We start from the raw sequence: 72,089 nt of genomic DNA, 5'->3' as shown, positions 1-72,089 counted from the left end.
CTTTATGCATTGCAAACATTTAATATATTTTCTGCTTTTCTTAAAGTTTTTGTATATTCATTTAAACAAAACACAATTTACAAAGGATTTCTATCACTTATTTTGATAGACAAAATAACTAAAACATACAGGATAACTCATTTTACTCATGACCTCTGCCTCATTCCCCAGCTCTTCTCCTTTCCTGATTTTGATCTTGTGTCTCAGATGAGAGAATCATCAGAAGTAAAAAAGATGGGCTGTTCAATCAGAAAGTCTCTCTTTCCAACATTTCCTAATTTTGATCCTGAGCATGTTAGTTGATTTCTGAGTTTCTGTCTGTCATCTTCATAAGGATGACAACAGTGAACTCATTGCATTATTGGAAGTATTAAATTAAATGTACCAGCGTCCTTCATTTAACTGAGTATTCAGCACAGTCTTGAAAATGCAAATTCTTTTCTGGAATATTTTGTACTCATTCTATTCAGGTTTCCTGTATTCCACTTGACATTTAATTAAGTTCTTTGGGTTTTTTATCTTTGGCTTTTTATATGATTGTATTTATATCTTAATCCTTAGGTTATTTAGATCCTTCAGAAAAGATAGCCCTCCCCTCTAATATTCCTTAACTATATTCATCCATTCTTCTATGGAAAATTTTCCTTAGTAAAAATAGCCAAAATCAGTTACATGAATCATGAGTTTTATGTTGCAGCAACCTAAAGGAATTCTTCACATTCTCTAGTGTGTGAAAAAAGAGTATTTTGGGGGATAATTTTCATCATTTCATGGCATTACTAACCAACCCTTGATTTTTCTAGGAATGATTTTTTTTTTAGTTTGTCGATTATTCTTGTCCTTTATTTCTCCTCCCTATTTTGTCTGCCTCTCGGCTATTTTTACAGCTCATTAGTGCCTCCATCAGAGGATGGGAAATGGAAATAAAAGAAAATGAAACTCACACTCAAGCAGTACCTATGCAACATAAGATGGACCTTCAGGGATTAAAGCAAATCCATCTGATTGGCTGTGGGGATTTTAATGACTGAATTATTCTCACTATTTGATTTCAGACTGTTACCAGACAGTGCTGGTCAGCTACTTAAACTCAATTTTCTACTTGAAATGGTTGATTGGTACTCATTAATACAGTGATATCCATCAGTTACCCAGGCCATCAAGCATGCTGAGTGATTGTATTCATCTTTGACTGGTGGGTGAGATGTCTGCACAGAGCGCTCAGCCTTGTTCTGTTCTGTTTGCTGATTCACTTACCTCTTCTCATTCCTCATCTGCCTGTTAGGACTTGGCATCTCCAAGCAACTTTAAGCATGGTGGAAACCTATCAGGTACACTAATACCTTAGTGATTTCAAGGATAAAGGACCATCTGACTTCATTTACCTTTTGGTCTGCAATGAAGGCAGGATTGGTTTACGTTCTTGAATGATATGTTCTGACTAAGGCTTGACCACCAATAATTTTGGTTTTTTTCCCTAGGAGTTCTCTTTTTATCTAAACGTAATAGTTGTTGTAAAACATATTACCTTGGGAAAAAAATTGACTTGCTTTTCAGAATAGCCAAATTCAGTTTATTACAACCAGTTATACTATTTATAGTTGGCTTAGTGTTGTATTTTTTTTAACATCTTTTGTTCATAGATTTGATTGTATTTTTTTGACTTTTTAAAATAAATATGTATTTTCTTTTTAACATATTTGCTTAACTACATATTTTACCATTAACTATTATTTACTTTGATAAAAGAAAATAAAAATCTTTTACTTTAATGAAAGTAAATAAAATTGGTAATATAATGAAAAGAAGAAACTGAATGAATCTATGTGAATCAGCATTAATTCTTTGATCCATAAACTACCACATAGAACATCAACTCTTCTAATATACTTAGTGGTATCTTGAAGATCTTTAGATGCAAAATGATTTTGAGCATGTACTTATTTTCTTCCTTTTTGTCAACTGGTTCAAACTCATTTATTTGTAACGCTTAACTAGATACATAATATGACATTTACATTTTTTGTTTATTTCTAAAATATTGACTTTCTGCAATAATCTTCATTAATTGCTGAACGTAAAATTTTTACAAGGGTATTTACAAATATATTATTTGTTGTACATTTGTCATCTCGTGCAAATAGAACTTCAAATGATGAAAGCAATTATATTTTACTCACTAAATCTACAAAACAATTTCTGCATTTTTCTCCTACTGTATATTTTCAACCACAAATTTTGACAGTTTCACAAGCATTTGAAAAATTATTTTGTTTATTGGATTATTTGATTGTAGAACTGTGGATGTCTATAGAATTCAAGTATTCCTGATTTAAATTCTTGTTAGCATGAGAAATAAGAGTGGAATATAGGCAGTTGGATATGTATAAATAAGTAATTATTTGGGAGTTGGCACTTAACTCTTGGTCAGAGTGCTTTTCCAATTTTATAATAATATGAATCTTTATAAAACTTCTGTAATACATACATATTAATTATTTCTCTTAATTTAATGTCTCTGAGTGAGTCTTTTCCCATTAGAAATAGGATAGATAGAAATGTCTGAAATTCCTAGAAACTCAAGGATATTTCAGTTGCCTGTTGTTCATTTAATATTGTTCAGTCCAGTTTGTAAATCTTATTCAGGTTCCCCAAAAAAGTACACTCAAAAGCTGCAATATTAAATACTAGAATTTCCCCCTATTCTAAGTTGGTTAAAATTGTCATAATTGCCCCCTAAATTATGGAATATCCCTAGTAAGGAATAGTTAAATTTGGAACAACTGTGAAAGATTTCTTTTCTGGCCTGGATCATTTTTTATAGTATTTAGACTGAAAACATTTGACAGAACATGCTGATAAGGCAAAGAATAATGGAGCTTGGAAGAATAGAGAGGGACAGAAAATGAATGGGGAATTTATGTGAAAAACAGAGGAACAATAGAGCTGTAGTTTCCTAAATGTAGACTGTATGAAAATGCTCTGCATCCTGAATTATGAGAGGGAAGTCAGTTGCTGAGAAGTTTGATCTTCTTTGAATCCTTCTTTATTATTATTTTTAAGGGATTAGACTGAAAAAGAAATGTATGGGATAGGTTGGCATAGTGTGTAGTTCATTTCACGCCCATTACTGGGTGTTAAGAAACTGGCTCAAAGATTTCAAAGGGAAAGTCATTGCATATATGAGGAGTAATGACCTGGACTTCAGCATGCTGTGGTGGTGGACAATAATCCCATTGTGAAAGCTCAAGACAGTAGTGAAATTAATTAGCTTTCTCCTCCAACTGTGTGAAGATATGGTAAGAGTTTGAACTCAGAGGAGCACCCTGGCAGGGGGCATGGACTTTAGAGAGGAGCAGGGAAAAGGAATACTTTCTTATCATCAAATTGTCATGTTTATGTCACAAAGAAAATTCATGAATACAACAAAAATGTCACTCCCCCCCCCATCTTGAGCATTTAATTGAGAGCTTAGGTTGCTTTTAAAAATGAAATATGGGGTAATTAATTCTCTTATCAGACAACAGCCAGACTGCAATAATTATTTAGAAGAATTTGAAAGGGAGTCTGTTCTATAGTCAACATAACCTTTATCATTTATTAGGCTGTTTATCTGACTGCTTTAAAAAAAAACTTTTTTTCAGAAACTTTTCTTTTTAACTACATGGGTAAATATCTTTGTAGTCTTTACTAATTGATTTTTAAAGTCACATTCAGAGTTCCACGCCTTGTATTTGCAAAGGTCAGAAATGTTTTGCACATAAATGGCATGGGAGGGGTGTTCTATAAATACTATTTCTGATTTCAAAAGGTCACATGGAAAGGGAAAAAAATTCATCTTTTTACTGCATGCATTTTTGTATACATTATGTGCTTTTGTAAATGAGTCCTTTGATAACATACCATGTAATGTGCCCTTAACCCTGACATTTTTCCCTCTTTAATCTGGATTTCAGTATAACCAGGCTAAAAGGAAAGAGTATGTTTAGTATGGCTCAGCAATCAATGCACATCTGCTTAGAGAAATCGCTGGAATCATGAGATTTTTTTAAAGTTGAGAGAGATGTTAAAGATGAGCTCAAATGCTTTCTTTCACTAAAAGAGACCTGAAGATGATGCATGTCTCATGACTCAGTCTAGAGACTGAGAACTGAGAGCCAAGTACCCTGATTCTCGGTTTTGTGCTCTTGGTGATATAATTTCAATAAGATACCAGACTTGCTTCTTTTAGAAGAAAGGTCTTCACAAAGCCTAATTCTCAAAAACAAAACTTCTATTAGGATGGATCTTATACTTTTATTTAAATAAACATTTACTTTAAAAAGTGTATAAATGATATCAAATAATACATATAAAACTTGCTGGTTATGAAAAGAAAATACAATTATGGAATGAATACACAAAAAAATAGAACACTGCCTGCACCCCAGAAACCTTTCCCTGGGTCTTTTACCAGTCACTATCCTAATGTCCTCAAAGGCAGTTGCAACCCTGATTTCCATCACCATATATTAATTCTGCATGTTTTTGAACTTTATATATAAATATATTCTTTTATATATATATGGATCTTTTTCATCACAATTTTGTTTTTTAAAGTTTATCAATATTGTTTTGTATAATTTGTTCCTTTTTGTTAACGCATTGACTTCTTTTGTATCGATAGCCACCATTTATCTACTTGCTCCAATATTACAAACATTGACTTGCTTCTAACTTTGGACTCTTATAAATGATACTTCCATGAACATTCCTATTCATGTCTTTATGTGTGTGTGTGTACACGTATATATGAAGTATGGTATATATACTTAGTTGATTCCTGGAGGTACACTATGATAATGAAGTATGCATATATTTAATAGACACAGTCATTGTCTCAAAGTGGTTGTGATAGTTTATACTCTCAACAGAGTCCCTTGCTCTACTTTTAGACCAAAGCGTAATATCACTAGAATCTTAAGTATCTATTCTGGTAGATATGTAGTAGGGTCTCATCGTGGTTTTGATTTGCAATGTACCTGATGATTGATTAGTTTGAACACTGCTTTCAAATTGTTTGCTGACTTTTTGATAGTCTTTTGCACAATTACTTTTTGGCTTATCAACCATTTCCTTATTGATTGGTGTCTTTGTCTGTGTAGTCTGCTATAATAAAATATAAACTGGGTAGCTTATAAACAACATAAATTTATTTCTTATAGTCCTGGAGGCTGAGAAGTTCAAGACCAAGTTGCCAGTAGATTTGATGCCTGATAAAAACTTGCTTTCTGGCTCATAGATGGAACCTTCATTCTGTATCCTCAGGTGATAGAAAGGGTGAAGGAGTTCTTCAGGGTCTCTTTCATTAGGGCACTAATCCCATTCTTAAGGACTCTACCCTCACTCCCCAAAGTCTGCATCCTAATTACATCACCCCAAGGGTAAAGATTTCAGTATGAATCTTAGAGGAACAAAAACATTCAGAGTATAATGAATAAGTTCTTAATTCATTTGCTGGCTAAATACATTCCAAGTAGGTTCTAGTCTGTGGCTTGCCTTCTCACTCTCTTAATAGTATGTTTTGATGAAAAGAAGTCCCTAATTTTAGTGTAGTACAATTTATCAATCTTTTTCTTTAGAGTTAGTATTTTTGTGCCTTTTTAAAATGTATTCACTTACTCTCAAGGTTTTGAATATATTCTCCTATTTTTTCTTTCAGTGGATTTGTTGTTATGCTTTTGATCTAATTAGTTGGACTCATTAGATCTAATCCATTTTTGTCACAAATCAGGTGTTCCATATCTAGATATACTTCAGGACTTCCTATTCTGTTTCATTGGTTTGTCTACTCATGTGTCAATAATACCCTGATTTAACATCTTTCTATTTTTGTGTTTTGAATATGGTTACATGTTGGATCTTCCAATTCTATCCTCTTATTTTCTCTATTTCTTAACAGAGCATTCTGGGCAATTTTCTCAGGTTTGCTTTCCAGTTGTTAGTTCCTCAACATATTCAATTTGCCGCTCAATCACTTTCTGAATATTAAAATTTTTTTTGAAATTCCATTGTAGTCCTGATATTTCTCATATTGTGTTTATTTTTTATCTTTAAAAATGCTTACATGTTCTTTTAGATCTTGTTCTATTTAGAACACTGTCTTTTTTATTTTATTTCATTTTTTTGGTTTTTTTTAGTTACACAGAACATTAGGATTCTTTTTGACATAATTATAAAAATATGGATATTATTTGTTCTCATTCAGTCCCAGTACTTCCCCTTTCCTTCCCCTCCTCCCTCCTCCTGTTCCCTTCCCTCTACTGATGTTTCTGCTATTTACATATAGTTTTATTTTTAAACTAGTTTCTTATGGATATGAATCTCCCAAGATGGTGGGAGTCACTGTGGTGTATTCATATATGTATGTAGGAAAGTTAGGTCAGATTCATTCCACTGTCTTTTTTAAATCTATCTCTCATCCCTTCCTCTCATTTCCCTTTCTTTGTTCCATTGATCTTCTATTTTTTTTAAAACCTCTCTGTTTTAGTCAGCTTTTCTTTTTTTGCCTCTGTGACTTAAGGACCTGGCCAAAGCAACTGTAGAGGAGGATTTGGGGGCTTATGGTTTCAGAGGTCTCAATCTATAGACAGCTGGCTTCCTTCCTCCTTGGGGCTTGAGGTGAGGCTGAATATTATGGTGACAGAGTATGGCTGAGGGAAACAGCTCACATGATGATTAGAAAGCAGAGAGAGAGAGAGGGAGAGAGAGAGAGAGAGAGAGAGAGCTCCACTTGCCAGATATAAATATGTACCCCAAAGCCTATGCCTCACTTCCTCCAGCCACACCCTACCTGCCTTCAGTTACTACTCAATCCCATCAGGTGATTAATTGACTGATTGGTCAAAGCTCTCATAACCCAATCATTTCTCTGCCAAACCTTCTTGTATTGTCTCACACATGAGCTTTTGGGGGACACCTCACATCAAAACCATACCACCTAGGTTTTTTTCATAGCTTGGCTATTGTGAATTGTGCTTCTATAAACACTGATCTGGCAGCATCACTGTGGTAAGCTGATTTTAAAGCTTTTGAATATGTACCAAGGAGTGTGATAGCTGGATCAAATGATGGTTCCATTCCTAGTTTTTTTTTTTTTTTTTTTTTTTTTTTTTAGGAATCTCCATACTGCTTTCCAGAATGATTGCACTAATTTGCAGTCTTACCAATATATGAGTATACCTTTTCCCCCATAGCCTTGCCAACATTATTGTTACTTGTATTTTTGATAATTGCCATTCTGACTGGAGGGGGATGAAATCTTGATGCAGTTTTAATTTGCATTTCCCTAATTGCTAGAGAGGTTGAACATTTTTCATATATTTGTTGACTCTGTTTTTCTTCTTTTGAGAAGTTTCTGTTTAGTTCTTTTGCCCATTTGTTGATTGGGTTATTTGCTTTTTGTTAAGTTTTTTGAGTTCTTTGTGTATTCTGGATATTAATGCCCTACCTGAGGAGCAGATGGCAAAGATTTTCTCCCATTCTCTAGGCTCTCTCTTCATGCTCTTAGTTGTTTCCTTTATTGTGAAGAAGCTTTTGACTTTGATGCCATCCCTCTTATTGATACTTTATTTTGTTTCTTGCACTTTGGGAATCTTGTTAAGGAAATTGGTTCCGGTACTGATGTGTTTATGTGTTGGGGCGTTGGGCTTACATTTTCTTCTAGCAGTTGCAGGTTTCTGGTCTAATTCCTAATCTGTGATTCCCTTTGAGTTTTGTGCAGGGTGAGAGGGGTTAAATTTCATTCTACTATACATGGATTTCCAGTTTTTCTAGCACAATTTGTGGACAATGTCTTTTAATAACATTATTATTTGTTTCTTGGTCACTCTTACAATTCTGATTATTTTGTTCATTTTGATTATATGTTCATTCATAAGGATTTTTATTTTATGATAATCCCTTGTGATAAAACATTTCTCCTGAGAGGTTTAGGATTTACATTTGGAGGTGGTTGCTGCATATCATTGGTATGGAGTCCACATGTTACATTAAATGTCAGCTTTCTGGACCACCTGTCAATGCAGCTCCCAAATCTGTGTGTTTTAGGTCCAGAAGTCCTCAGTGGTTTTTCTTTTGCCCTGAATCCTCACATACATAGATATCCTCATTCCTCAAAGAGTGGAATGAGGGTTATGTGTGTTTCTGGTGATAATACATGTGAGATATTTCAAAAAAGGAAAAAGTGTATAAATATCAGTGTATAAATAAGTGTATAAATATCATTGTTTTGTATTTTATGGAAAGGTGTTATTTATGTATGAACAGTACAAAGAAATTTTGCAATACCTAATAGTGTTCATTATTTCAAAACTTGTGATAATGAATTGGAAGTCTAATTCAAAAACCACAGGAGGAATCTTTGCACTTCTTTGGTTGTCTGCCCAAAGAATATTGGCACTATAAGAATCCATGTTCTGCTTTTACCTATTTACAATTTGATTACAATTTCATCTTCCTTCTCTTGCCTAGTAAGAGACTCTACTACATCTGACAGATTGGTACATGGGGCAGTGCACAAACTGAAGTCAGTGCTTCAGTGACTGTGTATTGAGCAGACCAGATGAACCCAAGATATTTCATCCTGCTGCCCCTGTCATGAGCTCCTCCATGATCTAATTCTCATTATGTATACTTAAAAGCAAATATACTGCACTTTGTGAATCATGTACTCTCTTTCAGATCAATGGTCAGAAAGAGTCTAGGCTTAGCAAAGAAGCAGATAATGAGAGAAAAAAATCAAGGAGAACAGAGTTGGAGTTAATTCATCTTTGTTAAGAAATCTCATTGCAGAAATATTGGCAGTAGATGCCTTGAGATTTTAGCTAAGGATGAAAGGAAGAAACTCCTATTTTCATTCTCTTGGGGAAATAAGGACTAAAAATGAATTGAACCAAAAAAAAAAAAAAAGCAGAACCTTCCTATCTGATTGATCAGATTTCTCCATAAATCTGCCTATATAAGGTTTTGAACTTGCTCCTGAAAAGAATTAGAAGCATGAGAGATGTAAATTATAGGTGCAGGGAGTATGGGTATAAATGCAATAAAAAAAACTTTCACTTTCTTTCATTTTGGTAAAATATCTCCATATTTCTTAGTTTTTAGATTAGCTTTAATTTAAATTATAGTTCATATAATTCTTAGTTTGAACTGTAATGACCAAAACATGAACCTCCATCTGTTCTAATGTGTCAAATGCAAATCTTTTCTTTTTGAATTCTCTGCATGCAAATGCCCCCTCAGTTACAAATTGTCTTAAAGGGGAAATCAACCTGATGAGAACTGAGAGTATGTTTGCACTTAAAGATAATTTTATTGAATTTGTTCAAATCTCGAAATGTTAATAATGGATTTTTCATGTTTAAAATGATAGGATGGAATTTAGAGTTCATTTTGTATATATTTATTTATAAGTTTTGATTACCTTTATCCCAGATCTAGGTGGGTTTTATGTGGGCTGAGTGATGGCTGATATAAACTCATATATCAGATGAGGGGGACATGGAAAGCTGACTTTTATTACAGGCACTGGTTAAATGTGCTAGTGAAACTTCTTAGGACAATAGCAAAAAAACTATGATGACTTTGATTACCCCAAAATTCTAGTTCCAGATCAACTGGAAAATGCTCCTTGTCATTATGATCTTCTCTCCTGAACTGAAAACATTTCAATTTTGATGGATATAAATGTTATTTATTTAATGCTCCAAATAAGTCAAAGAATATGGAAACAGCTCAGACTACCCACCCCTTGCCCCTCCAAAACAAAACAAAATAAAACTTTTAGTCATTCTCAATTTGACCAAATGCTAGAAGTCATTCATCATAGAGCAGCAATAGCAAATTCAAATATTTAAGGTCAAGTATATTGTTGGATGGAAACTAGGTTTCTCTCTCTCTCTGTCTCTCTCACACACACACACACACACACACACACACAGTCCAATGTGTAAGGTATAAAGCCACCTTTCTCTCCCGTTACAGGAATTTCTGGCCTCCCCATTACCTGTCAGTCTGCGTTCTGCCTGCCTCTCCCTTTGCAGGAATCTCCGGCCTCCCCATCACCTGTCAGTCTACATTCTTCCCGCCTCTCACATTACAGGAATTTCCGGCTTATGCCCCCCCCCTAATCTTCCTGCCTCCCGCATTACATTCTAATATGTCATTGGTCCATCAGTCAGTCTGTAAGAATTCTCTACTGCAATTGGTTCCTCTCAGCCTGTGAAATTCCAATATCTGAGAGAAACCATGCGCCATGTTCTCTCTTTTCTTCTTTCCTTTTCCCCCTGAGCGGACGTGAGTTGTCTGCATAAAATAAAGTTCCTCGTGTGAGACCTCGTGTCTGCAGAGCATTTTTCTGGGAGCTACCGGCGAGCCACAACTGTCTCTAACATCTGGTGCCGTGACTCGGATATGGGTTTTTCCGCTGACTAAGCAAGCGGAATCCCATCCAATAGCCCAAGCGCCCGCGGGTACAGGCTCACCTCCCATTTACCTGGATGCCCAGTTTTCTGCATACAGCACCAGACCCCAGAATTGGTGAGTTCCCCTTAGGCAGGCCCCTGACCACTTAAACACATCTCGGCCGTGCCCCCCGTATCTGAGAAGCGGCCATCCCGGCGGTCCCTCCACTGCCGCTCGTGGCTCCTGCCTCCTGTCCCGCAGCTCCCACCACCTGACTGCCAAGGTGTGGGGGTACCTCCTTGGTCCCCATAGCTGGTCCTAGTTGCTGGGTGGATTCCTGATTTTTATGGTGCTGAGATTCCTTCTCAGGGTTTGAGGCTCTTTTATTTTCCATTGCGTCTTGCTTGAAATCCTGGCCAGGTCTTCAAACTCTCTCGGCTAATGCCTGGTTAAACTTGGTTTTTGGTGATGACCAAATGTCTGTTTTAACTTCTCGTTGCCTGGCACCGTGGTTCTTGGGACACCAATAATCACTAGCCAGGTGGGTCTCAGTTTACCATGGGATCCAGGACATCCAGCCCAGCAAACTCGCCCCTGAGATGTTTATTAAATCATCTCAAACCCCATCACCTATTCCCTGAATCAGGGAATTTATGACACCCTAAATTCTAGCTTTGTACTAGGTATAATTATATGCCTAATTATACTAGTTATAATTAAATACATATGTGGGCAACCTGGTGAATGGAAAGGGACTTTTCCCTTTCATGTTTTTCCTTTCTTTCAGGCTAAACCTAATCTCTGCTCTCCTCAAAAACCTGAACCTGTTCTCTTGGCTTCTCCCCCACCTTTTAACCCTTCTTTCTCTTCCGAGTTCGATCCAGCTGATGAGTCATCTCCTTACAGGCCTCCACTGCAGAAGCCCCTGTCCATTCCGCTTCTTTGCCTCATTCTGTGTCTCCTTCGCTCCTCCACTCAGCCCACCAAGTCCCCCCACCACGCAGTCCCGTGCACATGTCTTAGCCCCTTTGCGGAGGGAGTCATCAGAGTTCATGTCCCCTTTTCCCTGTCTGATCTGTCTCAAATAGAGAAATGGCTAGGTTCCGTCACCTCCAACCCTGCAACCTTCATTAAGGAATTTCAGTACCTTACCCAGTCTTATAACCTTACCTGGCATGACATTTACATGATCATGTCCAATACCCTAACCCCTGAGAAGCGCGGGAGAGTCTGGGAACAGGCGCGCAATTATGCAGATGAGATTCATCAATCGACCCCCAACCCATCCCATTGGGGCTGAAGCGGTACCAAATAGGGAGCCCCTATGGAACTATAATACTGAGGCTGGGTGTCTACAGCGAGATAGGTTTCAAACCTGCATCCTTGCAGGTCTACAAAAGGCTACTATTAAACCCATTAACTATAATAAACTTCAGGAAGTAATACAGGACAGAGATGAAAACCCATCAGCATTTCTAAGCCGCCTTACAGAGGCCATGCTCAGGTACACTAACCAGGATCCCGAAACCCCAGAGGGAGGCAGCTACTTATGACTTATTACTTTTCCCAAAGTTACCCTGACATAAAGGTCAAATTGAGGCAGTTGGATAGGGGACACTCATACACCCTCTGTAGCTAAATGCTCACCTGTACTCATTCATCTAAAGGACCCAACATCCTACCCAGCCCAGGCCCAATATCCCCTTCCCCAAAGGAGCCTTATAGGACTTCAACCAATCATCCAGGATTTAAGGCAGAAAGGCTTCCTGTGCCCTGCCAACTCACCTTATAACATTCCCATCCTGGCTGTTAGGAAACCTAATGGATCTTACCGTCTAGTGCAAGACCTCCACATCATTAACTCAGCAGTGGTCCCCATCTTTCCCATTGTATCCGATCCTTACACCCTGCTTTCTTCTATCCTTTTTTCCACCACATACTTTTCAGTGCTAGATTTGAAGGATGCGTTTTTTACTACCCCACTTCACCCTGATTCACAGGATTTCTTTGCTTTTACTTGGACTGACCCTTTCACTCGAGTTTCTTCTCAGCTGACCTGGACAGTTCTCCCACAGGGTTTCCGAGACAGTCCCTATCTCTTTGGCCAAACGTTATCTCAGGATCTTGCCTCTCTCACATTCATTTCCTCCTTTCTCTTACAGTATGTTGATGATCTTCTTCTATGAAGTCCCTCTCTTGAGGATGCCCAAAGGGACACAATTAAGCTTTTAAACTTTCTGGCTGACAGGGGTTATAGGGTTTCTCTAGCAAAAGTGCAACTTTCCTAGCCTCAAGTTGTTTACTTAGGTGTCAGCCTCTCACCTGGATTTAAAGCCATCACTGTAGAGAGAAAAGCATTAATACAGGACATGCCCACTCCATCCACCAAGGAAGAAATCCTTTCCTTTTTGGGATTAGCAAGATATTTACGATCCTGGGTCCCCAATTTTTCCATCCTGGCAGCTCCCCTATATGAGGCTTCAAAGGGTACTCCCACTGAACCTCTCCTCAACACAGTGAAAGCCCCTTTCCAGATCTTAAGAAAAGCCCTTCTTCCAGCCCTAGCCCTACACCTCCTGACTTAACCAAACTGTTCTACCTGTTTGTCTCCGAAAAAAGTGGGTTTGCCCTGGGGGTCTTAGGACACATGTTTGGTCCCACTTTTGAACCAATAGCATACTTGTCAAAGAGGTTAGACTCCACTGTAAGGGGCTGGGCACCATGTCTTAGAGTATTAGCAGCAGCATTTGTCTTAATTCAGGAATCAAAAAAACTCTCTTTTGGGGTTCCCACTGAAGTGCTGTTACCTCATCATCTGTCTAAGCTCTTACTTATAAAGGTCTGCAAATGCTACCACCCTGTTGGGTGTTAGCCTTACAAACCGCTCTTATCGAGGACTCTTCCATTTCCTTTAAAACATGCTCACCTTTAAATCCAGCCATCCTCTTATCCCTACCTTCCAATATACATGCTTCTGCAACCCACAGCTGCCTTGAGACCCTGGAGGAGTTACTTCCCTACCCCTCTAACGTCCAGGAAGGAGCTCTACGCAATCCTACTTTCATGTTTCACTGATGGAATCTCATTTCTCCATAAAGGGATCCGTCAAGCTGGATATGCCATTGTCTCTCTTAAAAAGGTAATAGAGTCAGGACCACTACCCAACAACACCACCAATCAACAGGCAGAACTAATTGCCCTTACCCGCACATTCACCCTTGCAAAGGGATAATCCCTCACAGTCTACACCAACTCCAAATATGCTTTTCACATTATCCTCTCTCATGCTGCTATCTGGAAAGAGAGGCCTTCTTACTACTAAAGGAAACTCCATCACCAACTCTAGTTACATTCTAAAACTCCTTGAGGCTGTTCACCTCCCAGCAACTATAGGCCTTGTACATTGCAGAGCCCATCAGACACATCAATCATTCATCTCTTCAGGTAATAACAAGGCAGATGAGGAGGCTAAAGGGGCTGCCCTCTCATCCAGGCCAGCCCCTATTATGGCTCTCCATGATCCTTTGCCTCCACCACCCCCCAACGGGGAGATACTTTCCTACCTCCATCGTCTGTTTCACCCCAGCCTTTCTTCACTCTTACAATTTGCTAAAACTCATCTGCAACTGTTCTCCTCTGATATCTCATTTCTGAAGGAACTCTCTTCCTCATGTGAAGTCTGCCTGTGAACAAATCCTACAGCTGTCAGGCCCCCCACTTTTCCAAATCACCAAGCCCGTGGCACCATTCCAGGGGTAGACTGGCAACTTGATTTCACTCACACGCCCAGAGTAAGAAAATCTAAATGCCTATTGGTTATGATAGACACCTTCTCGGGATGGATTGAAGCCATCCCCTCCTCCAACAAAAGGGCAATAACTGTCTCTACCTTCATCCTTCATGAAATCATTCCTCGCTTTGGAGTACCTACTTCCTTCCAGTCAGATAATGGACCTGAATTCATTTCCCAAGTCACCCAACAACTTGCCAAGGCTCTTAGGGTCCCCTTGGCATTTCCACATTCCTTTTCACCCAAAGTCATCAGGCAAAGTAGAAAGAGCAAACCAAACTCTTAAAAATATCTTAACCAAGCTCTCTTTAGAACTTCACCTCGACTGGGTTAAACTCCTGCCCCTTGCTCTTCTGCATCTTCGCTCACTCCCAAAGAAACCAACTAATATTTCCCCTTTTGAGTTAATGTATGGTCCTCCCATCCTGCCCCCTGGGATAGTGCCCCTTCCTTCCCTTCTTCCTTCTCAAATATCCAGTCCTCTCCTAAATCACATTCAAGCATTTCTATGGGGTTATGCTGACTCCACCCTACCCAAACCTTTATCTGGCCTCCTTACCCAACCTCTTCAAATAGGAGACCAAGTTCTTATCTCTCCTCCTCAGGAAGATACAATCCCTCTATCTCCCAAGTGGCAGGGACCCCATACAGTGATCCTGTATCACGCCAACAGCTGTCAAGGTACAAAATCTACCAGGATGGCTGCACATTTCTCGGGTTAAGCTCTATTCTCGGTCTACTAACCGCTCTCCAGCTCCTAATCCACGGGCTTCTTCTAACCGATACTCAGCCACTCCTGTGGGACCCCTTCGTCTCAGACTGAAGATCATGAAACCCTCCACCCTTCCTCCCATTCCAGAAATTGGGAGCCAGACGATTGAAATACCAGACAACCATGTCCAGCCATGAGGACCAGATTCCTGTTTGTAATTTTCCTAACCACTGAATTTTTTTCCAATAGAATGCCAGCCGAAAAGGGGAGCCCCCTGTCTTTTACTTCCATGTCAACTAATCAACTTGTATTGCAGAAATATCAGGATCTCACAAAAAATCGGAGCCTGGCTGCAGATGTGCCTCCAGAGAAACTATCAAGTCTCCAGCTCTTCCTGCCACAATGATACCAGCTCTACGTCCACACCCAGCAGGAAGTAATTACAGAAGACTGACCTTCATCCATGTACCCCCCAAAAAATAAAAAAATAAAAAAATAAATATTTTTTTAATAAAAAAGGAAATGGGGGAATGTAAGGTATAAAGCCACCTTTCTCTCCCGTTACAGGAATTTCCTGCCTCCCAACCACCTATCAATCTGCATTCCGCCCGCCTCTCCCTTTGCAGGAATTTCCGGCCTCCCCATCACCTGTCAGTCTACATTCTTCCCGCCTCTCACATTACAGGAATTTCCGGCTTACGCTGCCGTAATCTTCCTGCCTCCCACATTACATTCTAATATGTCATTGGTCCATCAGTCAGTCTGTAAGAATTCTCCACTGCAATTGGTTCCTCTCAGCCTGCGAAATTCCAATATCTGAGAGAAACCATGCGCCATGTTCTCTCTTTTCTTCTTTCCTTTTCCCCCTGAGCGGACGTGAGTTGTCTGCATAAAATAAAGTTCCTCGTGTGAGACCTCGTGTCTGCGGAGCATTTTTCTGGGAGCTACCGATGAGCCACAACTGCCTCTAACACAATGCACATGTATGGTATATATATATACATATCAACTTGTATTTATAAAGTAAAATTTGGCTGTCTGTTCAATCTAAATGATACTTGAAGTGTAACTGAAATTTGTCTGATTATGACTTTACTATTTTTCACTCCAATGAAAATAAATGTATCCTTAAATTAATGCTATGTATAACACCTAATGGTTAACAGTTTCTGAGCACCCACTTTATATTGAGTTTTATAGGTATTGTATTATTTTAACTTGTGCAAGTTTATGAGGTAGGTTCTATTTTTACCTGTTTATTTCACAAAAGGGGGAACTGAGGCTTAATAGTGGTAGTACTAATCAGGCTTTCCAAATCCTAGAAGAAATCATAACACGCCTATGTATGTCTGACAGTCATGACAGAGTGCTCTTTCTTTAGTAGGTGAGAGTAAGAAAGTAAAATTGTAATGAAAAATGTAAGTCGATAAAAGCAAACTATGGATTTTTATAATACCAATATTCTGTGGTCAGACAACTATAGAGCAAAAATTTCCTATTGTAGTTTTTGAATTAGATCATTATATATGTATATATGTATATATACGTACATATATATAATATATATAATATACATATATACACATACATGTATATACATATATACATATGTTTATATACATATGTACATATACATATATATGTATATATTTATATATACACATATATACATATATATGTATTATATTATTTATAAGTTTTGATTTATAAGTTTTGATATATTTGTATATATATGTGTATTTATGTACATATGTATATACTCACAATTTTTGTTCCCATTTCTTTGAAAGTCAATCATGTATATATGAATATATTATGTATGCATTGCTTTGAGAATCTATGATTGATTCTCAAAGAAATGTGTACAGAAATTATGAGTCTATTTTCCTGTAAACAGATGTTTGTGTTTTTGTACCTAAGAATGTAGAGGCTGTTTTTTCTTTCTTTTTCAGCAAAAGACCATGTTGTTGAATTTGTTTAGCTTTGTGAAGTTTCTTTATGAGTTTTTTTTAAACATTAAATTACATAGTATCAGTTAGAATTGTTTTAGTTCCAAGAGACAGAAAGCACTTAAATTGGCATAAGCAGAAACAACAGTAGTGAAATATTGGCTTATGTAACTAAAAAGCCTGGAGATAGCTTGGGGAACAGATTGATTCAGATTCTCTAGTGATGTCATCAGATCCTTATTTCTATGTGGTTGCTAAAATGGCTACCAACAAGATTTTTATACTCTGAGGACAAGCATAAATAAAAGAAGTCAAAAGCTTGCTTTCCTTTTGCAATATCTACCTACATCCCAGGATTAATTTTGTTGCATCCAATTTTCTCATATGGCTTAGGCTAGTCATGTGCCTCAAGAAATGCTATACTTGTCCAAATCTGGGCCATATGTCCACTCCTGTAACTGGGATTGAGGTGGGATGGGCAGTTCTAATGGGCAGCAATATGTCCTCAAATAAAATCCAACAGATTGTTATCATCAGAAGGAAGAGTGGATGCTCCAAGGCCAAACACAACAGTGATTCCAGCAGTTCTAACATCAAGACATATGGAATACCTTCATAAAAAATGTAGTGGTTTTAGGGAAGAATCAATGAAAAAAAAAATCCATGTCAAGTACTACATTTTATGGCAATGCATTTTAAAATGCTGTTTTTGAAAGAACTATATACAATGTTTTTTGTAAGTTAGTTTTTTAAACATGATGGTTGATAAAAGTAAGATCATTGATAGTTATAATTGCTGACTATAAAATAAATACTAGAATCTACACTCCATGAGGATAAGAAATTCAACATTGAATTAGGGATCTGTTCTATCTCCCCACTTAAGAATTTTCCCTCTGTCAGTTAATGTTGTGGGTCTTCTTTTGTGGTGACAGCAAATGGCTGACACCCAGAGCATCACTTTTCCTAAATGATCCCATAACAATGTAACTCCAGTGTTGGTCCTGAGTTTCCTGGGTCATTAGCTCCAGGATTATTGTCTTAGTTGGCCAGTATCCTTTCTTCTGGGTTATGGGTTATTCTGAAATATGGAACTTGTATGACTGACTCAACCCTTGTACTAACACTCTTAATGCAGGATAACTGGAAAAGTGGTCTTGTTAGTAGGGAAATGTTAAGATACACATGAACTGTCAGCAGACAAGCACATGGAAACTGAAATCTGTCATTTTGCCATGTGTCTGAAAAGTTAGAAGTTTTTGTTTTTATGGTGGCACTGATCTTAGAAATATCTGTATGTTATATCATGGCCTTAGTAATTCTTTGCATATTAGCCAACTTTTCCAAGTGTTTATAGATATTGCCCTTATTATGTCCTTGTCAGGTGATTAAAGTTTTACTTTTTTGTTTTGTTTTGTCATTTATGACTTTTATCAATGGAAGAGAGTTAAGCTAATTCCTAGAAAACTTTGGAAAGGAACTGATTAGCCATGGTAGGAGGAAAAAAAAAGGTTATCCAAGGATAGGTAATGAATGAAACCCTTGACTTGGGAGTGCACTCTACCTGTATGAGCACAGGCCTGTCAGTACTGACACTTCTGTCCTTTATATATATATATATATATATAAAATAAAAAAGAAAGAAAGAAAGAAAAAGGAGATTATGTTTAAATGTGGTGGGTGGGCTGTATAAATTTACCACTCATTCAACTTGAGTGAAAGACTTTTCCTTTATGGATATTAGTGCTCTCAGAGTCTTTTGTGTGTTGGTAATGGTTACATATCTATGCTCTGATAATGTTAGTCATGATACTATTATACATATATTTGACATTTATTGTATGGTCACTATTTTTCAGGAAATCTAAGCATGTTTTGAGTCTTTCTCTCAATCCACACTCCCAGATATCCAAACCTGTACATATAGGAATTCTCCTTGAGAGTGTTTTTAAGAATTTGTTCTGATTAGTTATACATGACAGTAGAATGCATTTTGACAAAACATACATAAATGGAGTATAACCTCTCATTCTTCTGGTTGCACATGATGTAGAGTTATACCTTGAGAGTGTTTTGAGGTCATCTTATCTTCAGCCTCAAACTTTCTATTCTTTTGTGTTTCCCATTTTAGTAAACATTCTAGCCACTCAGTTCCTGAAACTTGGATCTAGGCATGCTATTTGACCTGTGATGCCTTCTCCCCAGGCTGACTGATCAAACATCTAGTCTTGGTTTATTGAACTGTCAATTTTAGCCTACAGATAGCTTGCAGGGTGTTCCACCCTTCTTCATTCCCACAGCTGTCTCCTGCTCTGTACCTCAGAGGTATGAGAGACTCTTACCGGATAGTCAATTGATCTTGCTACCTCCTACAAAACACCCGGCCGTAGAATAAATACCTACATTTATACTTTCTCATCTGCTGTCTCTGCTGTCCCTTCAGACATTAGCCTTTCTGAACATCCAGTTCTTAGTTTAGAGGACTTCTTCAAGAGGAATTTCCTTGATTCCTTACACTAGTTTTGGTCTCTTAGCACAAAAACACAGTACATCTTGCTTTTCTTTTTTCACTCCTCATAATTATGTACATGCTGACTATCTTCCCCACCAGACATAGACTGCATGAAGGCTGTAAACACATTAGTCATGTTCAACACAATATTTACATTGTCTCACACAATGCAGGTACTCCATAAGTATTTTTTAAGTGCATGCAAGAATAAAACCCACATAGGTCCTCCTGTTCCAAGCCCCAACTCTTTACACTACACCATCTGCTTTTAGACACATTTTGATTTAATTTTCATTTCATAAAAATTCAGTTTTTGCCTCAGGGCTCTGATGGGAATATCCAATACATTCAATATAGACATTTACATTTTGTTCCTATTTGGGCAGTATCTCAGTTTTTCTTAGTAGTAAATTTCTCAGGATCTTTTTTGAAATAGTAAAAAGATCAGAGAGGAATGGACATTTTTGAATGAAAATGATTAAAGCACATTTTAAATAGTGTTGGATAATCCAAAAGCAAATTAAAATGTGCTTCAGGCAAAAGATTTTGAATATTGATATTTCCTGAAAAGCAGAAAAGTAACACTGATGGAAAAAAGTCAGAAATTCATTAAACTTCCTAAAATTCATCTTGATGTTTATTATTGATTGTACTTTTCATTATATAAGAGATGTAATGCTATTAGGATCACTAAAGGTCTTAATAGAACCTGCTTTGGAGTGTTAGTGATATATAATTTTCTACACATTCTAAATCACTGCACTTTCATTTTTATAATAACACCCCTGTATTATTATAGATCAGATACTATGATAGGTATTTTACATGCATTTATCTCTTCAGGTTATCTTGAAAGTTAGGTGTTATCCTCTCTGTCTTTAGATAAGGAAAGTGAGTTAGAATGTCTCGATCATGTGGCAAGGTGTGCCTGGCTCCCCAGCCCATGTTTCTGGCAAATCATACTAACTGTGTGACTGGGGCTATAACTTCTTCTCCATCATATTTGTCCTGGTAAGACAATCACAATGCTGACTATGCAGCAGGATTTCATATATTGCTCCAATATGCTTAAATTGGCTACTGTGCAAAACTGAAGCAAAACCCTAGCAGCTCAATAGAAAATCTATATGTTCCAACAGGATGCCCACAGGGAAGCAGCAGAGCTCTAATTTGGAACAATCAGCACGGTAGGGAGTGTGACAGGATTGCTTTGAAAAAATATACAAGAGTTTCAGTCATTGTAGTTGACAGAAGAACTGGAATTTATTGTAGAAACTAAGCATTTTCTTTAGAATTAGTCATTGTATGTATCTGGACTCAGCAGTTAAATTTCTTTTATTCAGGGCCTGGCTATGTCACTAACTGGCTAAATGGTATGTTTGAGACAGAGATCAGGGTTCAGTATTCAGTGAAGTATGGAGAATATTTGAGTAAATAAAATAATTTTCATGATAAAATCAATTTGAGCCAAAAACCATATTGACTGTCAAACAAATTTACTTGAGAATTTGAAAGTAGCTAAAATGAATTGGGAAAATGCCCCAAGCATAATGTGAGGAAGATATTTTGTGAAGAAGTCGTTTAACTTAACTCTGGAATTCTTTGGCTCTCCTCCCTGAGGTGGGCCCTTGAAGTGGCAGGGATCAGTGCCAGCCTCCTTTGGTGGCAGTAAGGTATACCAGATGCCAACAACCTTGGTGCTGGACTAGACCTGGTTACAGTTTCAAGGTACATATGTTGGTAGGATTTCTAAAGAATAGGGAAGATGATAAGAAAAGTTTATAAATCATATGGTAATTTAGTCAATATTCATTGAATCTTTAAAAACAAATGAACCACCTTTACCTCAAAAGTAGATTAATATTCTCTTCATTTATTAGAAAAATTTTCTTTATTTCTTCATTTGAATTCTCTTTTATAATGTGTTAATCTAAGGCAGCCCTCTCCTTTCTAATCATCGTTCCTGATTCCAACATTTGCTTGAGTTACTATTTGCCTGACTGCTTTTCAACTTGATGCCTTTGTGCCTCTTCATGTGCACTTCAGTGAATCACAGTGACTCTATTATACCAGCTCATTTTACAGCTAGTTCCACAGTTATATATGTGCTGACTTCCTCTGCATTGTGAAACATAATGATTAGAAAAGGGTGTTAATAAGGCCACACATGCTTATCCTCTTACAGGTCAATAAGCACCACTCAGAGAAATTGTCCATTCTAAGTGTACTGCTTGGTATCATATGGATCAAGTCTGCCATTGAACATAAGGTGAGGCAAAGATTGCTGTTCTGATATCCATTCTCAGAGATTTGTAATATCATTTCAAAGTAATAAAATGGAGACTTTCTCTGATCTGAAAAATTCCTCCTATAATAGCACACAGGTAATCTGGTTACATTCCTTACACTAATTTTGTTTGAACACACACATTGTTTTATTTCAGTGTAGAAGTTTTGTCCCATTATGGTACATGGTTACATGAGTGGCCTTTGGTCAAGTACACCCTTGTGGTGATAGGCCCCTCCTGCACTGATGCCAGGCTTAGCTTTGACCAATGGAATCTCAGAAAACATGGTAAGTGGTAGCTTGAGATATAGTGACACAAGAGAGCTTGGCCTTTTACAACACTGCTACCATCAATGTAGAAGACTTGGACTAACTTCTGTAAGGAAGAAAGATCACATAGACAGAAGGGACCTATTCCCTCAATATATTAGTCAAGCTTACCTCTGTCAATCCTCCAGCTGTGGACAGCTGTATAAGTGAGTTCAGATGAGATGAGCAAAAGAATCATGAAAATCAGGAGAAATACTGAATCATTGGTCTTTTTTTCACACCAGTGAATTTTGAGGTGTTTTGTTACTTAGCCACAGATAACATGTTCATACGTAACAGACTTTTTAAAAAAAATGTGTGTGATGTGTACATGTTTGTAGTAAGAGAATAAAAAGATAACTTAGATAAGTGTCAAAGTGTCTCCTTATACTTTTGCTATGGTTATAGCAAAAATTACTCATTTTTTATGTTTGTCATCTAGATATTAGAAAAAACTACCAATTATTAAATTTGTGCTCTGTGCAACCTCTGACTGAAGATTGACACTTTGGTGATTGGCATTAGGAATCTTCCCATATAACTTATTTTTATTTAAATTGCTGGAACTTTAGAGGAAGCTAAAATCTGAGATGATTAAGACAGACAGTGACAGAGGGGTGAGAGTGTCACCCTAACTATATTTTTAAGAGGCAAATAATTGAATATTTGATCTTACAACAATCCAGGCTATTTGCTTGTTTTCTCAGAGTTCCTTCTCTGTGTTTCCTCCGTCAGTAAAAGATGGTGGTCAGAGGCTACTAGATGTTTCCAGCACATGGGATCAATTTACAAACCAGGAAGAATTCCCATTGCATTCAATAATCTACTTTCTAGACCAAGGCTTTCTTAATGCTATATCTTAAAGTACCTTTTAGGACATCTAAAAACAAAATATAAATATCACTTATACTTAAGTGCTCTTTGTTCCATTACTTCAAAATACCCATCCCAACTATGAACTTTGATCTTCAGAACAAACGAATTCTCTTCAAATAAATGTCTTCCCTTCGGATTCAGACTAATAATGAATTTTATATAGTAAAGTGTATTTTTATTGTAATTTTGTTACTCAATTTTTCTTATAGATATTTCAAGGGTTTTTTTCATGTATAATATAATGGGTTAATATTGAGCCTAAAAACCAACAGTATCTGAATTTTAGACCCAGATGAAACATTGCCTAGTTTCTTGTAGGCAAGTAATTTAACTTTCCATAGTTTTTAAGAATCTTTATTTATTTTTATTTTTCCATTTTTTGAAAAGATTATTCTTTTTAGACATAAATAACAGTAGAGTGCCATAGTTTTATTTATTTATTTTTCTGGTGTTGAGGATCAAACCCAGGGCTTCATGCATGCTAGGTGAACATTTTACTACTGAGTTATATCTCCAGTCCCTTCCCATAGTTTTTAACTTTAAAACATGGGACTAATAATATTTTCATTGTTTTCCTTGTGAGTTTTTTGTGTGTGTGTGTGTGGTACTAGGGATTGAACCCAGGGCTTTGTGCTTGTGAGGCAAGCACTCTACCAACAGAGCTATATCCCCAGTCCTCCTCATGAGATTTTTGACGAAAAAATCATGTAATCAAGCAAAGTAATGTATACGAAGATATTAATTGGTATTAATAACACCTAACTATTTAAACTAAACAATACAATTTCTGGAGTTATAACTTAAATAGTCAACCTTAAAATTTTCTCACTAGTTCTTCAGTATTTGTACATTGTACATTTTTACATTGTATATTGACAGTATTACTATGGATATGAACTGAGAACCATTTCGATAGTTCTCAAATGCATCTCTCAATGCATTTGAAAGAATATCATTGAACTGGGCATGATGGCCACATGACTGTAATCCCAGTGACTTGGGAGGCTCAGGCAAGGAGATAGCAAGTCCCTGTCTCAAAAGAGATTCTGTTGTGGAATAAAAAAAAAAAAAAAAAAAAAATCATATTTTTAAAAAAAGGGCTGCTGATGTAGCTCAGTAGATGAGTTCAATGCTCAGTACCAAAAACAAAACAAAAAATCTACTTCTGGGGCCTGGGGTTGTGGCTCAGTGGTAGAACGCTTGCCTAGCATGTGTGAGGCACTGGGTTCGATTCTCAGCACCATATGTAAATAAATGAATAAAATAAAGGTCTATCAATATCTAAAAAAATATTTTAAAAAAATCTACTTCTGAAAAAGCAGCTTGAAATAATAACATTTTTATTCTTGGGGACTCTGTGCCTAGTTGGGAACTTCTCCAAGGTCACAATCAAATTATTTCGCTTTTCAAAGTGTTGGTCAAACATGAGGTGAAACTTTTTCAAAGTGATATATGACCTACATTGCCACATTCCACTTATATCTGATTTCCTTGATAATATATCTTGACATTTGCTAGATACAATGTTCATCATTTCTTCTGAATACTTTCTTTGTACAGCAAACGCTTTGAAAAAAAATGCTAGACTGTTCGGAAAAATATTGCAGACTGTTATTTGCATACCATCAATCTTATGCTTGACTTCAAAAACGTTATTTGAATCATTTGCATGAAAACAAGATCTTTGTCTTTTAAGAGCTTATCTCCTCCTGCTGCTATATATCTTATGCTGGATTATGACTTCATGTGAGGAATGAACAGCAGGAACAGATGAACTCTTAAAAATAAAGATCCTGTTTTTATGCAAATACCGCTAATAATTAAAACCAAGAAATAGAGAAGTCATACACAAATTCTCTGGCCGAATCCAATAGAGTTTTTAAAAATAAAAAAGGCTTTCATGTTTCAATTTAACATCTGAAGTCGATGGAGTTTGCATGTGTCACTTTGATCTTTAAAACCCTATGTGGTCTTGGCACCAGTGACTTTCAATGAGGCCCCTTGGGCTCCCTGCAGTTTTTTTCTCCAAAGGGCTTAGGGAGAACTAAGCATAATTGTTTTCTCTCAGAGTTTAGTTAGCAAACATTTCTTGAATTTGAAAATGATGATGATAATACATAGCTGTACACATACACATATGTATGTATGTATATGTATGTTTATGTAACTACATGTGTGTGTATGTGTTTAATAGTTACAGTACTTTATTTGTGGATATAGTGGTTGAACCCAGGGTCTAGTATATGCCTGGCAAGAACTGTGTCACTAAGCTACAACCTCAGCCCCTGATTGCCGTACTTTATATTGTACTTGGTTAGCTATATAAGTTAAAATACATCACTCTGGCCAGGTGTGTGCTCATGCCTGCAATCCCAGCAGGTCAGGAAGCTGAGGCAGGAGAATCACAAATTCAAAGTCAACCTCAGAAATTTAGCTAGGCCTTAATCAACTTAGTGAGACCCTGTCTCAAAATAAAAAATAAAAAGGGCTGGGGATGTGACTTTGTAGTTAAGAGCCCCTGGGTTCAATCGCTGGTCAAAAAAAAAAAAAAAAAAAAAAAATTACTCTAACTTCTGACGAATTAGTTTTTTCAGGCTCTTCAAGGATGAGAATAAACTTTGTTTTTAAATGATTTTAAGCCCCCTTTACACATGATAAATATTATATTTTTGTTATCTCCAACTTCTTGACAATCCTTATTGTATTCATCAATTTTGAACCTCTTTAAATGACTGTGCTTCCTCCTGTTCCTCATTTAAAAATAGAAAACTCAATATATTTTTGATTTGGTTATTTAATACTGCCTCTCTGCTTGGGGCAGCTTGACTAGGGCTGGTGCATCTACGGCCAGAATGGCAGCTTCACACGGCTGCCAATTTGGGAGTGGGCTGTTGACTGGAAGCTCCACTTTGCTTTCCATGTGGGTCTTGCTGTAGGCTTCCTGGGCTTCTTCAAATCTTGAATGCTGGGTTTCAAGAGCTAGTATCCCAAGGGACAGAAATAGAAGCTGCTGGTCACTTCTGCCTAGAAACCAACACAGCATCATTTCTCCCATACTCTATTGATCACCCAGTCACAGAGCCCTCCCAGATTCAAGGGCAGAAACATAGCCTACACCTCTTGATAGAAAGATGATGGAATTTTCAGCCTCATGTACCATACTATAGTTCATTTTAAAAGATGAGCCTGAATTCAGCTATTGGTAGCCAAGCTTTCCTTTGTTCTTCCAAGATCAGCATCCTCTGCCAGTCACTCTAGAGGGCGCTGTACATTTCTGAAGGGCCTGCTGTGCAAGGAGCTTTCTAGGATGGCAGAAGAGCTCAGAGATATGCCAGCCACCACAGATCTTAGTTTGGGGGGATTTTTATCACACAGCTTAAGAGTACAGGGAACTCAACTTGATAATGACCCTAGCTCTTGCTCCTCCTGGTAGACATCCTTGACATCTTTAGATGTTTATTGGCAATGGGGCCTCCTGTGGCAACAGTAGACAAAGAGCAAGGGGACAGATCTCTACAAAAAAGGAAATTATGGAGTCAGTGAAGGGTGGTTGCTTCTTGTCCTCTCCTGACATTGCTATCGCCCCTAACTATAAGCCTATCCTCTTTCCTGCCACATGGACCCTGCCCTTCCCTTCCCTTCTCTCCCCTCCCCTCCCCTTCTCTCCCCTTCCCTTTCCACGGTTAGTGAAATTCTTGTCATTCCTTTGTCACATCTTTTTAAACAGCAAGAGGGTTTAGCTGAGGAGGCTGAAAGTTACCCCAACTAAGTGACCCCAAACTAAGACTATTGGGTCTGGTATTCAAATGAACAGCACGCTGCTGTTGTCTAGAAGTGAGGATTTATGATTCACTTTTCAAAATGGTGATTTTGTGGTTTAGGTAAGTTATGGCTTATGTGGGTAGTGATCACCCTTTCAGTAGACTGCATCAGCTGGATACGTGGACACTGAGAGGAAGGCTGGCATTTGTGAATAGCCTTCACCTGCTTGCAGCCTCCCTCCTGAACACACAGGGCCTTTTTTCCTGACATCATGGACTTAACATGGTGGTGAACTTAATATAAAGCTCCCCCAGGTTTACAGCTGCTGGATTGCAGACTGGATGCGAAGCATTGTCTTCTTCTCTTTTACTTTTCTTTTACTTTAACCCAGACTTTTGGATTTGTAATATATATATCCCCAACCCCATGTGACTTAGGCTTATTCATGTGCATGTTCAGATGCACTGGATGGAGAAGATGAACTCAGAATCTATAAAAATGACAAGTACACCCTGAACTCCAAGTTCATACCTCTAGGATTATACCTTCCTGTGAAACAGAAACAACCAGCATGAACAACTCCAAGAATACTATGCTTCTCAATTACATAGGAGCAAAAACAAATTTATAATGGTCTATTCATATTTAGCTAGGAGTTTTAGTTGCTCCTGCATATTTTATTTTTTTATGATATGAAATATGCAGAAGCAAGTTGATTTTCTTTTGTCCCCTTGCTTATGTTCTCATGGGAGAACTACTCATTTTTAAATTTGTAAATTTTGATCTACATACAGGAATATGGAAGATATACTTATTTCTGTGATACTTTAGTGAGTCTGCATGATCACAGCACAATCAGATCTTATCCTAAATATTTCGATGTAGCCCTTCATGACTAGTGAAGATTTACTTATGACCAGCACACACTGCAGTTTCAGATTCACCTGTCCATCTGCCCTGGGAACATTTAATCTTTTGTTTTTTTAGTTTTTATTCCAAGCATTATGTCAATGTACCATCAATTAATTTAGTGTAAGAAATGCATCACCTTTACATTAAACTATTTTTTTTACTGTGAATAACTCAAACTGTTAAGAAAACAGTATACGAGTGATTGGGCTTCTTTTGCTGACATTTTGACAAAATACTCTTCTATCTAGTCTTCCTTCTCTCCTAATCATTTCGTCCTTTATTCATCACTGATAACACCTGTTTTCTTTTCCTCTCTTGCTCTTCTATTCTGGCCATATTTAGGGCATTCTATTTTTGCCTAAACTTTTAAAATTAATGGCACAACTTTAGATAATAATCAGAACTTCACTAACCTAACACCTTCTATGATCTGACTCCTAAAATAAGGGAATTTTAATTAGTGTGCCTTTTGGTGCCATAGCTATAGCAATAGAAAGTAGGAAAAAACACTTCTTTTTCTAAAAAAAAAAAAAAAAAACACCCTTACCAAATGAGCTACCTGATTGACCACTGCCACTGGATATTAACAAAGTCCTGGGATGTGAGACTCCTAATTTAAGAGCAGTGATAATAAAAAAGAGAAGAAAGGGAAGACAAATTGTGTCAACTACAAAAAGGAGATAAAATATTTCTTCTAAACTTTTACTATTTCATTAACAATCATTTTTTAATTTAAAACTCCTATCAGCTTTGGAAAGAGTAGTAAAGACTGAAGGAAATGTGTAATGAAGAAATAACTCTCAGTTGAATATCTGCAAAAAGCTGCATAAAGCAAGTACCTGTTACCTCTTCAAGAGATATTTTCATTCTGTGCCACGCCACAATCTGCCACTCAACCTCAGTTCATCTGTGCTCCTCAAGTTACTCATAGGAAGTAGATCCAAAATACACATGGCAGATGCTTGCTGATTTCTTTTCTTTCATTCTCATTAACTGTCTACTAATAGTAATTCTTTTTTTTTTTTTTTTTACAAATAGAACTTTTAGTTTATTACCAAATAAACCATCCTGAAAGTTTCTACAAATTTATACCCTTACCAGCAGAAAATGAAATTTCCATCTCTTGTACCCAACAATAATGACAACAAAACATGATTTGATAGATAAAATTTTAGGACTGGGGATATAGCTCAATTGGGGCTGGGGATATAGCTCAGTTGGTAGAGAGCTTGCCTTGCATGCACAAGGCCCTGGGTTCAATCCCCAGCATCACCAAAAAAGGAAAAAAAAATTCTACCTGTTTGAACTGGCATCATCTGATTCCTTCAATCTCTCAAGAGCAGAAGGACCTAGAGGTGATGGCAATGGCCTGCAGGTAACAATGGCAATTTAGAGACATGGGCTGATTCAGGTTTGAGTTAGCAGGGAGAAACAGGATTTGATGCTAAATCTTTTCAGGTTGTATTATGACAGAAGCTAAAGAGTTCTATATTCCTAGAGCTCCACTGTTTCTTAACTGGGATGGAAAATAATACATCCATCCCATCAGTTGCCACAGACCATGGACCTGGGCCCTTAACTGCTCTGGCTTACTGCCACCTCCAATGCAGTGGTTGTGATTGAGACTTCTGGTCAGTAGGCACTCTCCAGGATCCATCTGGACTCTGTAAAGGTGAGGCTGTCAAATTTAACAGCTATGACACGGACCGCTTTTGGTATCTTCTAGATTTCTAAGGGTGGCACTTATCTCCACCATTACCCTCAACTCTACCCCCAGGATACAATATTGTTTTTTTTTTTAGTGGTACTGGGGACTGAACCCAGGACCTTACACATGCTGGGCAAGTGTTCTACCAACAAGCCTCACCCCCTGCCGCCTGTGATACTGTTTTAATCTACTGTCTTCTACTAGTGCTCAGCTGTCTGCCCCATAGAAGGCGACTGATCTAGGACCCAGATCATGCAGAAGGACAATCTTGCACAGGGCAGGCACTTCAGCAGCTGGGACAGGAGGGCAAAGCAATGATGAGGTGGGAAAGGTTATTTAAAGCACAGAAAACCAGGGAAGTCCCAGAGCATGAACTCTGGTTTCTCCCTGAAGGGCACAGCAGCACAGAGAATTTCTATGTTCAGCCATCATCAAAATGTCATTTAAAAAGATGTTAACAAACTGACAATACTGAAAAACTGATTTATTTGACAGATAACTTCTGAATTAATATAAAGAAATGACAATAACTTGTACAAACACTAATTCAAAACATTTTCACTAAGCACCAAGTAGAACGGTTTCCTATCTTTTCACCAAAAACACCTTTATCATTGAAAGACTGCTTCAAACTTAGTTTATTTAGGATTTTAATCAAGAAACCTAAAGCTGCCAGTCAGAGCTTCTAATTAGCATAAGATGACCAGGTTATACCCTTATGGGTAAAAAATAACTTTTAAGTTTCGACCTATACATTCCAACCAAGGGGATAAGCTAGCCTCAGGCTGATCAACACAGGTCATAGGTCCACAAAACAAATATCATCCTCAAAGCACACACAAAAAAATGAGTAATACACACACACACACACACACACACACACACACATACAAAATGAGAACAAAGTATCATGTAAAATACATGTTGTGTATATGCCTATTTCCCATGAGCATACAAGGCAGCAAGGGGCACAGAAACAAGGACCATACCCTAACCCACAAGGCAGTGGAAGGAACGAAAGTCCTGTGCCTTGGAATGGAGTGGAGGCTTCTCGACCAGGTGGCACCCAGGCCAGACCAGGAACAAGAGTGGATATCAAAGCTTGTGGGGAAGGATCTTCCTCATCGGAGAGGACAAAAGAGCCACAGACCTACCGACTACTCAGAAGACAGTGGAGTGTCTGTACTGGCTGAAGGGATGTAATCTAAGAAAAGCATACAACAGAGAACAGAAAACCTCCAACAAGAGGGCAAATACCTTCCCCAGAGGAGCCGCGTGCTCTCTATGGAGGTGAAGGAGCCGAGGATCACTCTGCAGGTCACCTCTGCCCCAAGGCCCTAGTCCCTGGCAATCAAATTCATGAGCAAGAATCTTCCTTCATGTAAACTGCCTTTTCTTCAAAAAGTAAAACAAAAACACAAGCAAACAACACAAAATTCAAAAGGAGAAGAATCAGACCAAGCTTTGACCTTTGTACTTCACCTGTGTCCCAGCTGTCGTGCTAGAGACTGGGTCTGCTATGTTACTCACACTGGTTCATTACTGCAAGGCATCTAGCATATCATGCTCCTAGTACAGCTCCCCATCAAACAGGCAACACCACACAACACAAACTCACCCAAACAAAAGGCAGCATCAAATTAAAGACCTACTGTGATATTACTACACTAACGGCATATTTTAAGCCTTTTTCTGACCCACTTACAAAAAACGTTTACAAAATATCTGTGCTACTATGGAAGCATTACAAACATTGCATTAGATTCCTCTTTTTGAGGTAGTTCAAAGTCTTGAGACAGCAAATTTACATATTTTTCTCTACTATCATGAATGGGTAGTAATTGTTAAAGGCCTAAAACCAAACTCCTTCTCCCCTGATTCTGGAGTCTTGTAATTTTCCCCCTCAGATAATAACGAACTAACAACTGGAAAAAAACTATATAAAAGTCATATAAAAATTTTAAAAACAAGCCACACACACACAAAACAAAACAAAACAACAACAACAAAAAAAAGAATCTGTGTCATCAAACTAAGTGTAAATTTTGCTACAAACAAACCAAACCTCACTTGGTTCACCAAGCCATAAGCATTTTATAAACTAATCAAGTAATTAACAGTTCACAAAAATCAGGGAAATTTTTAGGCAGAAACAAAATTAACACCAACTCATTCCCTGGCAAAGAATTCTTCTAAAATGTCACGCCCACACAGAGAGGTTGGTGAAACGGTCTTGAAGAGTCTACCTTGTAGGACAGACCCCTCTCAGGTCTGCTTCAGAGGCGCAGGGATATTGGCAGAAGCCTGCTCCAGGTAGGCCAAGAAGCCTGAGGGACTTCGGCTGGCCTTTTGTGCTGCACATTGATGTCCTCCAGCACCTGCTGCCAGTGCCTTAGCTTTGTCAAATGCTTCTGCACCAGAGCATCTTTCTGCTGCAATTCATGCCTTAGTTCTGAGACGTCCTCTTTGATAACTTGCTCCGGTTTCTGGACAGACAACTGCAATCTTTTCTGTAGAAAGAAGCGTTCTGTCTGTCTTGCAATGTCTAGAAACTTCTGGATACACTGATGGGTGCCATTGACACAATCATGACTCACGAGAGAAGCAAAACAAGCCCCGAATGACGACTCCAACTCGTCCATCAAGGTGCTGCTGCAAGTTCTCAGTGCGCCAGGCGCTGCGTGGAGAAGGGAAGCCTGGCCTGGGAGTCCCGGTGGGAGTGGCAGCGGCCCCCGGAGGTTCATACCGCCCAGCGGAGCCGCCACATTTGGGATGGCGGGCGCCGCCCACTGCCAGTAATTCTAATATAGTAGGTTCATTAGTGAAGTGTTCTAAAATGGTGGATGAGGTTCATTTTCTGTGCGAAATTGTTTGACCATAAAGGTACCCAGATATTTGGTCAAATACAATTTTGAGTGTTTCTCTGAGACCATTTTTGGATGAAATTAACATTTAAATAGGTAGAAATTTAGTAAGACAGATTGCTTCTATTATGTGGGTGGGCCTCATTTAATCAGTTGAAATAGGGGACGGAAAAAAACCAAAAGATTTGCCTCACCCAAGCAAGACAGAATTAGAATTCTCCAGTAGACAGTCTTTGGACTTCATTTGCAACATCAGCTCCTCTTGATTCTATAGCAGATGGCCTTTGTACTCCCACGGGAACATTGGCTTTTCCTGGAACTCTGACTTGCTAGCCCACCCTCAGATTTTGATCTTCTCAAGCCTCCATAATCACATGAGCTAATTCCTTATAATAAATCTCTCTCTCTCTCTCTCACCTAATCTATGCCATCCCTAAAATACCTCTAAAATACCTGAAAACCAAACTGCAAATGTAAGTTATTCATTCAGCAAATGATTGTTGGGTTCATATAAGGTCCAACGCCCTCCTCTAAGATGCAGAAAAGCTCCCTGCCCTCATCAAGCAAACTTTCCAATGATTAGATAGAAATAACAAGCAAGAAAATAAACAAATAATCAAGAAGGAGACTTTGTGAAGTAAATAACTAAAGTGACAGAAGGCGGCCAGGTTGTAGGCAATTTAGGTAGGGTATGATATATTTAAATAAACTTGTAATTTATAAAGATGGCCTATTGTACTTTTTTTGGTACTATTTTTCTATTTCACATCTGGTAATACTTGTAGAAGAGAATGTTTATGTGATGTTATTCTAAAAGCATAGAGTTTGATTTCTTTTTAATGTAATGAAAATGTTCTAAAATTATATGGCAATGGCTGCATACCTCCGTACAGGTACTAAAAACCTTGAATCAAGTGCTTTAAATGGACCAATTGTGTGGTATGTGATTTATACCTCAATAAGGTTGTTAAAAAAGAATATTGTTCTATTCTGTCACCAGTATAGGACTTTCCCCCCACTGCAGCATACCCTAAGGAAGAATTTCTATTTACACTATCTAGATTGTACCTTCTCCTTTGCCCTTGTCGTCTGCATGCTAAATGGGCCCTGAGAGCCTTAACGTTGATAATACCTATTAGCTACTGGTCTGCAATGTGCCTGTATATTGGAGTATTTTATGTTGAGTATTTTGTGTATCTTATTTCACTAAGCTATATCGGCATTAGAATCTCCATTTTATACATGAGAAAACTGAAACAGAGAATGGTTAATGCTATGGTCAGAATGTTTGTGTCTCTCCAAAATTTCTGCATGGAAGCCTAATGCCTATGTGACGGTACTTGGAGATGGGGCCTTTGAGAGGTCAAAAGGGTAGAGCTCTAATGAATGGGATGAAGGTCCTTGTGCAGAGGTCCCAGAGATCTCTGCTGCTCACTTTCTGTCATATGAGGATACAACATGAAGTTGAGAAACCAGGAAGAGGACCCTCACTAGAAATTGATGATGCTGACACCCTGATCTTAGACTTCCAGCCTCCAAAACTGTGGGAAGTAAATTCCTTTGTCCAAGCCACAGAGTACCACAGAGTGGTATGGTATTTGGTTACAACGGCAACAGCAAAGAGAGTTCAGTAATTTAACTTCGTTAACACAGCTGATTAAGTAGTACAACCAGAGAGTGAATTAGTACCAGAGTACAGACAATGCTGTACAGTGAATTTCTGTTCTCTTATGTGATCCCCTCTTGTTGATATCCCCTCTTGTTGCGCTGAGATGGAAAATAGTTAAATGGCTGAAGGGTTCCCTTAGACATCCTTTTCCTCTGGCAGCTGCCTTCTCCTTCTCTCCACCGCATTCCTTTCCCGCTCCTCCTCTTCTTTCTCGTTCCCCCTCTTCTCCTTATCCTTCTTTGTTTTTGACTGGAAACTACAAGATAATGAAGAACTTTGGAAACAAGTAGTAAAGAGGATATGTAATTCAGGAGTAATGGCAGTTTAATTAAATTCTGGCTTCTTTTTGCAAGTTTCATAGAGGAAAAAGATATGGTCTTGGGCTTTATTGTACTATAAAATCTTGATTCTAATTCCTAAGGAAAGGCTTCCTTTCTCAGCTACCATATGTCTAGTGCTGTTTGAGAGTGGCCACAGTTCACTGGACCTGTACAGTGGGACATCCTGGAATGGGGATTGGAACAGGAAAGTAATTGTTACCTTATTGATAAGGTGGGAAGAACAGTCCATTTTCCTCCTAGAAATGTTACACTCCTTAATATCTATGAAGGCACCATAGCGTTTCCTGACACTTAAAGCTTATTGGATTAATAAAATAATACACCAAACATTCCCCACGTACCTTCTGTGTACTTATGACTGTTGCACAGTATTGGGGCCCTGGAGTGATTGGGGATTTTTGCCAATGCAAAATTCTATCAGCTTCTCCACCAATACAAATGCCCACCAAATAATTATATTCTAAGTAAAAATTATTGCTTTGAAAAATGAAGATTCAAAGTATATCTGCTTTCTCCCTCAATATAGGAATTGCTTATCCCCTCTACAGAGAAATTTTGGAACTATTCCTGCTGTGGTGGGTATTTTGAGAGATCATAAGCTAAACAAAGAGTTACTTTTCCTCAGTGAACTTTTAATCTAGTTGAAGGGTAAATATGTAAACTTGTGAAAAAGCAAATAGCAATAAAATATTTACTGGGATAAATCAAGAGGTATGACAAGGACATATGAATTCTGAAAGCATTCACAAGAGGAGCAGAAATAGCATGCATTCCAAGGTGTGCTGTGGTGTGGGACCAAAGCAGCAGGTGCACGGCTTCTCAGGAAGGTGGGTGAAAGAGGGATTTTGCTAATATTTAATATTGGACACTCAAAGGGGTTTAGGGACTCAGAAATTTGCAGGGGTTTAGGGACTCAGAAATAGGCAGAAGGAGGGGGATCACTGTCTTGCTATAGAGAAACCTTAGATAAAAAATGCTGCCTAATCTTAGCTGATCCAGAGACTGCACAGCACAATGGAACTTGAAAAGTGAACTCTGTAACTCAACTGGCCTTGAAGAGCTGAGGTGGGAGCCATCTTGGGGCAAGCATACTGCCATGGCAACTGTGGGACCAACCAGAAAACACACACACACACACACACACACACACACACACACACACACACACACAGACAGTATCCCTGCAGGTACCTATTGAGTGATCTAGGCCAGGCATGATGGAACATGAGTAAAACAGGTGCAGAGTAGACTGTACCCCAGGGAATTTGAATTGGAAGGGTGGAGGAGAGCCTGACTTGCTTCTTCTTTATGTCTGGCAGTTCATGAGACCAGCTGAAGTGGGCCAGAAGCCTGAGTGGGCAAGGGTGAATACACTCAGGACTAAGCCTGGGAAGGCTGTGCTCCTGGGTAGCAACGAGTGGTGCCCCTTCTTCTCCCGCCACCCCATGGTTAGATTTCTTGGAAGGCTTCTGAAAAGCAGACCTGCATCAGAGATTGGCTTACTCTCTACCCCTAGGGGGAAGTTGATCTAGTCTTTCTAAAGCAGGCCCCACCCTACGAAGCCCCTGAGGACAGGTTAGACCTCAGTGCCACCTGCTGTAACTCTCCTCACAGAATGCTGCAAAAGGGGTACCCTGGGAGTGCAATCAACTGGTTGGAATGGACAAAATGCAAACTGACAGTACATCCTAACCTACCCCACCTCTTACTGGTGGGAAGAGATGCTGAGCTTCCATCTTACAGTTTCAATCAAACAGCTTCAATCTTAGGCTGCTCCAACTGGTAGCTCAGAGAGCAACACAAAAACAAGTAGTTAACAATCTCCACCCCATCTCTCTATCAGTACATAATTCAAGAAGAATTGGAAAGAAAGACTATTGGACATAGACTTGACCATCCAATTTGTCAACTTTTTTGACCACCTCAATAGAGAAGTTTACTTCAGTCTTCACTAAGATTTTGGAGTTTTAAAAAATTTTTTAATTTAGTTTAATTTAATTTAATTTTATTCCTTCTGTGTGTGTGTGTGTGTGTGTGTGTGTGTGTGTGTGTGTGTATGTGAATTTTGACTGTACTGATTGATTCAGGGACATAAATCTATACACTTATTTGTCTCTTTTCTCTCATTTTTAGCATTTTTAATGTAATTATTTTTCCTAACATTGTTTTTGTGAGGGTTCAGGTATTTTGGATTGCATATCTTAGTTTGGTTTTGTATTATTTTCATTTGTTTATTTCTCTTGTTTCTCTTTCTCTCTTATCTTCTCCTACTACTGACCAAATTATATGGTTCTCTCTCCCTCCCCCCCAATACTTTGCTTCTTCTATTTCCCCCTCCTTCTGTATGAACAGCATCTGCTACATGTCTTCTGCATTCTCTCTGTTCACTTTCTGAAGTGGTAAAGTCTTTTCTAACTTCCTAACACATTTCTTTTTCCCCTAATTAACTGCATTTTTATTATCATTTGGAACTAATTGGTTTATATAACTCCTGCCCCCACCATTAATACTAATACATTAATTCCTGCTGTGGATAATATAATTGACATCTGTTATTTGCTTATAAGTCAGAGCTAGTTCATAGTTATTGTTTTCACTGTTGGCAGTTGCTGAACCTATCATTCCTTTTTATTGATGGCAATTAATGTTGAAGACTCATAGTAGGATCTGGGTATTTATTTTAACACTGTGTATTATTTGCTGTTTGCAGTTGTTGTTACTATTGTTTACTTCTCCCCCCTTCTGTGAGTTGTTGGTTGTTACTATTGCTTACTTCTCCCCCATTTATGTGAGGGGCTGGGAATCTACAGGTACATTAGAAGTTAACGAGTTAGAGACTCTGCTGCTGAACTTAAACATTCCCTGGCATTATACCAACTCAAATGAGAATACAAAAGCCCCAAAACCAACAATGAGGATCCAAGGAGGAACAATCAGAGAAGGCTCTCAGGCTCCAGCTCTTGGAATCTACACAAACATCAAAAACAGAGACGTCCCAGAACAAATAAGATAATTACACACAAAAAAATGAGGTAGAGGAATCTACCTTAACTGACACACAAGACCAAAACCTCTGAAAACATGAGAAAACAGGCAAATAAACCTCCCCTCAAAATCCACAATCCCCCAACAAAAGAGCCAACTGAAATTGAGGTGCATGAAAATCTAGAGAAAGATTATTAAACATGGATTATGAAAATGTTCAATGAATTGAAAGAAGATCTTAGGAAGGAATTAAAAGAGCAATTACAGAAGACAAAAAGACCACTTGAATGAAGAAATAGATAAATGGAAAGAAACCAAGAAGAACTCCTAGAAATGAATGGCACAATCAATCGAATTTAAAACTCCAACAGATTAGATTGTGTAGCAAAGAGAGCCTCAGCCCTTGAAGACAGAACCTCTGGCATTGAAAACAAGCTATATGATCTTGAGTACAAAGAAGGCAATAAAGGGGAAAAAAATCATAGAACACGAGCAAAATTACAGAACACTGGGAAAATTTTAAAATACCAAACCTAAGAATTATTGGGATAGAAAAGAACATTGAAATACAAACTGGGGCATAAAGAATATTTTTAATGAAATAGAGTAAATTTTCCCCATATCAGAAATCAGATATACATCCACATACAGTGGATGTACAGGATCCCAAATAGACACAGGCAAATGAGATGCTCACCAAGACATATCATAATCAAAATGCCTATCATAGAAAATAAGGAAAATAAAATCCACAAGAGACAAACACCAGGTCACCTTAGGGGCAAACCAATAAGGTACACTTTTGATTTATGAGCTCAGAATCTAAAATCAAGGAGGGCTTGGAATGAAGTAACTGTCAGTCAAAGGTTACTATACCCAGCAAAACTCAGTTTGAAAATGCAGAGGGAAATAAAAACTTTCCACAATAAGGATAAACTAAAAGAATTCATGAGTATGAAATCAGAACTACAAAAATTCTCAAAGATGGTTTCACACAGAGAAACCAAAAAGGAATTCCTAAAACTCATAAACAGAGAAAGTTCAATTGAAGAATAACCCATTAAATAAGAATCAAGGCAGGATAAAATATAGCAAAAAATCAAAATGGTAGGAAACCCCAAACATATATCCATACTAATGCTAAATATTAATGGTCTCAACTCCCACATTAAAAGACACAGATTAGCCGAATGGATCCAAAGACAAAATACAATTATATGCTGTTTACAAGAGATGCATCTTATAGGCAAAGACATCCACAGGCTGAAGGTAATAGAATGCTAAATTATTCAAGCATACAGTTGAAGAAAACAAGCAGGAACAGTTATTCTCATATCTGACAAAGAAATTTCAAGATAAAATTAATTAGAAAAGACAAAGAAGACCACTACATCCTAGAAAACAAAACAATCCAACAAGAAGATATAATAATAATATAAACATTTATGTCCCCAAATGTCAATTGCAAACCAATTACATAAAAATAAATAAATAAAATCTCATGACATTAAATCCCACATAGACTCCAACACAATTATACTGAGGGATTTAAATACACCCTTATCACCAATAGACAGGTCATCCAAACTTAAAAGCAATAAAGATATTTTCAACCTAAACAATGCTGTAGATCCTAAGGAACATCTATAGCACTCTGTACCCAAATCAGCTGAATTTACTTTCTCAGCTGTGCATAGAACTTATTTCAAAGTAGATCACCTCCTAGGTCACAAAACAAATCTTAGTAAATACAAAAAAATACCTGATATAATCCCAGTATCCTATCAGATAATGGACTGAAACTAGAAACCAACAGCAAGAAAAATAATAGAAACTACACAAACGTGGAGATTGAACGATACTCTTTTTTTTTTTTTTTTTTTTTTTTTTTTGGTGCTGGGGATTGAACCCAGGGCCTTGTGCTTACGAGGTAAGCACTCTACCAACTGAGCTATATCCCCAGCCCTGAATGATACTCTCTTAAATGAAGCATGGATCAAAGAAGAAATGAGAACAGAAATTGAGAAATTCTTAGAAATGAATGAGAACAAAGATGTGACATATCAAAATCTCTAGAATAGTATGAAAGGAGTTCTAAGAGGAAAAATTATAGCACTAAGTGCCTACATTAAAAAAAATAAAGATCCCAAATAAATAAGCTTATGCTCCATTTCAAGGCCTTGGGAAAAGAAGAACAAACTAACCCCCAAACTAGTAGAAGACAGGAAATAATTAAGATCAGAGCTGAAATCAATGAAATTGAGAACTCTTATTCAATATAGTCCTCAAAACATTAGCCAGAGTGTTAAGGCAAGAAAACGAAATCAAAGAGCACAAATAGGGAAAGAAGTCAAACTATCTCTGTTTGCCAATTATGTGATCTTATATCTGTAACACCCAAAAAAATCCACCAGAAGACTTCTAGAGCTTATAAATGAATTTAGCAAAGTAGCAAAATACAAGATCAACACCCATAAATCAATAGCTTTCCTGTACTCCAACAGTGATTCAGCTGAGGAAGAAATCAGGAAAGCTATCCCATTCACAAAAACCTCAAAAAAATTGTGAATGAATCTAACCAAGGAGGTAAAAGTACTCTATGATGAAAATTATAGAACAATGAAGAAAGAAATTGAAATTGAAGATGACCTTAGAAGATGGAAAGACCTCTCATGTTTTTGGATAGGTAGAATTAATATTGTCAAAATGATCATACTACCAAAAGCAATATACAGATTCAATGCAATCCACATTGAAATACCAATGACATTCTTCACAGAATTAGAAAGAAGCAATTCTTAAATTCATTTGGAAGAATAAGAGACACAGAATAGCCGAAGCAATACTAAACAAGAAAAGCAAAGCAGAAAGTGTCACAATACCTGATCTGAAATTATACTACAGGGCTCTAGTAACAAAAATAGCATGGTATTGGAATCAAAATCGACATAAAGACCAAAGGAATAGAAGACATGGAGAAAAATCCACATACCTTCAGTCATCCAACATTTGATGAAGGTGCCAAAAATATGTTTTGGAGAAAAAACAACTTTTTAAATAAATGGTGCTGGGAAAACTGGATAGATATATGTAGGAAAATGAAACTAGACTGCTATTTCTCACCCTGCACAAAACTCAACTTGAAGTGGATCAGATTTAGGAATTAGACCAGAAACTTTACAACTTCTAGAAGAAAACATAGGGTCAACACTACATCATGTAGGTGCTGGCACCTACTTCCTTAACAAGACCCCCGAGTGCAGGAAATAAAACTAAGAATCAACAAGTGGGATTACATTGAACTAAAAAGCTTCTGCACAGCAAAGGAAACAAGAACATGAGGAAAGAGCCTACAGAATGGGAGAAAATCCTGGCTTGCTATTCTTCCATTAGGGAACTAACATCCAGAATATATAAAGAATTCAAAAAAACTTAACACCACAAAAACCAAATAACTCAATAAATAAATGAGCAAAAGAACTAAATAGAAACTTCTCAAGTAATATAAATGGCCAGCAAATAGATGAAAAAATCTTCAACGTCTCTATTAATCAGGAAAAAACTGTACTAAGATTTCATCTCAATCCAGTCAGAATTGCAATGATCAAGAATACAAACAACAATAAATGCTGGTGAAGTTGTAGGGGAAAAGGTTCTTTTGTACACTGTTGGTGGATTTGCAGACTAGTGCCACCACTCTGGAAAGCACTAGGGATGAAACCATCATATAACCTACCTATCCCACTCCTTGGTATTTTTCCAAATGATCTAAATTGACGTCCTATAGTGACACATCAATGTTTATAGCAGCAAAATTCATAATAGCTAAATTATGGAATCAAACCAGATGCCTGTTGATGGATGAATAGATTAAGAAATAGTATATATGATATACAATGGAGCTTTACTTAGCCATAAAAGAATGGAATTATGGTATTTGCTGGTAAAGGATGGAATTGGAGAATATAATTTAAGTGAAATAAACCAAACTCAGAAACTCAAAAGTTGAATGTTTTGTCTCATATGTGGGAGATAGAGTAAAATAAAGGAAAGGGGGAAGTAAAGGATCACATAAAGAACCAATCAAATACAAATTAATGGATGAGTGAAAGGAAGTCTAATAGCATAAAGGAAGGAGAAGGGGAGAAGGTTGAGAGGACCGGAGGGAAAAGGGGGAATCATGAAATGATATTGATTTCCATGCATGTATGAATTTGTTGGGATGAACCCAACTACTATGTGTAATTATAAAGCTATAATAATAATAATGCATATAGCCCCCCCCCCCCAAAAAAAAAAAAAAAAAAAAAGAACAGAAGTCAAGAACCAGCCATTGAAACCGAAGGCCTACATTTTAGTCTTGGGTCCACCGCTTGCTATCTGTGTTCTCAGGCTTCAATTAGCTTCCCGTCTCATATAATATTTGAGGACTCAGTAAACTAATACACCCAAAATGTGTAGAACACTTCTTGACAGAAACAGCAGAGTGTTAGCAATTGCTTCCAGAAGAAAGGGCAACCTCATATCCCAGGGTTCGGGAGAGCTGTTATGAAAAGGGGAATTGTTTAAATGGGACTTGCAGGAAAGATTAGGATTTGGATGGAAGGAATGTGTTGAATCAAGAGACCAGAGGTTGTATGTGAAAGAGACATGGTGTTTGTCATTGTAATGCCATGCGTTCTGTCTCTTCTGTGTCTCATGTAACTGGAATCCAGGTAAAAGCTATTAACAACTACTGTCAGTTCATAATGATGAGAGAGAGAGAGAGTCCTTGAAGCAAAGCAGGTTTTCACTGTGCTTTCTAATAAGAATGATATTAAAGATAACAGCTGGCATGGAGTACCTGGGTCAGGCTTTGTTTAAATAGGTTATCCCACTTTATTTCAACTGTCCTGAAAGATGATTTTATTTTATTTTTTTCAATCAAGTTAATTGAGAGGCACAAGGAGGTTAAGGAACTTGCTTATGGCCACTTGGCTGATGGAGACAGGAGTTGAATACATGAAGTCAGCTCCAAAGCCTTCACCAAATTTAACCATTAGTAGGAAAAGGAAAGGCACTTAAACTACATATCATGAGAAGATGTTTTAAGGGACACAGGAGTTTAGTACTTTCAAAAATTGTTCCATTTAGGCTACTTTCTGCTCTGTCCCTAGGTAAGCAAAATTCTGATGTTGATAAGCTAAGAAACAGAATTGACTAACCAATCTGATTATTCCAAATCATTGAATCAAATAAACAGTCACAAAATTCGTAAGTTCTAGAAGCAATTTCTGTATATGACTAAACGTCTCTTTGGTGTGTTGTATTTGGTTTTAAAGTATGAGGATTTTTGGTCCAATAGCATTTTACAAACTCACATTGATATCTGCATGTACCCACTTTTCCTTGTAAAATCTCAAAAGTTGACTTTGAAAAGTGCATTTTCCTGTTCAGCTGGATAGGAGAGCTAACCTGTGGACAGGAGCATGAACTTGAGGAAGACCTTTCCAGAGTTGTGACTCTTAGATCATATACCAACCTGAGATAGAAGAAGTAACTTGGAATTACTTTCAGTAACATCACACTCCATTTGTCATCCTGTGTTCTTGACCCAGAAAGAGGAGTTGCTATTTGGAAGCAGTGACTGGAGCTTTCACTGAAGTAAACAAATAAAATTAATGGAGCGCAGTGCGTGGTTCTGCATGTGTGTCTTTCCATCACAATGTCACATGTCATGAATGATACAGGCAAATGAAGCAAAATGAAGCAAATAGCAAAGCAATTTGTAACATGTAGATTTTTCAGCAAGCAACACTTTTGACCAGATAGAAATGATGATAGAATCTTAGGAATTTATCATGATGATACTAGATTGCAAAGGTTGTCTGCTTGAATAAGCAAGAGGCTGTCAATATTTGCTAAGAATGACATTTACTCTTTACTATGAGGGCCTTAATTTACACTGTAAAAAATTAGGAAGTAGACATATGACCAAAATGAAGAGACTTCAGATGAGAAGATACAAAAAGTATGCACCATTTCTCCTGCTTATTCTGATTATTTTAATTCTGCTGAATTTATCGTCAGTAATTTAAAATATGCTTTTTTGCTTTTGCTGAAAGTCTGGTTTAGTATTGTCTTTGAATGGCTGATTGTAGAGTTACCTGGAAGGATCTTTGTAAAGCATTTTGGAAATTATTCCTTATGATTCTAATTCAGTAGTTTTGTTGTGGGGCCCGGAAATCTGACTTGATTTTTTTTTATGATAATTAAGTCAGACATAATGTCTAAATTATTGCTTCTGTAAAGGAACAAAAAAGGGTCCATGAACTTTGTGCCTTTATCTTCTCAAAGTCCAGTAGCACATTTACTGAAAGGGAAGCATAATATTTAGCAAGGGCCAATTACACGTCAACTGACTTAACTCACTTTAAAAAAAAAATTAACTAGTGTACAGTGAGGTTAAGGAGACAGCATATTTTCACCTAGCTGGTATATTCTGGAGAATAGTGGAGGATTCTGCCACTTTCCATTATGTTGTGCTGCTCTTCTGATGCAACTGTTTTGGATTCACAGAGGTAAAATAACTAATTGGATAAATGCTCTCCCCTTTAAACACTGTTTTCCATGTTTACATAGATAGTGAATATCTTTTTGCGTTATTGGAATTCCAAAGATAAATAAGATAAAACATTTGTAAAGTCTCACATTTCAATAATCAGTAATTGTCAGTCAATTTGATAAAGGAATCTAAAGAAAAAAGTCAATATTTCATGGCAGTAGTAAAAACTCAAATAACTTTATTTTAGTGTAAGTATTACAGAACCTTTTGGACACTTCTGTAATTTTATGGCATAAAATAAGCACTATTTTGTTATATATAAATAACATACTTATTCAAATTACACTGCAAATCTGCATTACTTGTACATATGCTAATGGGATTTGCTGTATTTCCAACACCTAAATTGACTGATAAGTACCCCGGAAATGATATATACAGTTAAAACTGCAACTTTTCAGTGTTCAGATTTATTTTAGTATTAAGACAACTCTTCACAGTGTTCAACAAGCTTGTGCTCTAAGTTCAAATATTTTGGGGGCTGGGAGTATTTCTCTTGTGAAGATGACACTCAAAAGATATTTTGGATTTGAAGAAAAATGGGATTTGAATCTTTAGGAAATAGTTAGCGTGGGCCCTGGTGGACCTTACTGGTCTGTAGCCCCTGAGACTGCTCACATGTTCAGTGTGATGATCACAGTAAACACTGTACTTCAGCTTGTGGTTTTGGAATACCTGTTTGACAAGTAACACCCTTGCTTTCTAAAATTGTAAACTTCCCTTTTATCCCCTTGGTTTAATGAGATTTCATTGTTCAGGTTCAAAAAACTTTTTAATTTGCATTTATATGTGTAATTCTCTGAGTAATAACTGTCAGAACCATTCAAATAAGACAATAATAGTATACAGAAAAATCCTGATGGTCTCTCTTCAAACTTACTTTTCTTGTCTAATTCCTAAGTTTGGTTTGTTAGGCCTTTTTCCATGCATACACATCTTATCTATATTTGTTTTCTCTTTTGCTTATATGGAAAAATTTTGCGCGTACTTTGTTGTCTTTTTTTCCCCTTCTTCACTTTTTTGGAAGTTTTCACAAATATCTCATATGGAAAGACTTCAAACTTTATTCAGAGTTTCATGAACAATGTTGAAGTAGACATCCCTTATTCATAGATCTGTGTACATGGGGTACACATTTTATGTGCTATATTCCTGAAAGTGGAAGTGCTGGGCCAAAGATATATACATCTGAAGTATTAAGCAATATTGCCAGATTGCTTTCTTATGATTCTATCCATATCCATTCTAAAACAAAAAATTTCAATCTTTTAGAATCATGTAATCTGATACTGAAAAAGTTGATATGTAATTTTTTTATTTTGAATTCTGTTATTACTAAGATGGTAAGTAAATTTTATCTTTTTACATTTGTAGGTTTTTTGAGTTCCTTTTTCTGGTAATTAGGAAACTTTTGTTCAGTTTTTTAAATTTATAAGAGCTCCTCATATGCTACAAAGATTTACTATTTATAAATTACATGAACCATATATTGAAGTACTTTCCTCAAGCTTGTTGCTGATATTTAATTTTGTTGTGCCATTCACTGGAAATAAGTTTTAAGTTTTTGTATTAAAAATGAATTAATTTTCTCTTATTAATCTTGAGAATTGCTTACAAGAGTTCTTTTAACCCAGAATTGTATTTTAAATAGCTTTCTATATTGCATTATAAGTAATTTTTAGATTTGTTTTGCATATAGATATTTAATCTATCCTGATTTTATTTTTGAAAATGTCATGAAATAAATACCTAATTTTTCTCAAAATTACATTTAAATGCCTCAACATCACTCATTTAACATTTTCCCTTAAAAATACTAAACATATGAATGTATCTCTTTATATATATTTACATATATATTCATTGAACATGTATATATACATGGTTTCCTGCACATAGAGTATGCATTTGAGTATTTTTGTTGCACTAATCTATAGTTATGTTTTATTCCAATAACATTATTTTAATTAGTATATTTTATGGTTTATATTAAAATGTAAGTTGCTATTACTGACTCTTTTTCTCAGATTTTTTGGGGTGTTTGTATACATTAAGTTTTCGGATGAACTTCAGAATCCCAAGTATAAAGAGTCTTTTAAGATCCATTAAAAAATCCAATTGAGATTTTAATGACATTTCATTGAATTTATAGGTTAATTTTGGAAGAATTTATATCTTTATAATATTGAATCTTTTCAACTAGAAAATTAACATGATTCCTTACTGATTCAAGTATTCATTTATGTCTACCATTAACTAAAATATGCTTTACGTAGGTGTTTTACATTTCTTTATCTTATTCCTAGGTATACCACCTACAACTAGTTTTGGCTGAAAGTCAAGGACACTCGAAATAACAATGACTTTACCATGAAAGACGCGATCTGTTTTTCTCATGAAGGCATCATGCAAAGGGTAAATATGATAACTCTGTCACATAGTCCTCAGGTTTCCGGGTGCCTTTCACATTGTCCTGCCTTCATATTCAAATCCAGTCCTTAGGAGTTTTGAATTTAGTCCTTATGATAGCTACAAGGGTGGAAGCTATCATAACCACAGTCTAGGCAGCAAGACTGAGGAAAAGATAAGCAGGAAGGTGTCAAGGAGAACATTCAAGTGTCTTATAAGGAAGGTTTTTAGAAACTGATGTACAAGAAATCCACTTATGTCTCTCTCAGATTCCATTGACTGGAATAAGGTGTTCACACAACCTTCCTGATGGCAAGAAAGCTTGAGAAACATTGCCTTTATTCTGGGAGGCTATAAGTCAGTCAAAAAAAAGTCTAGTATCCTGTCAGTGTGGAAGAAGAGGAAAAGGAACATTAGATCACAGGTAACAGTCTCCAGGATAACAGGTACATTTTAATTTTTGTTACTATTATAAACATATATTACTTTTAATACATTTTTTCTACACAGCTTATGATTATACAAATAATCTTGTAATTTGAGAAATAGTGTTCAAAATTTTGATAAAATGTAAGATCATGTCATTACATAGTTTATAAAATGATTAAGGTGAGTCTATGTGGCATCTGACGGAGTTCCAGAGTCACTACCCAAGTCTACCTTGATGGTATCTGGGGAGAGTTTTGTATTCTGTTCCTGGTTCAGATCTACAGGATGTCTGAGACTATTTCAGGACTACTTGGGTCATATAGTAGTCCTGTTGTGTCCAGCAGGGAAGCTCAAGCTTTCAGAATCCTGGGAACACGGAACTACCCTTACCTTCTCTTGCTTCTAAAGTCTTGGTAGTCTGCAATTCCCTGTCCAGCACCCTCCTCTTTTCTGCATGCTCCTTGCCTAAAGCTCAAGCTTACTCAATTGCTCATGTAGAACTAGGGTTCTGAGGAAGAAAGGTATTATTTGTGTAATGTACATACTCCCAACAATGAGGGGTGCATTATGGCAGAGGTTTATTTGTTTTTGTATCATATTTGTATTGGGATAAAAGTAAACAAAAACATACATACAAAACATTTTTAAAAACAACTCTCACTCTCTACACTGAAATAGGTGTTATTTTTTCCTCCACCCTCTCATTTTCCCTCTTTCTCCCTTTACTTTTTTTCTGTAAATTTACAAGATGACTGTGAGATGTGGGGTAGATTGATTTGCACAGCTTTGCTGTTAAATCATCCGTTCTGCCACCTAGAGTGTTCAAAACTCTTCCCACATCATTAATCTCAACTACTGAGCTGATGGGAATTGGACTCTACAAACAGGTTGTCTGCCAAAGGCAATGTCCCCAGGCAAATACTTACAATATTTTTACCTAGTAAACCAAGTTTTTAAAAAACAAGCCAAATCAAAATAAAAACAACAATCTGTTTTCCCTGTAGACTGATAAAATAGCCCAAAATGTGTTGGAATTGAGATGAAAATAAATCACTCTGGACACCTTCAGCATTTGCAAAATATAACTAATAACTAAGGGGGAAAAACCCTTATGAACCAGTAAATAAAAGACTCAATTATACTTTGGTGTGTAGATATTCCTGCCTGGAGTTAGACCAACCAATAGCCTCCAGGGCTTCACATGTGTCCTCAACTAAGGGAGTGCAGAGCAACACAGCAAGCAACGTGATAGGTTCGGAGTCTGGTAGGCTTGGTCTATGATCTCCCTTTGTCCATTATAATTTTGAATAGATTATTTGTTTCTGCTAAGGTTTGGCTTTCTCATCTTTTGACTGAGGGTAATAATAATAATATTTTCCTAGTAACACTACTGTAAGCATTAAGATAGGTAACTCAAACACAGATTTTAGATCATAGTGTGGTGAAATTCAATAAATATTAGCTACAGATACAGTATTTTATTACTATTAATATTTGCACTCTTCCTATGGGAAGATGCTACCCTAACCTCTGTGTGCTCCAAGGGATAAAGGGTAAGATGTTAACCCTTAACATACTTGTGGTCTAGTTTAGAAGAACACATTTAAAAAGTCATAATCATGTTCGATAAAAAAAGAAAAAGGTATGATGTTTCTTATTGGGCAGACATCCTTTGTTTTCTTATGATTATCTCCAATTAATTATCAGCAAAGACCTTGAGCGAATCACACTGCCCCATCTATGACCTTCTGTAATGCCCTTTCTCCCCCAACAGGTGAAGTCTATTTCCACATTCCTTGAGTCTCATCAATCTTGAGACTCCCTTTGGCAAAACAAAGTTGTGTGACTTCCAAATCTAAGTATAAAGACTTCTGTCTGCTTCCACTCTCGCTGTCTTGGAACAATGCTTTCTTATGTGAAGAGCCTCTTTCTAGCTTCCTGGAGGACGAAAGACCATTGGAAAAGAACCGAGGAAGTCCAGGCAGCAGCAAGTGCCAATTGCCAGGTACACGAGCGTGGCCATGCTGGCTCAGTCACCCTGCAGCTGAACTCTCTGAGGCCTGCACTCACATGCACGCTCTCAGGAGAAACCACCAGAGGAGTCACCCAGCTGAGCTCATCCCAAAGTGCTCATGAGAAAGTAAATGATTCTTGTTTTATGCCACTAAGTTTTGGGGGTGCTTTGTTGTATAGCAATAGTTAACTAATCCAGTTTTATATATGATTTTCTGCTACGAATTTCTTTCACTTAAACAACTTGAAGTCCCAGAGTTGTGCTGTGTTCCATTTCTTTATGGTACATATGTCGGATTCTGGCACTAGACCTTTCTCTTTATGCTTGCCAAGTCACTATTCAAATGAAGAGGTTTTTCTTAAAAAAGGAGGGAAGCTGCACCACACAGATAGTAAACAATGCAATGTAACAAAGAACAAGGTTTTACTTTTGTAGATATTTTCTTGAAGTCCAATGAGAAAAAATACTTTGTACTGACACTGTATAGGTAAGTAGAATATGTGTTAAAACTTTAATACTCAGAAATCTTTTTCTGTTGTGTAGGTCCTTTTTATTTAAAATTTTTTATTTGTTCTATTTTTTTATACATGAAAACAATGAATTTTAATTCATTGTACACAAATGGAGTACAAATTTTCATTTTTCTGGTTGTACATGATGTAGAGGCACACACATTGTACATGTACATAGGGTAATGATGTTCTTCTCATTCCACCATCTTTCTCAACCCCCTGACCCTTCCCTTCCCCTCCCCTTATTCCCCTCTGCCCAATTCAAAGTTCTATTCTTCCCTTAACCCCCATCCATTATGTATCAGCATCCACTTATCAGAGAAGACATTTGGCCTTTAGTTTTGGGGGATTAGTCAATCTTGCTAAGAATATCTTGCTTAGCATGATATTCTCCAATTCCATCCATTTGCCTGCAAATGCCATAATTTATTCTTCTTTATGGCTGAGTAATATTCCATTGTGTATATATACCACAGTTTCTTTATCCATTAATCTATTGAAGGGCATTTAGGTTGATTCCACAATCTAGCTATTGTGAATTGAGCTGCTATGAACACCGATGTGGCTGCATCACTGTAGTATGCTGATTTTAAGTCCTTTGGGTATAGGCCAAGGAGTGGGATAGTTGGGTCAAATGGTGGCTCCATTCCAAGTTTTCTAAGGAATCTCCACACTGCTTTCCATAATGGTTGCACCAATTTGCAGTCCCACCAGCAGTGTATGAGTGTATCCTTTTCCCCACATTCTTGCCAATACTTATTGTTGCTTGTATTCTTGATCATTGCCATTCTGATTGGAGTGAGATGAAATCTTAGAGTAGTTTTGATTTGCATTTCTCTAATTACTAGAGATGTTGAATGTTTTTTTCATTTATTTATTGATTGTATATCTTATTCTGTGAAGTGTCTGTTCAGTTCCTAAGCCCATTTATTGATTGGGTTATTTGTAATTTTGGTGTTAAGTTTTTTGTGTTCTTTATAAATTCTGGAGATCATAATCTATCTGAAGTGCTTGTGGTAAAGATTTTTTCCCACTCTGTAGGGTCTCTCTTCACGTTATTGATTGTTTCCTTTGCTGAGAAAAAAAAACTTTTTAGTTTTAATCTATTCCATTTATTGATTCTTGCTTTTACTTCTTGTACTTTAGTAGTCTTATTAAGGAAGTCAGGTCCTAAGCCAATGGGATGATTTGGACCCACTTTTTCTTCTGTTTGGTGCAGGGTCTATGGTCTAATTCCTAGGTCCTTCATCCATTTGAGTTGAGTTTTGTGCAGGGTGAGAGAGAGGGGTTTAATTTCATTTTACTGCCTATGGATCTTCAGTTTTCCCAGCACTATTTGTTGAAGAGGCTATCTTTTCTCCAATGTATGTTCTTGGTACTTTGTCTAGGATGAGATAATCATATTTATGTGGGTTTGTCTCTGTGTTTTCTATTCTCTGTCATTGATCCACCTGTCTATTTTGGTGCCAATACCATGCCATGTTTGTTATATTGCTCTATAGTATCATTTAAGGTATGGTATTGCAATGCCTCCTGCTTTACTCTTCTTGTTAAGTATTGCTTTGGCTTTTCTGGGTCTCTTATTTTTCTAAATGAATTTCACGGTTGCTTTCTGTATTTCTAGGAGGAAAGACATTGGGACTTTATTTGGAACTGCATTGAATTTGTATAAAGCTTTTGGTAGTATGACCATTTTGACAATATTAATTCTGCCTATCCAAGAATTTGGGATATCTTTCCATCTTCTAAAGTTTTCTTTAATTTCTTTCTTTAGGGTTCTGTAGTTTTCATTGTAGAGGTCTTTCACCTCTTGTTAGATTGATTCCCAAGTATTTTACTTTATTTTTGAGGCTATTGTAAATAGGCTAGTTTTACTAATTTCTCTTTCAAAGGATTCATCACTTATGAATAGAAATGCATTAGATTTATGGCATCAATTTTATATCCTGCTACTTTGCTGAATTCATTTGAATTCTAGAAGTTTTGTGGTAGAATTTTTTGGGTCCTCTAAGTATAGAGTCATGTTGTCAGCAAAGAGTGATAGTTTGAATTCTTCTTTTCTCATATCCCATTAATTTCTTTGGTCTGTCTAATTGCTCTGGCTAGAGTTTTCAGGACCACGTTGAATAGAAGTGGTGAGAGTCTGTCTTGTTCCAGGTTTTAGAGGGAATACTTTCAATTTTTCTCTATTTAGAATGATGTTGGCCATGGGCTTAGCCCAGATAACTTTTACAATGTTGAGGTATGTTCTTACTATCCCTATTTTTTCTAGTGTTTTGAACATGATGGGGTGCTGTATTTTATGAAATGCTTTTTCTGCAGCTATTGAGATGATCATATGATTCTTAACTTTAAGCCTATTGATGTGATGAATTACACTTATTCATTTCTGGATGTTGAACAAACCTTACACCCCTGAAATTAACCCCACTTGAGCATGGCACACCATCTTTTTATATGTTTTGTATGTGATTTGCCAAAATTCTTAATTGAGTCTATGTTTATCAGGGATATTGGTCTGAAGTTTTCTTTCCTTGATGAGTCTTTGTCTGGATTTGGTATCAGGGTGATACTAGCCTAATAGAATGAGTTTGGAAGGGTTCCCTCCTTTTCTATCTCTTGGAATGCTTTGAGGAGTATTGGTATTAGTTCTTTGAAGGTTTTATAGAACTCAGCTGAGAATCCATCTGATCCCAGGATTTTCCTGGTTGGAAGGCTTTTGATGGTATCTTCTATTTCATTTCTTGAAATTGATATGTTTAAATTGTGTATGTCCTCCTGATTTAGTTTGGGTAGATCATATGTCTCTAGAAATTTGTCGATATCTTCAAGATTTTCTATTTTGTTGGAGTATAGATTTTCAAAATAGCATCTAATTATGTTTTGTATTTCAACAATGTCTGTCATGATATTCCCTTTTTCATCAAGGATTTTATTAATTCCTTCTCTTTGTTAGTGTAGCTAAGGGTTTATCAATTTTGTTTATTTTTTCAAGAACCAACTTTTTGTTTTGTCAAGTTTTTCAATTGTTTATTTTGGCTCAATTTTATTGATTTCAACACAGATTTTAATAATTTCCTGTCCTCTACTACTTTTGGTGTCAATCTGTTCTTCTTTTTCTCAGGCTTTGAGATGTAATGGTAGGACATTTATTTGTTGACTTTGTGTTCTTTTATTGAATGAGCTCAATGCAATGAACTTTCCTCTTAGTATTGCTTTCATAGTGTCCCAGAGACTTTGATATGTTGTATCCAATATTCTTGATTACCTCTAAGCATTTTTTAATCTCCTCCCTGATGTCTTCTGCTATCCATGCATCAACCATGAATTAAATAGCTTATTATTTAGTCTCCAGGTGTTGGAGTGTCTTCTGTTTTTTTTATTTTAGCATTGATATCATATTTCATTCCATTATGAGCTCATAGAATGCTGGGTAGAATCTCTATTTTTTTTTGCATTTGCTAAAAGTTGCTCTGTGGCATAACATATGGTATATTTTAGAGAAGGATCCATGTTCTGCTGAGACAAAAGTGTATTTGCTTGTTGATGGATGGAATATTCTATATATGTCTGTTAAGTCTTGATTAGTGATTATATCATTCAGTTCTTCAGTTTCTTTGTTCAATTTTTGTTTGGAAGATCTATCCAGTGGTGAGAGAGGTGTGTTAAAGTCACCCAGTATTATTGTATTGTGGTCTACTTGATTCCTGAAATTGAGAAGGGTTTGTTTGACATACATAGATGCCCCATTGCTTGGGGCATATATATTTACAATTGTTATTTCTTGATGTATGATTCCCTTAAGCAGCATGATGTGTCCTTCTTTATCCCTTCTAACTTTGGCCTGAAGTCCATTTTATCTGATATGAGGATGGAAACCCCTGCTTTTTTACATAGTCTGTGGGTATGATGTTTTTTTCCCATCCTTTCACCTTCAGTCTGTGGATATCTTTTCCTATGAGAAGAGTCTCTTAAAGATATCTATTTTGAAAATCCAATCTGCTGGTGTATGTCATTTGATTAATGAGTTTAGGCCATTAATATTCAGGGTTATTATTGACATATGTTTTGTATTCCCAGTCTTTTTGGCTTATTTCTCGTTTTTAACTTGACTTGGTTTCTTCTGTGATTAGCTTTTCCTTTAGTGTAGTTCCTCCCTTTGCTGACACTCATTGTTATTTTTCATTTTTTCCTCATGGAACATTTTGTGAAGAATTTTCTGTTGTACAGGCTTTCTGTTTGTAAATTTTTTAACTTTCGTTTGTCATGGAATGTTTTTTGTCATCAAATCTGAAGCTCGATTTTGCTGGGCACAAGATTCTTGGTTGGCATTCATTTTCTTTCAGAGCTTGGTGTATGTTGTTTCAGGACATTTTAGGTTTTAGGGTTTGCATTGGGAAATCTGCTGAGATCCAAATTGGTTTCCCCCTTATGTAATCTGATACTTCTTTCTTGTGGCCTTTAAAATTTTACCCTTATTTTGTATGCTGGACATTTTCATTACAATGAACCTTGGTGTGGATCTGTTGTAATTTTGTACATTTGGCATTCTTTAAGCCTTTTGTATTTGATTTTCCATTTCATTCTTCAAGTTTGGGAAATTTTCTGATATTATTTCTTGAGTAAATTGTTCAGTCCTTCGATTTGTATCTCTGTGCCTTTCTCTATCCCAATAATTCTTAAATTTGATCTTTTCATGTGATCCCATAATTCTTGGAGCTTCTGTTTATGATTTTTTACCATCTTCTCTGTGTGGTCAACTTTATTTTCAAGAGTAAATGTTTTGTCTTCATTGTCTGAAGTTCTGTCTTCCAAATAATCTAGTCTATTGGTGATGTTTTTCTATTGAGTTTTTAATTTGTTTTATCGTTTCCTTCATTTACAGGATTTCTGTTTGATTTTGTTTTCAGAATCTCCGTCTCTTTGTTGAAGTAATCTTTTGCTTCCTGCATTTGCTCTTTTAATTCTTTATTGAAGTGATCTTTTGTTGCCTGCATTTGTTCTCTTATATCATCCTTTACTTCACAGATCATTTTAATTATGTAGATTCTGAACTCCTTCTCTGACATTTTTTCTATGTTCTGTCAATGAATTCTATTAATATAGCATCCTGGTTTGTTTGGGGTGCTTTATTTCCTTGTTTTTTTCATGTTGTTCATGTGTCTTCCCCTCTAGCAGTGCAGATGTGAGGTATTATAGTTTCCACCCTATAGATTTATACTGTCCCTGCAGATTTCCAATACCTTGCCTTTAAGGGGGAGATCAATATTAACAGCACCCAATGGAAATAGTATGCAGTCTTAAACCAAATAGCCTCTATTGAGACATTAACATTTTTCTTGCAATAAACAGAGATGTTGTGTTCAATTTTTATCTACAACATAAAGATTAGGTTTGTAATAAGGTCTACACCTTCTAATGGTGGACAGAGAGAGAATGGGGGAGGGGTGTAGGATGTGATGTTAATGAGGTAGGAGGTGAGAATATAGAGGTGTTAGATCATAGGAAGAGTGAAAGAGGAATCAAAAGAAGTTGGTTGTTAGCAGGAGAAAAGAAAGACAAACTCCGAGGAAACAGATAAGCAAGAGGAAAACAGAGAGAGCAAGTAAAAAAAGAAAAAAGAAAATAAATGTAAAAATAAAAAATAAAAGAATCTGCAACCAAACTGTAATACACTGTTCAAACCTTCCAGTCCTCAGTAGCCTGATGCCTTGAAAAGTACTTGATTTAAAAAATGTTGGGGATGTGAGAGCAGGCAATGAAAACAACAACAACAGCAACAACAATAACAACAACAACAACAACAACAATAACAACAAAACCAGAAGAGAAAAAATAGGTGGGAAAAAAAAGAAAAGAGTCTTGAAATAAAATTGAACAATTGTTTCTGTTGGAGCTCAATATCCTCTCTGCTTCCCTTCTCTTCTGATGGGTGGGTTTTCTGGAGTTTTCTGGTAACTCCACTCTAAGGTGGTGAAAGTTTACTAAGGTGGGAGGATTAGACTTGGAGGCAGGACTCCTGGAGGCAGGGCATAGCAATTGCCAGCCCTCTGGAAAACTGCATCCCAGGACTCTCTTTTGGGGTCCACTTGTGTGATGCAGGAGCCTGGTCTAATCCCCTTCCCTCACTTGTGGGCCCCACAATTCCTGGCCTCTAATTTAGTCTCTGAGTTTCCTCTCTCCTGCTCCCACTCTGTCGACTTCCCACTCAGGAATCTCTCTCCCTGGAGGTCCTGGGGACTGAGCACTAGGACCTGTGCACTTGTCAAAGAAAATCTTTCTCTATTGGGCATATCAGGGCCAGGTATTGAGAGCTGTGGGCCAGCCACATAGCTGCAAGCACTGGACATGTTGGTGGTGAGAAGGTGGTTGGGAGACTGGGGACTGAGAAGCCAGAGGGCCCTGTTGATTGCCAAACCGGTAGGACCAGGTAGTCGGTGGATGCCGTATTGGGGGAGGAACGCATGTACCAGGTTGATGCTGGGTCCCAGCAAGCACTATCTGAGTTGTCTCTGGGATCCTGGTGGATGCCAGACTGGTTGGCCAGGTAAACTGGGATCAAGATGCCCTCACACCCTCTTCCAACCTACTAAGCCCTTGAAAGACTCTCTCCTGCCTCTGCAGCAAGATAGTGGTTATTAGCACATCTAGCAGGGATACCTCAGATGTAAACAAACCTGCAGGGACCTTGGTGTTGTTCTTTCAGGCCCTGGCTATTATCCCTAGATGGAAGTGGCCATGTCCTCAGTTGGTGGTGATGGTGGCAGCTAACCTGTGGGTACCTTGACATTAGGCTTCTAGTCTCTGGCCAGTGCCCAAGATGGATACTGCCTCAACTAAAGATGGTGGTAGTGGCAGCGGAGGTAACCCAAGATGGCAGCAGAGGTGTCCCAAGATGGAGGTGACTGCTTTCAGAGATGTGGCAGAACGAACAGGCTGTGCACTGGGTGGCCTGTTTGGTGATACAGCACAGTAGCAGTCAGCACTGCAGCAGGTGGCTGCCTCCAGGTCCTGTCTGGGTCCCAAGATGGAGGATACCATGTGGAGGGTGGATAAGGAGGCTGCTGCAGCGTCCCAAGTTGGAGGTTATCTCGTGTTGGTAGATGGGGGTGCCGCAGCATGGCGGTATCAGTGCAGGCATGGTGGCGGAATGTAATAATCAGAATTCTGAAAGGCTAGTTTTTTGAGCCTGGCACTTGAAGCATTTGAGGAATCATGAGAGATGTGAGCCTGAGAAAAGTGAAACCTCATGTGGTCAAATCGAATCTCTCTAATGGTCCAAACCAAAACCTACCCAGGCTGTGTTAACTGAAGAATTATACTTCCTTACAGCTCAGGATAAGAAAGGCTACTGAGAGAATGCCAGGAAGGGGTTCCTGAAAAATCTGAGAATTCTTGTAGATGTCACAGTGGAGAAGTCGATTTTTCTGCTAAACTTACTTAGACTAATGTTAAACGTATAATCAATTCTAATTCTCCCTCTTACTTTCAAAAAAGGAGCACAGTTGACCACTGTGATTGTTTCTATTTTCCCATCTTACACCTATTTACATAAAGCAAGCAAGTTAAATATTTTAAGACATTTTAGTTTGATGAAATTTTGTTTTAACTAAAAAAGGATAACTCAGTCTTAAAATATAGATGAACTCTCTCATTTACTAACTGTGACTATATACAGAGAAATGTATACACACATTATTTTCACTGTGTTGCCTTGCTTTTATTTTCAATTCCCTATAGGCAGTTTTTATCCTCACCCAGTCACTGACTCTTCTTAATAAGGCCCTCAAGTGTTTCAGTGGAAACATTTTAGTCTTTATTTTTCACAATCAGTATCCTACCATTTGATAATAATGTTGCACTTCAAAAAATTCTTCCTTCCCTTGAAACATATGATCCAGGTCCTCCCATACTGCCCTCTTTTTGTACCTCAAACAACAGTGATCCCAAGGCTGTGTTCTGTTGTTGAAACTCTGCTTCTTATTTACTATAGTGTTTACTGTCAATCTTGTCTATTTCCCATGTGATTTTTTATACAACAGCAAGTTGATTACTCCATGGCCTGTGACTTTGGTCAATTTCTGTCAGGCAAATCCTCCCTTCCTTTTTGATCTATTCAGGTCTTCAATAGATTGGAAGATGCCCATCACATTTGACAATGCTAATTCCTTTTGGAATCACTCTCACATACATACCCGGAAATAATATTTCATGAGATATCTGGCATTCTGTGATCTAGGGCAGGTTGAAACATAAAATTAACTATCCCTCAAATCTGTGGGTTAATATCAACTTCCTAAATGTTTTTCATCTGCTACTTTTTCAATCAATGAAAATATAACAATGACATCATCTATGTTACTTAAACACCTTTAGTGGTTTCTCCTTCTCCATGGATAACTTAAGAAATCCTTGTAACTTAATAGAAGGGGCATCCTTTACAATGTGGCTTCAAGATATATTTCAAACTCATTTACAACCACTTTGACTGCAGTCAATATTATCACTACAGAATTCTTCTGCATTTCTGGGATAGATCATTGAATGTCATACTGTGTCCTTGTACTTCTAATCCATTTGCATAGACATTCCATCTGTCTTTCATCTGGCTGTGGAATAAATTAAGACATGAAGCTGTCCTTGACACAGTGCATATGTTATTTACATTGTCACTCTGAAATCTCTATTATGGCATTTAGTTCTTTATTAATACTTTTATATAGCACACCACATTAAACCATGTATATTTTTATAACAGCGAAACTCAAATATCTACTCTCTGGCATAAGACTTGATCCTGGGTGTAATGGTTGTATCTACCCATCAGATGATTTATGAATGAATGGGTGATAGCACATGATTCTCTTGTGCCAGACTGTCATATTATTATATTGTTTGTCATATTTTTATCACAAATTTTCAAGTTGAAATAAAAATGTATGACTTTGAAATAGAAATATGAATGCTTGCTTGTTTAGCGTTTCCTTTTGAGAAAATGTATTTGGATGATTGACTTTAATAAGATAAGTGGTGACAATTTGATTCTTCTCTCTCTTCTTTCTTTCACCCTCAAGCTAGTCAGTGAATCCTTGGAGTACTGATCCAAATTCTCTTGGCAATGGTGATTTTCATAGTTGAATGGGAATTATAGACTCACGTTTCTGGACAAATCAATGTTCTTTTTATCTGATTTATTATTTAAATGTTATTATGAATAACATTTTCAGTCTTTCTGGACTTTCACTGTGTTTAGTTTGTTTGGAGGTTCTGTATGTAGTCTTGTGTACCTTACTGAAAATTAAATGCTGTAGTTATTTAGAAAATTTTAGACAATAGATATTATTTTGAAAGCCTAAGAACAAAATGTATATTGACGTTTTAATGGCGATTATTCAGTTTTGTTTAAAATATTCCTTTTTCTGGGTCAGTAAGGACATAATTAAACAGAAAATCCCAGTTAAAATGACACATTAGGAGTTAGAACCCCAGTAATTTTGTTTATTTTTATTTTATATTTTAAAGGTTACATACTCTTTCATCAATAAATGGAACATAATTTAATTAGGTCCCAATCTAGGGATATTTGGATTCCTTCCATTTTTTTGCTATTACTAGTAATGCTAATTGGAGCCCTTTGAAACAAATTCTTCTCAATTCCAGAAATCAAATAGACCACAACACAATAATACTAGGCGATTTTAACATACCTCTCTCACCACTGGATGGATCTTCCAAACAAAAAATTGAATAAGGAAACCATAGATCTCAATAACACAATCAACAATTTAGACTTAACGGTCATATATAGAATATACCATCCAACAAAGAACGAATACACTTTCTTCTCAGCAGCACATGGATCCTTCTCTAAAATAGACCATATTTTATGCCACAAAGCTACTGTTAGCAAATACAAGAAGATAGAGATACTACCTTGTATTCTATCAGATCATAATGGATTGAAATTAGAAATAAATGACAGAATAAAAAACAGAAACTTCTTCAATACCTGGAGATTAAATAATACGCTATTATATGATTAATGGATAACAGAAGACATCAGGAAGGAAATAAAAAAATTCTTAGAAGTAAACAAGAACAAAGACCACACCATATCAAAATCTATGGGACACTATGAAAGCAATACTTAGAGGAAGATTTATTTCATGGAGCGCATTCAACAAAAGAAGTAAAAATCAACAAATAAACAACTTAACACAGCTCAAAGCCCTAGAAAAAGAAGAGCACACCAACACCAAAAGTAGTAGAAGACAGGAAATAGTTAAAATCAGAGCTGAAATCAATGAAATTGAAACAAAAGAAACAATAAAAAAATTAACAAAATAAAGAGTCAGTTCTTTGAAAAAATAAACAAAATTGATAAACTCTTAGCCACACTAACAAAGAGAGAGAGAAAACTCAAATTACTAAAATTCGGATTGAACAAGGAAACATCACTACAGACACGAGTGAAATACAAAACATAATTAGAAGCTATTTTGAAAATCTATACTCCAACAAAACAGAAAACCTCCAAGATGTACATGGATGAGCCAATGTTCGGGGCATAGATATTTATGATTGTTATGTCTTGCTGATTTATGCTTCCCTTAAGCAGTATGTAATGTCCTTCTTTATCCCTTCTGCCTAGTTTTGGCTTGAAGTCCACATTATCTGAAATGAGGATGGATACTCCAGCTTTTTTGCTGTGTCCGTGTGCATGGTACGTTTTTTCCCATCCTTTCTCTTTAGTCTATGGGTATCTCTTTCTATGAGATGAGTCTCTTGCAGGCAGTGTATTGTTGGATTTTTCTTTTTAATCCAATCTGCCGGTCTATGTCTTTTGATCGATGAGTTCAGGCCATTAATATTCAGGGTTATTATTGTGATATGATTTGTATTCCCAGTCATTTGACTCATTTTTGTTTTTTGACATGATTTGGTTTCTCCTTTATTTGGCTATTCCTTTAGGCTAGTTCCTCCTATTGCTGTTTTGCATCATTGTTTTTCATCTCTTCCTCTTGGAATATTTTGCTGAGAATGTTCTGTAATGCTGGCTTTCTTTTTGTAATATCTTTTAGCTTTTGTTTATCATGGAAGGATTTTATTTCATCATCAAATCTGAAAGTAAGTTTTGCTGGGTATAAGATTCTTGGTTTGCATCCGTTTTCTTTCAGGGCTTGGTAAATGTTGTTCCAAGCCCTTCTAGCTTTGAGAGTCTGGATTGAAAAATCTGCTGATATTCTTATTGGTTTCCCCCTGAATGTAATTTGATTCTTTTCTCTTGCAGCCTTTAAAATGCTGTCTTTATTTTGTATGTTAGGTATTTTCATTATAATGTGCCTTGGTGTGGGTCTGTTGTAATTTTGTATATTTGGAGTCCTATAAGACTCTTATACCTGGTTTTCTATTTCATTCTTCAGATTTGGGAAATTTTCTGATATTATTTCATTGAATAGATTGTTCATTCCTTTGGTTTGTTTCTCTAAGCCTTCCTCAATCCCAATAATTCTTAAATTTGGCCTTTTCATGATATCCCATAGTTCTTGTAGATTCTGTTCATGATTTCTTATCATCTTTTCTGTTTGGTCAACTTTGTTTTCAAGATTAAATATTTTGTCTTCAATATTTGAGGTTCTGTCTTCCAGGTGTTCTATCCTATTGGTTATGCTTTCTATGAAGTTTTTAACTTGGTTTATTTTTTCCTTATTTTCAAGGATTTATGTTTGTTTGTTTTTCAGTATCTCTAACTCTTTGTTGCAATGATCTCTTGCTTCCCGTATTTGCTTCTTTAACTGTTGATTGGTGCAATCATTTAATGCCTGCATTTGCTCTTTCATCACTTCCTTCAATGCCTGCATTTGCTCTTTCATCTCCTTGTTTGCTTCTCTGATTATTATGTACATTCTGAACTCCCTTTCTGACATTTCTTGTGCTGTGCTGTCATTGGGTTTTATTGATATAGTATTTAGGTTTTTTTTCATACTCCCACACCCTCCCCCCTCTCATTTCCCTCTATGTAATCTAAAGTTCCTCCATTCTTCTCTTACCTTCCAACTCCCCATCCCCATTATATATCATCATCCACTTATCAGGGAAAACATTTGACCTTTGGTTTTTTGGGATTGGCTTATTTCACTTAGCACAATATTCTCCAATTCCATCCATTTATCTGCAAATACCATAATTTTATTCTTCTTTAGGGTTGAATAATATTCCATTGTGTATATATATCACAGTTTCTTCATCCATTCATCTGTTGAAGGGCATCTAGGTTGTTTCCACAATCTAGCTATTGTGAATTGAGCTGCTATAAACATTGATGTGGCCGCATTACTGTAATGTTATTAAACAGAAGTACATAGTGAAAGATCTTGCTCCACTTCTGCTCTTTATCTACCTTGTTTCCACCTTATTCACTTAATTATGTTCATTCAAGAGTTCCTGTATACAAATGAAAAATGGAGACAAATAATAATAGTTTCTATATCAATAATACTTTTTTCCACTGTTGTTTTTTATTTTTTTATTCTTAATAGATCTTTGAAATGTTTCCTATCCGTGCACTAGAGAGATTCCTCATTCCTTTTCACAGTTTTACTTTGTAGTCTATTGAAAAAGTTATTAAAATTTATTTTATCAGTCACTATTAACATATTTTTTGTTATTTACCATTTCTGATACAAGTAATGTTGAATGAATAACTTTATGCATATATGATTTTTTTATGTGTGTATCTTTGCAGAATACAATTTTCCAAAGTTGAATTCCTGGACCAAAGACTGTATGTTTTTGTAATGTTGATAAATAGTGTCAAATTGTCTTTCTTTGTATATTACCAATTTATACTTCCACCAACATCGTAAGACAATGCTCATGATTAAGCTTGAACACTTTTAAATATTTTAAGGATCTATTTCTTTTTGAGAATATTCTGCTATTATTCTTTGATATATTTTCTTAAATTTTATTTATTTTAACTTAAACTTTAAATAAATTTTATATTAGAGAAATTAATCCTTTGTCTATGATACATTTGCCAAATACTTTTAAAAACATCTTTTTCTCCCATTCATATTTTTATGGTTTCATTTAGTTAATGAACATCATTTATAAAAGTAAGTTACTTTATGTAAGTTAGTTAATTTAGGATGGGTATATCAAGAGTCGATCTGAAAACAGTTTGTAAAATAGATTATTTAAGCCTGCTGTCAATTACTGAAGTAAAATACGGAGGCTTTTAAGGTCATGCTAGCTTGTTTTCTGCTTTTTGGAGGTTTTGATATGTGACATAGTTCTCATTGTGTGTGTATATGTATGTATTTCTTTTGATATTTAGAAAAATAAATATTCTCATCCTATTGATCATCTTCTAAGTTATATTTTATATTGTTTGCTTATCTCTATTCTTTAAATATTATCTATTGATTCCTGCCTATGAACAATATGATAAAAGTAGCATTGATTCTCTCCTTCTTTTCCTTCTACCACCCAAACTTTTTCAGTAATAATAATATTTTCATTTTATATGGTCTTTAACTAATAGTCTGTAAGTATCTTTTGACTACAGCTATTGCAAACTTTGCAAACTTAACACTACTTCTTATATCAGTTATCTATTACATCCCAATTTTTTTTTGTATTTGTTAGTTTCATAATTCAAGGCACATATATATATATATATATATATATATATATATATATATATATATATACACCTTGTTATTTCCACGATCCCACAGTGCTGGGGACTTGAACCCGGGCCTCCAGCATGCGAGTCAGGCACTCTACATGATGGGCTATATTGCCATTTATATATATACCTTGTTACTCAAATTTATATATTTTCCTTATTCTCATTTTGAGAGAAAAATACATGTGCTCACTGGCAATTTTTCTTCTTCAATTTCCTTAAAAACATTGTTTTGTGCCCAAGTTTAAACTCTAGTAGTTTCCCTTTGAAGGATTCACGAGAAAATGTCCCTTCCTTCTTATACTTGGAGTCTTTATACTTAGTTTTTGACAGGGTATCAAATCTTTTTCTCACACATTCTTTCCACGAATAGCTTATAGCTGTTATTTCTTTTTCTCCTAGTATTGAAAGTGCTATAGGGATATCTGTTTTCAGCTTGAATTTTTTTGCTTCTATAAATGAATTAATTTGTTAAATAAAAATGAAATTATTTGTTCTTTCCCTTTTAAAATATGAAGGCCCCAACCTATACTATTTTCTGTCTCAGTGATCATCAGTGAGTCAGTTATTGGTACCCATCATGTAAATATATAGAATCAAGTACTTTTTCCTTTCATATTTTAATCTTGAATTATATTCTTATTAAGTATTTTCTGTTTTATTGCTTTGGTTTTTTCCCCCAGGGTCTACAATCATACATACATTAGATCTTTGCCTGCCTTTTATATCTTTGTTTTCTCTCCATGCATTTTTTAATGGTTTAATTTCATATGGGTTTATTTGTATCAATTTATACAATACTAGTAAAATATATGGTGAAATACAGGAAGACATGTGTTCCCTTTTTCTTCACTCTGTACTCCATGTGACCTGCTAATACTGCTGTATTGTTTTCCTCTATCAGATGTAGAGTTAAATATTTTAGCACCAGTGAAAGCCCCAAAGCTCAGGTTTTAGTCCCAGTCTTCTTATTTCTACTCCATAGATTTTCTGTTCAATCATTCCTGATACATGGATTGTGATTATTTTACTTCAGTTCTGTAAAGGAAACTTCATTATTTGAATAAACTTCATTATTTGACATGTCTCACTGTGATTGAATTGGAAAAAATGTAAAAGAGAATGGTACAGATAATATAAACACTTCAGGACAATTTCTCATTTGTAAGATGGCACCAAAAATGACCTACTTTATATGATTTTGCCAAAAGTTTCTTTTAAAAAAATCCTTTAAATTGCACAATTAGTGGTTCTGTTTCAATAAGTTCACCTGTGGAAATCCTATAATATCTAGTTATCCTGACTTCATACCCAAATCAATTCTATCGGCAGATCCTCATTTGAAATACTTGGTGGTACTTTCATACACCAGTGTTGAGATTCAATGCCTTAAAATATTTCCTGGCTCTTAGAATTTGGAAAATGAATATTACCTCTTATTGTTATCAACAATTCCTATTACCTATATGAAAATAAAAGCATTTGATAATACTTGCCTCAGTACTAACATTTTAAAGTAATCTGAATAATTATCTATGAAATTTGACTTTGTGGTATCACTGCATGGTTCCATTTTCTTGCAAGATGTCCATCAAACACAGAGAATGTCATGAATTTTCTCCAAGCATTTTTAATCCTTCATTTCAAGTTGCTTTTTTCATTTCTCTCCTTTTTGTTCCTTCATATGATATCCAGCATTCAGTGTCACTTGTGGTCTTTCTAATTATTTATCCATGTGATGATTTTTCATTTCTCTTGCATTTCTTCCTGGAATTCTGGCAGCTCATATCTCATTTGTTTCATTCTAGCTCTTTTCTTATTTTTCTCCATTTATTTTGTTGGTTTTTTTTTTATTTTTTTATTTTTTATTTTTTATTTTTTTTATTTTATTGTAAACAAATGGGATACATGTTGCCTCTCTGTTTGTACATGGCGCAAAGGCATACCATTTGTGTAATCATAAATCCACATACAGTAATGTTGTTTGATTCATTCTGTTATTTTTTCCTCTTCTCCCCACCCCTCCCACCCCTCTTTACCCTCTATACAGTACTTTCTTCCTCCATACTTGCCCCCCTCCCTAACCCTAACTCTAACCCTAACACTAACCCTTCCCTCCCCCCCATTATGTGTCATCCTCCACTTATTAGTGATATCATTCGTCCCTTGTCTTTTTGAGATTGGCTTATCTCACTTAGCATGATATTCTCCAATTTCATCCATTTGCCTGCAAATGCCATAATTTTGTCATTCTTTATGGCTGAGTAATATTCCATTGTGTATATATACCACAGTTTCTTTATCCACTCGTCAATTGAAGGGCATCTAGGTTGGTTCCATAGTCTGGCTATTGTGAATTGAGCAGCTATGAACATTGATGTGGCTGTATCTCTGTAGTATGCTGATTTTAGATCCTTTGGGTATAGGCCAAGGAGTGGGCTAGCTGGGTCAAATGGAGGGTCCATTCCAAGTTTTCTAAGGAATCTCGACACTGCTTTCCAGAGTGGCTGCACTAATTTGCAGCCCCACCAGCAATGTATGAGTGTACCTTTCTCCCCACATCCTCGCCAACACCTGTTGCTTGTATTTTTGATAATCGCCATTCTAATTGGGGTGAGATGGAATCTTAGGGTGGTTTTGATTTGTTTATTTTTGATGATGTATATATTAACAGTTTTTATCTACTCTGCGATAACTTTTCTGGAGAGTATTCTTTGTCCAAAATTTGATTTATTTTGATGCCTATTTTACACAGTTTTTTTCTTTTGATGACTTTGTACAACAGAATACCATTTCCTTTTATACTATTACTCGCTCTTGGATGAGTTTGATTTCTCCAGGCAAATTATTTGTCAGAGTTTCTAGGTATAAGACAGAATATCCAGTTATACTTGAATTTTATGCAAACCACATTTTTGAGGGTATATCCTCTGCAATATTAGTGATACATCACTTTTCTTTCCTTGTCCACAATTCAGATTTTATTGTGCATAGCATATTTATATTTTCTGAATTCTGGAGATTCTAGTTGATAGGGTCTGTCATATAAGAAGGGCTAGGTTTCATAACCCATAGGACTTTTTTCTTTTTGTTTTCCTATCTCAATCTGCTTTCTTCAAGATGACTTTTTTGTATTTTCATTTTGTGTTGCTTCTCTGAATCAAACCAAGTTTAGGAGGACTCATTCTACTGTAGCCCTGTTTCCCACTGCTCCTGTGATAAGGAGCATTGGGATTTTCTCTTCACAGAATGAGCTTCTTACATGTGAAAGATGTGGTTGTATTTGTTTTTAGACTCCTGAAAATTTTGGAAGCATCCTTCCAATTTTTTTTTTTATTCTTTGATATATTTCTTCAGAGTTTTCTCGTTTTCCTCATATTTATCCTGTACATATTTTGTTGGATTTACATGTATTTCATTCTTTTGTGTGCTAATATAAATGATAATTTACTTTTAATTTTAAATTCCAATTGTTCATTGTTGGTTTACTGGAAAATGATTAACTTTTATAGATTTGCCTTGTGTCCTGAAATTGATCATTGCTTAGTTTCAGGAGTTACTTTTTTTGGTTTTGATTTTCTGTGCAGATGATCATGTCATGTAACAAAGACAGATATCCTTCTTCCCAGTCCATATGCCTTTTATTTCCTTTTACTACATTAGCCAAGAATTCCATACAATGTTGCAAAGCAGTGGTGAGAGGGAACATCTTTTTCTTGTTCCTTAAAGGTCATATGCTCTTTTAAAGATCATAGCACAATGGTATCATCACACCTAAAAATTACAATATTTCTTTAATATCAGAAAATATTAAATTAGCATTTGTGTTTCTCTGTTACAACTTTTATTTTTTAAATAGTATTTTTGGTTTTAATCACTATTCAAACAAAGCCCCCACTTTGGAATTTTGATGTCTTTTAAGTTTTTTAAAATTGATTTCTTCCATATACATTTCCCCCTTTAGTTTTCTTGCAATATTATATTGTGAAACAGATGTTTGTTCTGTAAACTGTCTTATGATGGAGTTTTACTAATTTTATCCCTGATGTGTGATTTACAATATCACTTTTCCCCCTGAATTTTCCTTATATTGTAAGTTAGGTCTAAATTTTGATTAGATTCAAACTCTCTCACCTACTACTCCCTTTCTTTTGGCAAGAACTTGCCAATGGTCATATTCTGTATTTCCATCAGGAGGCACATTATATATGGTTGTATTTCTGCTTCTGTGTGCAACTAATGTAATTATTGTCTATATGTATTGTTTTATTTGGGTTTATAAAATGGTGCTCTTTCTTATTTTTTTTTCTGTGTTTATTAGCTAGAATCATTTAGTGCAGAGATACTTCACTTATCACCTCTTTGAGAGCTAACTACCCGTTGCCTAAGGTACAATTCATATAGGTACAATTCACAAGGTACAATTCATGACCTTTACAAGTTCTCAAGTAGTGATTTGATTTCATATCATTTTCCCAAAGTGAGAAATATGTGCACATTTAAATATATTTGATGTTTATTCAATTGCAGTTATTATCTTTGCTTCTCAAATTAGATAATTTGCCTCTTCATGTTTGGTTCTGAATCTCTTTGACATGAAGACATTGTCATCTGGTAATGGCAATGATTACCACTGATTTTTAATATGACAAGATATCTTAGGTTCATTTTGTGTAGCAACAATCCCAGACCTGAAATCACCATTTTTCCAGAGAGTCTTTCTTTCTTTAGGACATGGTATTTAAAGATAGCATTCCAGCTCTTAGAGGTGATTGTTGCTACTGTTAATCATTTTGTAAGTTTTTGATGGGAAGACTTGGCAATTATTTTTCTTTAAAATTATAAAATATGTCATGAGTTTACCCTTTCACTTCAAAGTCAGGAATACATTTTTTTTTAAATTTATTTTTATTGTAAACAAATGGGATACATGTTGTTTCTCTGGTTGTACATGAAGTAAAGGCGGACCATTTGTGTAATTATACATTTACATAGGGTAATGATGTTTGATTCATTCTGTTTTTTTTTCCTTCCCCCCACCCCTCCCACCCCTCTTTTCCCTCTATACAATCCCTCCTTCCTCCATTCTTGCCCCCATTTTTTAATTGGCATGTATATCTTACATTTGTTTCTCCTTTCTCACACACTAAAAAATTCTCAGTTCCTAATGACATAAAAAATGACATATTTACTTTATCCCACATTAGGTACACCAAAGTTCTATAATAACAACATCAAACCTCTATCAATAACATGATTACTGAAAGCAGTTTAATTTCCTCTGTAGGTGAGCTAATATGCCAGATCAAATTGACAAATCAGAGTCACATGGATAGGAGATCCTATCAACATTTGCTAAAAAATTTCAAGGATATAGATAATTAAAAAGTCAGGTAAAATATAGAGAAATCTGGAATATTGAAAACAGCTCCCCAGGATTTTCCTTTTGTTGTTAGACATGATCTCTAACCCTGAATAGATGATGTCTCTAAGACAAATTTTCAAGATTCCTTAAACAAAGGGGAACATTTGAATTATGAAATACCTTTGTTGAATACTCTTCAAAATCATTAGCTTTTCCAGTACTCTTCATGAAATCTCTCCTCATATATTCTATGATTCTTAACCAGATATATCCTGGTGAAGGCATTACAGAGGGAAAGTCTCTTCTACATGGGAAATAGTATCAGTTTATTTACATAAATGTCTAGTTTGCAGAATAATTGTTGGACAAAGTCTCCTGACTACCTCCAGCCCAAGCTCATCTGCCAAGTTGAAGGGAATTGGGTCTGCTGCTTTATATTTGCACAGAAGTTCATTTTTTACTGTAGGGCAGAGACCACTAAGGAGATACAGTCAAATACCCTCTCCCTCTCTCTCTGCTTTCTGAGAAATGTGTTGATCTGCTTTCCTCCACCAGTCCTCTGCCATGATGTTCTACCTCATTTTAGGCACCAAGGAATGGAGTCGGCCATCTCTAGACAGAGAATTCTAAAACCATGAGCCCCCAAATAAACTTTTCCTCCTTTAAAAATTCCTAAAAATTTCTTCTGTTGAGTTATACATGACATGAGAGACTTTTCCTTCTTTAATTGTTCTTGTGAGGTCTTTTGATTGTAGCTGTGAAAAAGCTGACTAAAACATCCTCCATGGTGTTGAATTTTGCATTCATACTAGCATTGAGCCAGAGTGTCTATTTCCTCATAGCCTCACCAGCTTTCAGATTTTTCACAATATGATAGAAGAGAAATGATATATCAGAGCAGCTTTAATATTTTATTTCTTTTTATCAATGCTCAAGATCAGTTGAACTTTTTTTTCATACATTCAAGGAACATTTGCACTTCTCTTTCTGTGAATTCTCTGGTCATATATCTGTTCCAATGTCCTGCTTATTCCTGTATCTATTCGTTGTTTATTTCCTTCTGTTTTAAAAAGCTACTTAAATACTAGTAATATTAATACTGGGTTGAAAATTTGATACCTAAGTCGAAAACATTTTATTTATTTATTTATTTATTGATGATGTAAATTCACATTTTTTATATGCAAGGCTTTGAATATCATTTAGTCCAAATTATTAATCATTCTCTTGTTGCATCTTGACTTTTAAGTACAGGTAGATAAGTTTCTCCTAGCCCTAGGTTATAGCAGAATTTGGCCATGTTTTCTTCTAATACATGAATGATTTTATTTTTGACACTTAAATATTTGCTCTATTTAAAATCCATCATAGTGTAAAATGTGAGGAACTGATTCAACTTTATGTCCTATTGTTCTATCCTGTTATTTCAATACCCCTTATTAAAATGTCCATATGTTCCCCAGTGATTTAGGCTGCAGTCCATATGGGATTAGTTCTATTTCTTTATTTTCCAATTCTATTCCATTGATATGCAGCTTATTCGTGGTCTAATGCTACACTTTTTTAATGTAAACCATATCATATATTTTAATATCTAGCACAGCTAAACAGTTCCTAAACCCAGTAGCTTTTATTTTTAGTATTTTTTGATTATCCCTGCCTGCTTTCTTTTTCAAATAAACTTTATATTAAATTGGTCTAATGACAGAATAAAAAATGGACCATATTTCATTGTACACATTTTATATTTATAATCTAAATTAGCCACCATTTGCTGTTGAATCTACTTTCACAAATCCAACAACACTGGTGTTGTCAAAGACAACAATAACTTCCATGTATCAAAACCCAGTGGTAACTCTCAGTTCTCATTTAACTTCTCATACATAAAGTATCTGACACACACATAGTATATGACACAGTATGTGCGTCCTTGTTCTTAGAAATATTTTCTTTACTTGCTTTCTAAATCATGATTATCTCAGCTTTTCTTCTACCAACCAGCAAATTCTTCTTACTCCTTTTTCCTGTTTTTTTCTTATCATTCAGATCTTGAGACCAAGAATCCTAGGACTCAGTATTAGGACTTCTCACTTCTACTTAAACATACACTTTTAATTATCTCATCATGTCTTAGAGATTAAAATAGTATCTGTATGCTGATGAGTCCTAAATTTACATCTTCTGGTCAGGGATCTCCACCAATTTCCGATCTCCTCTATTCAACTACCTCCCACTGGATATCTGATACTCTTCACCTCCACTTAGATTTCAAATAAGCAGTTCAAAATTAACATCTCAAAATTGAAATCCTGCCCCCTAAAAACTGGAACAAGACAGGGATGCCCTCTTTCACCACTTCTATTCAATATCGTTCTTGAGACTCTAGGCAGAGCAATTAGACAAACCAAAGAAATTAAAGGGATACGAATAGGAAAAGAAGAACTCAAACTATCCCTGTTCGCTGATGACATGATTATATATTTAGAGGAACCTGGAAATTCCACCAGAAAACTCTTAGAACTCATAAGTGAATTCAGTAAAGTAGCAGATTACAAGATCAATCCTCATAAATCCAATGCATTTTTATACATAAGTGATGAATCTTCAGAAAGAGAAATTAGGAAAACTACCCCATTCACAATAGCATCGAAAAAAATAAAATACTTGGGAATCAATCTCACAAAAGAGGTGAAAGACCTCTACAATGAGAACTACAGAACACTAAAGAAAGAAATTAAAGAAAACCTTAGAAGATGGAAAGATCTCCCATGTTCTCGGACAGGCAGAATTAATATTGTCAAAATGGCCATACTACCAAAAGTGCTATACAGATTCAATGCAATTCCAATTAAAATCCCAATGGTGTACCTTACAGAAATAGAGCAAGCAATTATGATATTCATCTGGAAGAAAAAAAAACCCAGACTAGCTAAAGCAATCCTCAGTAGAAAGAGCGAAGCAGGGGGTATCGCAATACCAGATCTTCAACTCTATTACAAAGCAATAGTAACAAAAACGGCATAGTATTGGTACCAAAATAGACAGGTAGATCAATAGTACAGAATAGAGGACATGGACACAAACCCAAATAAATACAATTTTCTCATACTAGACAAAGGGGCCAAAAATATGCAATGGAGAAAAGATAGCCTCTTCAACAAATGGTGCTGGGAAAACTGGAAATCCATATGCAACAGAATGAAACTAAATCCCTATTTCTCACCCTGCACAAAACTCAACTCAAAATGGATCAAGGACCTTGAAATCAGACCAGAGACCCTGCATCTTATAGAAGAAAAAGTAGGTCCAAACCTTCAACTTGTTGGCTTAGGATCAGACTTCCTTAACAGGACTCCCATAGCACAAGAAATAAAAGCTAGAATCAACCACTGGGATAGAATCAAACTAAAAAGCTTTCTCTCAGCAAAGGAAACTATCAGTAATGTGAAGAGAGAGCCTACAGAGTGGGAGAATATCTTTGCCACTCATACTTCAGATAGAGCGCTAATTTTCAGAATCTATAAAGAACTCAAAAAACTCTACACCAAGAATACAAATAATCCAATCAACAAATGGGCTAAGGAAATGAACAGCCACTTCACAGAAGATCTACAAGCAATCAACAGATATATGAAAAAATGTTCAACATCTCTAGTAATAAGAGAAATGCAAATCAAAACTACCCTAAGATTTCATCTCACCCCAATTAGAATGGTGATTATCAAGAACACAAGCAACAATAGGTTTTGGCGAGGATGTGGGGAAAAAGGTACACTCATACATTGCTGATGGGGTTGCAAATTAGTGCAGCCACTCTGGAAAGCAGTATGGAGATTCCTCAGAAAACTTGGAATGGAACCACCATTTGACCCAGCTATCCCACTCCTTGGTCTATACCCAAAATCCGCATACTACAGAGATACAGCCACATCAATGTTCAT

General features: G+C 36.3%; 1 long non-coding RNA gene and 1 pseudogene across 2 annotated transcripts; one reads left to right on the top strand and one right to left on the bottom strand.

Annotated features, from left to right (window-relative positions):
• The first annotated feature begins 10,457 nt into the window (after window positions 1-10,457).
• On the top strand, window positions 10,458-15,416 carry LOC306662632. Its single transcript, XR_013764167.1, has 2 exons — window positions 10,458-10,578; window positions 15,262-15,416. It is a non-coding gene; the product is annotated as an uncharacterized lncRNA (long non-coding RNA).
• Window positions 15,417-31,525: 16,109 nt separating this feature from the next.
• Window positions 31,526-56,208, bottom strand: LOC306662157 (mediator of RNA polymerase II transcription subunit 28-like; annotated as a pseudogene). Its single transcript has 3 exons — window positions 56,021-56,208; window positions 33,935-34,049; window positions 31,526-32,061 (listed from the first exon to the last, which is right to left on the bottom strand). The product of its transcript is annotated as a mediator of RNA polymerase II transcription subunit 28-like (transcript).
• Between the last annotated feature and the right edge of the window lie 15,881 nt (window positions 56,209-72,089).

Source organism: Sciurus vulgaris (assembly GCF_902686455.1).
Source record: "Sciurus vulgaris genome assembly, chromosome: 5".
NCBI classification, from domain to species: domain Eukaryota; kingdom Metazoa; phylum Chordata; class Mammalia; order Rodentia; family Sciuridae; genus Sciurus; species Sciurus vulgaris.
Note: the sequence above shows the minus strand (reverse complement) of the source record. Positions and strands in the feature narration are given on the sequence as shown.